Source organism: Cyclopterus lumpus, chromosome 17 (genome assembly GCF_009769545.1).
Source record: "Cyclopterus lumpus isolate fCycLum1 chromosome 17, fCycLum1.pri, whole genome shotgun sequence".
Lineage (NCBI taxonomy): Eukaryota > Metazoa > Chordata > Actinopteri > Perciformes > Cyclopteridae > Cyclopterus > Cyclopterus lumpus.
This window is the reverse complement of record NC_046982.1, coordinates 2,480,631-2,552,719: the sequence shown is the minus strand read 5'-3', so window position 1 is coordinate 2,552,719 and position 72,089 is coordinate 2,480,631. Positions and strand designations below refer to the sequence as shown.

At 41.7% G+C, this 72,089-nt stretch overlaps 2 protein-coding genes across 4 annotated transcripts in view; one reads left to right on the top strand and one right to left on the bottom strand.

Annotated features, from left to right (window-relative positions):
• Window positions 1-7,994, bottom strand: part of LOC117747090 (dual specificity protein phosphatase CDC14AB-like) — a 21,334-nt gene extending 13,340 nt beyond the window's left edge. Inside the window, exons 1-6 of the mRNA XM_034556499.1 lie at window positions 7,956-7,994; window positions 6,451-6,515; window positions 2,538-2,628; window positions 2,160-2,235; window positions 1,858-1,950; window positions 1,675-1,754 (exon numbers count right to left, since the gene is read on the bottom strand). Coding sequence (XP_034412390.1) covers window positions 1,675-1,754; window positions 1,858-1,950; window positions 2,160-2,235; window positions 2,538-2,628; window positions 6,451-6,511 — 401 coding nt within the window. The 5' untranslated portion in view covers window positions 6,512-6,515; window positions 7,956-7,994. The remainder of the gene's footprint in view (window positions 1-1,674; window positions 1,755-1,857; window positions 1,951-2,159; window positions 2,236-2,537; window positions 2,629-6,450; window positions 6,516-7,955) is intronic.
• A 20,177-nt stretch (window positions 7,995-28,171) lies between these two features.
• LOC117747088 (xenotropic and polytropic retrovirus receptor 1 homolog) lies at window positions 28,172-70,659 on the top strand. Of its 3 annotated transcripts, XM_034556492.1 has the most exons (17): window positions 28,173-28,337; window positions 28,549-28,755; window positions 46,971-47,022; window positions 55,249-55,350; window positions 55,509-55,732; window positions 59,890-60,039; window positions 60,461-60,544; window positions 60,702-60,783; window positions 61,832-61,921; window positions 62,149-62,246; window positions 62,377-62,556; window positions 64,493-64,658; window positions 64,756-64,950; window positions 65,781-65,947; window positions 66,047-66,186; window positions 66,894-67,115; window positions 68,610-68,724. In XM_034556492.1, exons 2-17 carry the CDS (start codon window positions 28,687-28,689, stop codon window positions 68,662-68,664), a joined length of 2,076 nt encoding a protein of 691 aa, XP_034412383.1. In that variant the 5' UTR covers window positions 28,173-28,337; window positions 28,549-28,686; the 3' UTR covers window positions 68,665-68,724. The 3 variants fall into 3 exon arrangements, with proteins under 3 accessions (XP_034412384.1, XP_034412383.1, XP_034412382.1); XM_034556493.1 differs by having other exon boundaries at window positions 28,172-28,755; window positions 60,702-60,832; window positions 61,851-61,921; window positions 68,610-70,659; XM_034556491.1 differs by having other exon boundaries at window positions 28,174-28,755; window positions 68,610-70,659.
• Window positions 70,660-72,089: the final 1,430 nt, after the last annotated feature.

Below are 72,089 nucleotides of genomic sequence, written 5' to 3'. Positions count from 1 at the left end.
TTGTATGGCTTCATTTAGCTGGGTTAGCACGTCCTGAGTTAATATTTCACTTCTCTTTGTGGCAGATGATGCTGACATGGGTATTTGCTTTATCTAATCACAAAGCTCTTGTTTGGGGTTTCCGTCAAGTAGTGTTTCAGCAACGACACTCATGCATTCTTTGACAAGCCCTCCATCAGTAAATGGCTTTTTGTGTTGACCCAAAATCCAAGCAACTCTGAGGGAACACTCATGAGCATGTTGTTGGTCAGTGAATGTGTGGCTCAGGGTCCTGGTGGACTGTTCATATTGGGCTGTGAGACCACTTATTTTCTGTGATCTCACTTCAGATTTGAGTGGGTATGTTTGTTCAAAACTTTTATGTTTTGTCTCATAATGGCGTTTCACATTGGCACTTTTAATAAGTGCCACGGTTTCTGAACATATAAGACACACTGGTTGTGTGCTCCCTGTGGGAAGTATAAACAGAAATTAGTCTGTCCATTCCAGATTAAATGCTCTATTTTCGCTGTCCACTTTTCTTTTTTTGGAGAGCGTCATTTGTTCCTTATGTTTCGCTCCCTTTCGCTGTCTCACTCGACTTTTTCTCAACTTTCTCGGGCGCAGTCGTCCGTTTCTCTCCCTTTGTTTTCTATATGTATCGCTATCTTTCTTTTTCTTTCTACCGTCTTTTCATGTGTAACCTGCCTCTAACTTTCTCATATGTCTGCGCTGTCTGTCTGTCGAGAGACGTAATGTTTACCACAGAGAATGCATAGATTTGATTGGCTCAGTTGTATCACGTGGGATGGCTTAACTCGCATGCAATTGGTCTGTGCGTTTCCTCATCCACTAAACCACTACCGTAAAGACAGCAAAAGCTGCGCCGCCGGTTAAAAATAAAAGCGCCCTGTCAGGTTTTAAATCATAACCTTCTGTTTTGGCTGGCGGTCCGGGTCCGGATGGGACGGCTTCTGGGTCCGGACCCCGACCGCGGTCCACCAGCATGCTATGTAGTGGAGTAGCCTTGGGTAGGCTACTCCACTACATAGCATGCTTCTGTCTGTCTGAAAGACCTGGTGCCATCGTGGCATCCCGGATCAAGCTACACTTGATGGGAAAGAGAAGGTGGACTCTGTGGTTCATTGTGTACACATGACGTCCATCCTGATAGAGAGATCCTCCTCTGTTGCTCTCCTGAAGGTTTTTTCCCCTTTTCTCCCCATTAGTGGGTTTTTTGGGGCAGTTTTTCCTGAACCGATGTGAGGGTCAAAGGTCAGAGGATGTCGTATGTGTGCAGATTGTAAAGCCCTCTGAGGATAATTTGTGATTTTGGGCTATACAAAATAAATGTAATTCAACTCTGTGTTTACATCATGATGCTTAGTGCTCACACAAAGTAGATGGACAATGTTTTCCTCATGTTGACATTTTTATGTTCAGATGTCGGCCATATTATCTGCCCAGAGATTTGATTTGTTGGCGATATTTACATTCCTTATGATGCAAATTTTAAAAGTGCACTCAAGGAATGTAATACTGTTTTCATTTTGTTGGTCATGTTTTTCTTGTGTTACAAATGGGCTACCACAGCTGCCCTGTGTTGCATAATGACAATAAAGGATCCTTGACCTTTAATACTTGACCTGGGGGTACCAGAATAATAATTGTGTGTTTGTGTGCGTCTAGTCCCACCTGAATGGCAGGTAGCCTGGGTTGTTTCCTGATATCAGAGTACTGTAGGCTTCTTCTGGGCTTCTTTTCAAATAAATTACCTATAGGGACGAGGGATTACTGTATTAATAATGGACATAAGGACAGAAAGAAAAAGTAAAAGGATGAATAGAATGATGAATTAACAAATAAAGAGATATTTACAGCATAGGCACTGATGAGAAGAGCAGCATTTGCTCTCTTCTTCTGGTCATAACTGGTATGATGGACCAGTTTTTTTCTAGACATTGTGAAGGACTGAAGTGACAAGAAAGGTCAATATCTGATGAAAAATGTGTCACAACTGCACACATTTGTTATTGCCCAATGTTCATACAATGTATACTATGAATTTACATCACAGAGCTTTATGTCAACTTAAGCAAGTGGGTCATTTTTCTGTGGCTATTTCAGGTGTGTGATGAGTACTGCCCTGCATGTAAAGTGCAAAGCTCCACCTCTGTTACCTTGAGCTTCATATTGACTCTGCAGCAGTATCTGTACAGCATGGCCAGGTTGAGCGGCCCAAAGTCTGCATAGAAACTGCAACACATAAAAAAACAGATGAATGTGTCATCCACTGTAAATCTACCCTCAAATAAAACATAATTATATAAAACGTTTTTGATAACATCATGCATGGAAGCCACGAATATTTGGTGTCATTATACATCCTTTATTTAGTGTGTCCTTTACCATTTATCCATACCAAGACATCTGCCATAAATGTATTTCTGTCACACTGCCTTGCATTGCATGGGGTTGAGGATTCTGTGGAAGCATGATCTCTGAAATGGTCTAAGTGATATTAATTTGATCCAGCTGCTTATCACTCAGTGACTTACCTCTCGTATATGACCTCCTCATCCATGCTAAAGTAGTGCGTGTTGGCTGTATTCTTTGGTTTGACACGTAGAGTGGCAAAGTACAGCCGGTCTGTGGTGTACAACAAACAGACAGATAACACTGAATTATGATAGATATTGTAAGTTCAGGTGGAACACAGACAGTTTTGGTTTTATATCAGGGACGGAGGATAGAACCAAGAATACATACAGAAAACATTGACTTCTAATAGCACACAGAGATCAAACGGGCATTTCCAAACTTCCTGTTCATTAAATTAGAGTGGAATTCTGTTACCACACTTCTGTGTCATTTTGACCACTGGAACGTCAAGGATCTCTGGTACAGATCACAGCCTGAAGCTCATACAGTGAAGAAGACAAAAGTGTGGCCATCTTTTTTGGGCTGTTTTTGGGAAGCTGGGTACAATTTAAAAAATGCTTGATTTATACATTTTTCACGAGGCAAAAATGTTCCAGAGAAGCCTGTGTGACCAAGTCACGGAGTACAGATTGCCACGGTCACATATGGGGCTAGGAACACCAAGTAACAACCTTTGAAAGTCAAAAGGTGTTCTTATCAATGCCAAATAGACTAACTCACATGGAATTAGAGAGTTAGCTGAGGGCTTTAACTTGAGCTTGGTTATTCAGAATATATTTATTACGATTTCGACAAATCTACACCATTAAATGTCAAATTAGCTATTAACTAGACAGTTTGCAATGTACTGTAGCGTCACGGGTTGTCCCTAGGGCAAGCTAGGGTGGGGCAGTGCACGAGAGGCTGGAATAGAGTCACACACAGATGTTTATAAAGTAAAAAGGGTGGGTTTATTATTCCAGCACCAGCACCTCAGAGGGCTCCATTAAATCCAAACAATCAAAAAAGGTCAGCCTGTCAATTTAAAGCGTCCCGGAGGAGAAAAGGGTTCCATTAACCAAAACTAAACAAAACACTGTCTTTCAAGTTCCCGTTACCAGGTCCTCTTCGTGGTAACTGTGTTGTTTTCCTGCTCCACAGAGGAGTCCACTCTTCCAGCTCCTCTACCCTGTTGTGCTCTCCCATCTGCCTTTTATCCAGTCTCCCAGCCCTGCCTCAATTAGGTGGCTTAAGCACCGACAGCTGTGTGAGTGGTGAGGCAGTCTGGGAGATGTAGTGCCGCCCATGGCGGCCATTTTGTGGTGTGGGCACTGATCCTGCGTGGGGATGTAGAGCCCCTCCACTACCTGTCCCCTGGTGATTGCCACAGTACCCATGGATGTACAGACAACGACCACTGGGTTACTTGTGAAGATTCTCAGGCAAGTTTTCAAGCATTCAGGAATTTTTTTTTAACTTTCTAAGATGATTTATGGATGTTTATTTGCCAGGGATAATGGTAACTTCAGAACATTTAAGTAACAATATGCACACTTACTCTTAAAGGCAAACAGTTTGGCTTAAATGGTTCTCAATTCAATTCAATTCAGTTTATTTTGTATAGCCCAATATCAAAAATTACAAATTTGCCAGAGGGCTTTACAATCTGTACACACACGACATCCCTGTCCCAGGACCTCACGTCGGATCAGAGGGGGGGGGGGGGGCGGCATGGCAGGAGGCCGGCTAGAGGCATCAGAGACAGCCAGGTCCTCCTGCCTATAAGCCTATAGCAGCATATCTAGGAGCTGGACCAGGGCAAACCTGATTCAGCCCTAACTATAAGCACTATTAAAGAGGAAAGTCTTAAGTCTATTCTTAAATGAGGTGACTGTGTCTGACTCCCAGACTGAAAGTGGAAGCTGGTTCCATAAAAGAGGAGCTTGATAACTGAAGGCTCTGGCTCCCATCCTACTTTTTAGGACTCTAGGAACCACGAGTAGCCCCGCATTTAGTGAGCGCAGCTCTCTAGTGGGGCAATATGGTACTACAAGCTCCTTAAGATATGAAGGTGCATCACCAATCAAGGCTTTGTAGGTGAGGAGAAGAATTTTAAATGTGATTCTTGATTTTACAGGGAGCCAGTGCAGAGCAGCTAATACAGGAGTAATGTGATCTATTTTTAGTTTTTGTGAGTACACGAGCTGCAGCATTCTGGATTACCTGTAGGGATTTAAGAGACTTATTAGAGCAGCCTGATAATAAGGAGTTGCAGTAATCTAGTCTGGAAGTAAGAAACGCGTGAACCAGTTTTTCTGCATCTTTTTGAGATATGAAAAAATGCAGTCCTTGAGATTTGCTTAACGTGGGAGTTAAAGGACAAGTCCCGGTCAAAGATAACGCCGAGATTCTTTACAGTGATGTTGGATGCCAGGGCAATGCCATCTACAGAAACCACATCACCAGATAATTGATCTCTGAGGTGTTCAGGGCCCAGTAAAATAACTTCAGTTTTGTCTGAGTTTAACATCAGGAAGTTGCAGTTCATCCATGTTTTTATGTCTTTAAGACATGCTTGAATTTTCGCGAGCTGGTTGGTCTCCTTTGGTTTGATCGATAGATATAATTGAGTATCATCTGCATAACAATGAAAGTGTATGGAGTGTTAATGTTGCCCAAAGGAAGCATATACTGTATAAGGTAAATCAAATTGGTCCAAGCACAGAACCTTGTGGAACTCCGTGATTAACGTTGGTGTTCATCGAGGCTTCATCGTTTACAAATACAAATTGAGATCGATCTGATAAATAGGATTTAAACCAACTTAGTGCGGTACCTGAAATGCCAATCGACTGATCCAGTCTCTGTACTAGGATGTCATGATCAATGGTGTCGAACGCAGCACTAAGGTCAAACAAAACAAGTACAGAGATGAGTCCTTTATTTGATGCAATTAGGAGGTCATTTGTAATTTCCACCAGTGCTGTCTCTGTGCTGTGGTGTTAAATCCTGACTGAAACTCCTCAAATAAACTATTATGATGTAGAAAGTCACACAACTGATTTGCGACTACTTTCTCAATGATCTTAGAGAGGAAGGGAAGGTTAGAGATCGGTCTGTAATTAGGGCTTCTTCAGGAGAGGTTTAATTACAGCTACTTTGAAGGAATGTGGTACATGGCCTGTTAGCAAAGACACATCAAAATATCCAACAGAGAAGTGCCAATTAAAGGCAACACATCTTCAAGCAGCCTCGTTAGGATGGGGTCCAAGAGACAGGTAGACGGTTTAGAAGTAGAAACCATTGAAGACAATTGGTCAAGGTTGATTGGAGAAAAGCCATCCAAATATACAGCAGGGCATACAGCCGTTTCCAAGGCCACTCCACTTGAGGACAGATCGGCACTGGTTGATCATCAATCTTGCCTCTAATAGTTAAAATTGTTTCATTGAAGAAGTTCATGAAGTCATTACTACTGAGGTCTATAGGAATACACGGTTCCACAGAGCTGTGACTCTGTCAGCCTGGCAACAGTGCTAAAGAGAAACCTGGGGTTGTTCTTATTATTTTTTTTCTCTAAAGAAGGGTTACCTCATAGATGTATCCATGAGCTGTGTGCGTCACATCACTGCCGCTGCTTCAAACACTGACTGTCCTGGTAAGTAGGCCAAACTACAAAAACTCATTTTTCATCTTTCTGTTGTTGCTGTTTTAGAGAATAACGAAAACAGAATCAATGTATATTAAAGTATTTTGACTATTATATCAACATGAATCTGTGATTCTCAATTGTGCAGTTATTGTAATCTACTGTAAGTGGTGTTTTTCTTTTCAGGTATAAATGTGATGTAGTCAATCATTGTCAGTCTTTTGTTACTCAACAGGGTTATGATTCTAGGTAAATATGATTCTTAATATGGCATCTATATATATTAAACATCATATATTTTCCAATGGAACTCTCAATGTACCTGTTGAATATATTAGTTACATTAGCTTAAAGTTGATAATATGATTATTACTCATAATAAAATACCATAAATGACTTACCTTTAATGAATTCTGAAGCACAGTACTGTCCATTATCGTATGCCATGTGACTCTCTAACATGTGACTAAAAAGAAAGAAAAATCTCTGTTTTAGATCCAATATAAATAGTCTTCTGTTCAAGTTTATACAAAATTGAAAAGGTTTTTACTTGTTGTGATATTGGTCTAGACCATCACGAATTCTGTATAAAATATCATAATAATCTACCAGGTCTATCATTCAGTTTTGCTGAGTCTGTCATTACTTGCAGTTAAAAACGCCCGACTAAAAATAAAGGGATATTTACTCGAATACAGACAAATTGTTAAAACTGCACGCAACTGAAGTCGACCCACACGCGTAAAAACTGTTCGAAGTCAACAAAACCCCAACCATGCATCTCCCTCAGACGACCTTTTACTATTGAAACGGAATAGTTCCAATCAAATGATCAATCCGTGTCTTAATTAAAACGTTTCCCGGAATAATCCAGCAAACAGTCGGAGAGTTGAAGCACCAAACCGCCCAGTCAGATTGAGCGCTAATCTCTCCACTGCTCTGCATATGCCCGGTCAGTGACTTCACACGAACACACGCGCGCTCACACACACACACACACACACACACACACACACACACACACACACACACACACACACACACACACACACACACACACACACACACACACACACACACACACACACACACACACACACACACACACACACACACACACACACACACACACACACACACACACACACACACACACACACACACACACACACACACACACACACACACACACACACACACACACACACACACACACACACACACACACACACACACACACACACACACACACACACACACACACACACACACACACACACACACACACACACACGTCGGTAGGCTAAAACCATGGCAGACTCATTAATAGATGAAACAGCGCACGTAGTATATTGCTGTAATCTCTGATTTACTGAGATGTAAATGTACATACATTTTATTATTTCTATATTGTAATTATTTTTCCATGCCTGCCAGTGCGTTGGTAGAACTAGTATTTCATGGTATTTATACCAAATTAGTCTTTGAATGCTCTAAATAAGATGTATCACAGGTTTCATTCATCGTAGCAAACACTGCAGACTGACTTGTCTGGCCGGAGGAATGGAGTTTGCTGATTACTCAGCTGAGCTGTGAGATTCACATGGGGCCGACTAAATCTGTTATATCACACAATTGTACAAGTGTTGACATGATGATAATACAGTTGGTATTTTTGAAACTAGGGCCCTCTTTGTCAAAACTCTACACACACACAAAACAAAAACATTTGCACCCTATCTATAAAGTGGCAAAACTAAGTGTTTTATATTTAATTGAGAGGAGAGCCCAAATGGAAGCTGAGTTAGCCCAGCTAGGACATAAGGCTTCTCAATCACTCAGCAATGTATGAAAATAAGACTTCTGGTTAACCCAGGAACTGATGTGTCCACATCTTCACACAGACCTGGATCCATTGTGGCATCCCGGATCAAGCTGGACAGCAAGACTCTGGTGGGACGAGAGGAGGTGGACATCAAGATGCTTGGTGCTCAAGCACAGTCAGAGTTGATGGACAATGTTTTCCTCATGTCTATTTTTTTTATGTGAAGATGTCGGCTTTATAATCTGTCCAGAGAATTTCTTTTTGTTGTAGGATTAAATCTACTCACTGTATTTTCCCCTAGCCGGTTGAGATTTTTACCTTTTTCACTGCGTACAGGCATTAATCACTTTAGTGTTTACTTTTGTTATAGCGCCACCATGAGGTTGACAGTTGCGGTTGAGTGAAATATTTTAACTATTGGATGGATTGCCATGAAATGAAACTATTGTCATTCATGTTTCGGTCAGGATGAATTGTAATCTCATTGGTCACTCATGCCATCATCATGTAAAGTATGTCATTCCCTAATACTTTGGTTTAGGATCAAATACATGCAAAGTTATGACTGAATGAATGATTGCATCAGACTCACTGATCAATTGTAATGCTATTGAGTCAATGTTAGCATAATTTAGTATGTTAGCATACTGATGTGTATAATTTAGCTTGTAGCACCAGTGATGACCCCAGCTTCATGATGGCATAGCTGTCAATTCCTAGAAAGCTTACATGTGTTTGATTATTAACACGTCACTTGGTCAATGACTGTAATCTTGATATGGCAAAGTGCCATGAGACAGAGCCTCTAGAAACCGAAACCCAGGTCCAGCTTTTCTCCACCATTTTAATTTAACTCTCATCTCAATGTCATTGTTTTCCTGAACCTGGGAGATATGGTTTCAAGTTGAGCTACACAACAAATTTAGCATTTTGCGCAACACAAGTTGCGCAAAATGAAAGTTGCCAGTGTCATGGATATTATATTATTGCCATTTCAATTGACTGTTTAAAACGTTGATTTTAAACGAGGATTTTTTGTAACCCCCTATTTACTTTATCTTTATCATGTTATACTAACTTTACATTGTGTCTCACCTCTAACTCTGACACCCTAAGACATATGTCTCTGTCTGTGGGATGTAGTACTATTCCTGGTCTTAGCTTAATCTGCTCTATTTAGCCACTTAGACATTAGATTAACAGACGGAAGGGAGTGAGCAGGGTCATTATCGAGGACAACGGCACCATGAACACAATCTAAAATACAGGATAATACAGAACTGAATGATCCGAATGATGCTTTATAATCAACTGCTTGACAGAGAATTTAACAATACATGGACAATGTAGGTTGAGCTAGATGTAATTGCTTTATATACAATAAGCAGGGATGGAAGATACATATGAGGAGTCTTGAAATGGGAGAGGAGAGACTTTTCTTTCATCTTTGCTCCCTTTGAAATGATAATGTTACCGTGTTGGGCCTAAAAAGTGGAGTAAAAAGTTAAATATTTGAAGTAGCCAAAAATGGTAATTCTTATGTAAAGTATACGCTTCTCCTTTTACTTAAAAGGAACAGTGTACAGGATGTAGGGGAATTTATTGGCAGAAATGAAAAATGTTTCTAATTAATAAATTAAAAAACTATGTTTTCATTAGTGTATATGCATTTGACCCATCCATAGTTATTAAGGAAATGCATTCAACTCTGGGGAGAGTGGGGTTCAAACCAGCTACCTTGTGTTACACCCAGACCTTCTGTGTAGTTCACTGTCTGTTTTCTGTTGTGTTGTCTGTCACTTACCCTGTCTCTCGTTTCAGAATCTTCCCTCCTCGTGTGTCGTCCTCATATGTGATTGCAGACCCCGCCCTCATTGTTTCCACCTGTGTCTCATTTCCCTGTGTATTTAGTCTGTGTCAACCCCTTGTTCTGTGTCAGTTAGTCTCTTAATGTTGCCCAGTAAAGATCCCTATTTCTTGAGTTCTGACTACTGCCTCTTTATCTGCATTTTGAGTCCTTTTTCCTGTGGCTCCCAGCCAATCTGTGACACCTTGTGGTTACGGGACGACCACTCACAAGTACCAGTTTTTGTTTCTTGGCAAAACACTGTACAAAAAAATTATTTACATTTGCAACACAGTTTGGCAAAAAGAACAATTAAATGATTAATAGGTATTTTACATTTTATAAATAGCTCCTTAGCAAGTGGTACTTTCCCATAGATTTTTAAACATGCAATCGTACAACCTCTTTTAAAGAAACCTAAGCTTGATCCTTCTGTTGTTTCCAATTTTAGTCCAATTTCAAAACTTCCATTTTTATCAAGTTTTCGAAAAAGTGGTCTCAACACAACTCCTAGAGTTTATGAATCATAATAACATATTTGAGAAATTTCAGTCAGGTTTTAGGACACTTCATAACACAGAAACTGCCCTCCTCAAGGCAACTAATGACCTCCTTTTAGCAGCAGACGGGGGGAGAGTGCAGTTTTAATTCTCAAAACCTGGGTTGGCATCAAGGACACTGCACTTGACTGGTTTTATTCTTACCTTTTAGAAAGATTGTACTCGGTCACCATCACTCGTCTTCCACGACTCACATTACACGTGGTGTACCACAAGGTTCAATTTTAGGTCCACTTTTATTTTCTATCTACATGCTTCCACTCGGCCAAATACTCCAGCGACACAGCATATCTTTTCATTGCTATGCAGACGACACACATATATACCTTCCGCTGAGACCTGGTGACCCAGAGAGCCTGGCTGCTGTCTTAGATTGTCTCTCTGACGTTAACTGCTGGATGGCACACAATTTTCTTCAGCTCAATAACTCCAAATCAGAAGTCATATTATTCAGTTCCCCAAACAATAGCACCAGTCTCATCAAGAGTCAACTTGGTCCCCTGGCTGCTTATTTAAAACCTGTTGCCAGAAATTTTGTTGTAATGTTTGACTCTCAATTAAATTTTGAATCACAGATTTTTAAAAAATGGTCCAGTCCTGCTTCTTTCAATTAAGAATAATCTCAAAAATCAAACCCATACTGTCAAGCTCAGATCTGGAAAACGTCATTCATGCACTCATTTTCTCCCGACTCGACTACTGCAACTCCCTCCTTTCCGGCATAAATCAAAAATCCATCTCCCGGCTCCAACTAGTCCAGAATGCAGCAGCTAGGCTTCTGACTGTTTTTTAACAGACGGCATCACATTACTCCAGTCCTGGCCTCTCTCCACTGGATCCCTGTTTGGTTTAGAATTGATTTTAAGATTTTGCTGATCACTTTTAAAGCACGCCTGGGTCTGGCCCCAAGCTACATCATTAGCCTCATATGAGCCAGCTCGCAGCCTTAGATCCTCCGTTGGTGCCCTTCTGGCCGTTCCAAAGTCAAGGCTTAAATCAAGGATGACCGTGCCTTTGCCATTAGAGCTCCTCGACTTTGGAACAACCTACCTAAGGGGATAAGGCTTGCAGAATCACTAACTTCTTTTAAATCACTTCTTAAAACCCATTTTTATAGAACTGCTTTGAAGTGATGTCGTCCTTTTATGCAGTTCTTTGTTTCCCCTATTTGTATTTTTCTATTCCATTATTGTGTTCATTGCCTATTTGGCATGGTCACCTTTGCCTCCTGTATTTTCTGAAATGTTTACTTGTATTGACGTTATGTTTTGCGTTGCTTCTATGTAGAGCACTTTGTAAACCCTGTTTTTAAAGGTGCTATATAAATAAAGTTATTATTATTATTATTTTTGTTCCCACAATGTTACATGACAGGGGAGGAAACTGTCACCATTTTCCCCCCCAAATACCTTTCAATTTTGAATTTGCTTTCCAGTCCAGAAAAGCAAAAGTGACCCAAGAACATTATTCATTATTCAATTCTGTTTATTTTGTATAGCCCAACATTACAAATTTGCCTCAGAGGAATCTACAATCTGTTCACATACAGGACCTCACATTGGATCAGGAAAAACAGAAAAAAACATTTCACCGGGAAAAAAGGGAAGAAACCTTCAGGAGAGCAACAGAGGAGGATCCCTCTCACCGGATGGACAGAAGCAATAGATGGCAAGTGCAGATGAACAGCGTTACAGAGTTTGTTACTTCCAGACTAGATTACTGTGGCAGTGGGGTGTGGTTAGACTCAGCTGTAGAGTGGGTGGAGCGGGGGTGTGGTTCAGGGAACAGTGCCGGAAAGAGGTCTAATCAGTCTCAGCTGGGGCTGAGGGTTAATCTGGCTGTCTCTCCCCAAATAAGAGCAGGAGGGACTGAGAGGAGAGGGGAGAAGCAGAAGCTGTCACGGAGCCTGTATTTGTTTGTGACAAATAAAAGAGCATTTGGAACGACCTCAAGCTGTGTTGCTGCCTCTGTTCAAGTCCGCGACTCACCGGGTAAAAGGGAAACCTGTTACAATTACTGCAACTCCTTATTATCAGGCTGCTCTAATAAGTCTCTTAAGTCCCTCCAGGTAATCCAGAATGCTGCAGCTCGTGTACTCACAAAAACTAAAACGAGATCACATTACTCCTGTATTAGCTGCTCTGCACTGGCTCCCTGTAAAATCAAGAATCACATTTAAAATTATTCTCCTCACCTACAAAGGCAGTCACCTCATTCAAGAATAGACTTAAGACTTTCCTGTTTGATAGTGCCCTATAGTTAGGGCTGAATCAGGTTTGCCCTGGTCGAGCCCCTTGATATGCTGCTATAGGCTTATAGGATACACTGAGGACCTATCTCCTTTTCTCTCTCTCCTTTATGGATGAATTTACATCTCTCCATTGCACCTTATTAACTCTGCTTCCTTCCTGGAGTCGTTGTGACTTCACGTCTCATAGGGTCCATTGGACCTGGAGGTGTTTGATGCCTGGTGAGCCGTCCTGGGACAGGGATGTCGTATGTGTACAGATTGTAAAGCCCTCTGAGGCAAATTTGTAATTTGTGATATTGGGCTATACAGACAGTGTCACAGACAGCTAACAGACTGCATCAGACTGGCTGTCTGTGCTGATGCTCTGGAGCCTTTTCCCCCAGTGCTTCACAGCAGTCCACTGCATCCTAATGCTTCAGATGGGTTAAATACAGAGGTAAGATTTCATATATGTATTTATATGACAATTAGTATAAAAGTTCCTGTGCAAATTGCCACCTTAATGTAGTGAAGGAGTTTGAGTGGCTCAGTGATCCTGGGAACTATGTTGTCCGGGGCATTCGCCCATGGTAGGGTCTTCCAATCGAACAGTTCTCAGGGGAGAGCCCAGACTAAGAATGGTTAAAGAAAACCTGAGGTATAGCGGCCCACGGAATCTAGCCACCTCGCCCGGATCAGGGAAAGGTGGAGCGGTACTAGATTTTGTTGGGCTCACCTCCATGCAGAGCACTGGCTCTTGAAATCAACCTCCTGTAGAAGGGTTGGACTTTGTCTTTTTCTGAAGTTGCCCAGGGTGAGAGGTTGCAGTGCAGGGGTGGGGATACTCACAAGACCCCGGCTGACTGCTGCCATGTTGGAGTTTTCCCCGGAGAACAAGAGGGTCGTCTCCCTGTGCCGGCAGGGTTGCGGGAATAAGGCTCTGACTGTTGTTTGTGCTTATTCATCAAACAGCAGTTCAAAGTATCCGGCCTTCTTGGAGTCGGTAGGAGGGGTCCTGGAAAGCATCTGGTGGTGCTAAAACTCGGGCATGGTGGCAAGGCGCCAGGGGTGGATGAGATCCGAAGGCACTGTGCATTGTTGGGCTGTCTCACGCCTTTTTAATGTTGCATTCGGGTCGGGAACAGTGCCCTTGGACTGACAGGCCGGAGTGGTGGTTCCCATTTTCAAAAAGGGGGAGCGGAGAGTGTGCTTGAACTATCGTAGTATCACACTACTCAGCCTCCAGGGGAAAGCTTATGCCAGGGTGTTGGAAAGGAGGCTCCAACCGTTTGTCGAATCTCGTCCCGGTCGTGGAACAGCTCTTTACCCTCGCAAGACTACTGCAAGGGTCCTGGGAGTTTTCCCAACCAGTCTACATGTTTTGTTTTTTTTGTAGACTAGGGGAAGGCTTTCGACCGGGTCCTTCTGCGGGAGGATGGGGTGCTGGACCCGTTGCAACGGGCCATCCGGTCTCTGTATGACTGCAGTAAGAGCTGTGTTCGTATTCTTGGTAATAAGTCAGACACGTTCCTGGTGGGTGCTGATCTCCTCCAGTGCTGCCCTTTATTTATCGTCTTGTTTGTGATTTTCGCGGACAGGATATCTAGGCGCAGACGGGGGGTGGAGAACATCAGGTCTCGGAGACTTTTTTTTTTTACTTTTAGAAAACCTTTATTTGACTTACGGCAACATGAATGCACAGAACATCTCCGTCACTGTAAACATTAAACAACTCAACAAACAAGGAAAACTAAAACTAAACAAAAACAGTTGCCCCTCACACTGTATTAAAAGCGTTCAACACAAGCTCTTCTCCAACCACACAACATACGATCTCTTTGTAGCACAATTTTTCTCAAAAATCTTGTTCATACTGTTAAAGAACAGTATGAACTGTTTCCATCTTCACCCTTTATCTAATTCACTTAAAAACTGGACTACAATATTTTTCGACCTGGACCATTTGGAAGAATTTATTGACGAGTGCTTTGGGCGAGTCTGCAACAAGAACGAGACCAGCGACCCTGTGGATCTCCTCAAACAGCAAAAGACCCCGTTCCAGCACAGGTACAAATACTCCCACTTCACCCAAACCACCATGCTGCTCCGAGGTAAGCAACGTACTCATGTCCATTGAAAATAAACTTTCCGGTTTTGACTCCAGACTTGCGCTTATCGAAGTATTACGGTATGGTGCAGGTGATTGGACACAGGAGGAAACAATCAGGGACAGGGCAGACAATCACAGGGACAGGAAGTGCAGAGAAACAGAGGACACAAGGTTTAAGGACTTCAAAATAAAACACGACACAACACTACAGATCCACTACAGATCCTGAACAGAAGCCGGAAGCGGTCAGGGTGGCGACCGAACACAGGGAGCCTGAGTCGGCCGGGGCGGCAACGGGACAGGAGGAAACGGAGTCTGCCAGGAAGTTGGGGTTGGCCGGAACACGGAGGCGGCAACAGGAACAGGCGAGGGCCGCAGCACGGAGGCGACTGCAGGAACCGGAGTGGTCTGCGGCACAGAAGCGGCAGCCGGAACCCTCCACCGACGCGGTCCGGAGGTTTGCGCCCCCCACTCCAGGGCTGGGCCTGCGTGACCTCTGCCCCTAGGGCTACGAGGCCCCCCATAAGCCCAACGGGTCCCGTTGAAGGGGTTTGGTGCCGAGACCCTATGGGTGTTGTAGTTCCCCTTCTGGAGGCTACGAGGGCCCCCATAGGCCAAGCGGGTCCCTTCGAAGGGGTTGTAGGCTGGGTCCATCTGTGGTCGGTTCGTTCTATTATGTGCAGCTGCAGGTAACTGGACCCAAACGCCGTCAACACTCGAAAAGGCAACTTTATTGCTCAACAGGATTCAACAGGATTCAAAACAAACAAAACAGGCTCACACACCTGATCTTCAATGATCTAGACAAGACGAACCGACAAAGGGGAATGACATGAACAGGACTTAAATACAGAGGGCTGGTGCAGGGGATTGGACACAGGAGGAAACAATCAGGGACAGGGCAGATAATCACAGGGACAGGAAGTGCAGAGAAACAGAGGACACGAGAGACAAGGACTTCAAAATAAAACAGGAAACACGACACAAAACAAGTAGAAGATAAACTGGAACAACAAATCAACCGACTTGAAATCATTAATGCAAGTAACCCAACAGCGGAAACCCAAAACAAATTAAGAAAGTATCAATCCCAAATAAATGAAATAATAAATAATAAAACTAAATTCCAAATACACAGACTTAGACAAGAACATTTTCACCATAGCAATAAATCTGGTAAATACTTGGCAAGTCAAATTAAGCGAAATAAAGAAAAAACAACAATCTTAACCATTAAGGACTCAGGAGGGAAACCCACATATTCACTCATCAATAAAATCTTCAGAAGTTTTTATGCCAATCTATATTCATCTGAAAAGAACCCAAATCAAGAAGACATCAATTCATTTCTCAATAGCATTGATCTACCTCAGGTTAACAAAGAACAAAATAACATACTTGACTCACCATTAACACAGGAAGAGCTTTTTACTGCCCTCAGTCTTATGCCCAATAACAAAGCACCAGGACCTGATGGCTTCCCTGCTGAGTTCTATAAACACTTTTGGTTCATTATAGCTCCACTCTTTAACAACATGATAACTAAAATAAAGCAACATTCGCAATGTCCAGCTAACATGAATACAGCCTGTCTATCACTCCTCCTCAAACCAAACAAAGACCCAACTCTTCCATCTAGTTACCGTCCCATTTCGCTCCTCAATGTAGATATTAAAATCATCACTAAAACCCTAGCTCACCGATTAGAAAAGGTCACTCCTTCCATAATTCATCCAGATCAAACCGGCTTTGTCAAAGGTAGACTCTCATCCACTAACACATGCAGACTGTTTAATTTAATGAATTATTCATCATTACAACAAGCCAAAACCATCATAGCCACCTTAGACACAGAAAAAGCCTTCGACAAAGTGAACTGGACATTTCTCACCAGCACATTACAAAGATTTGGCTTTGGGGAATCATTTATTCAGTGGGTTAAGATGTTGTACACTGCACCTACAGCCTCTGTCATCACCAATGGTCAAACTTAAAAAAACTTCACACTGTACAGAGGGACTAGGCAAGGATACCCACTCTCCCCCTCACTTTTTACAATTTGTATTGAACCGTTAGCAGCAGCCATTCGACAGAACACCCATATAAAAGGAATCCAAACACTTAACACCCATCACAAGATTAGCCTCTATGCAGACGATATATTGCTTTTCCTCCAAAACCCATACTCATCATTACAGAAAACTATCAAAGTAATTGAATCATTCTCAAAAATCTCTGACTACTCCATCAACTGGAACAAATCATCCATCCTTCCGCTAGGAAATAACAGTTGGGATGGGGCTGCCCATGCACCACCTATCCCCTTTTGCACCGGTGTCATCACTTATTTAGGAATACATATTTCCCCAAGGCTGTCAGAGCTGTTCACTCTCAACTTCACCCCCCTACTTAAAACAATAACTGACGAGCTCCACCGTTGGATGAACCTTCCACTATCACTTATGGGCAGAATAGCTACAGTTAAAATGACAATACTTCCTAAAATAAATTACTTATTTACAATGATCCCATCTCAACCCACCCACTCCTGGTTCAAATCTCTTGACTCAATCATCACACAATTCTACTGGAAAAATAAAACACCAATAATTAAACTATCAAATATTACATTAAATAATACAACTTAAATAATACAACTTTACAAAAAAAACAAACACAAGGAGGACTTGAAGCCCCTCATTTTTTCCACTACTCATTAGCAAATCAACTACAATATATTATTAAATGGATTCACCCCGACCAATCAGATTACACATGGTTAGATATAGAACAGACATTTTGTAAGGACATTCAGATTTCAGACCTTCCATTTCTCAGCCAATCAATCAAACGCCATCCTTGTTTCAAAACATTAACAATAGCAGAAACTCACTGCACCCACAATTTTCCGGATAGCTACGTTCACGCCACCTGGCACTGCACTCCAGTTCAACACTTTTGGAGAAAAATAACTGAGTCACTGTCTGTCTTTCTGGGTTGCCTCATCCCTTTACCCCCTTCACTGTGCCTACTGGGAGACATTACATCTATAAATCTAAACAAAACTAACCGCTGATTACTCCTCGTGGCCCTAACTATCGCCAAAAAAACTATCCTCATGAACTGGACATTTAGGAATAACATACATATCACACACTGGAGAAACCTCATGACAGAATACATCCAAATGGAAAACCTAACCTCCTCCATCATTTATAACACAACAGAACACCACTCCATCTGGTTATCCTTTACTTTGTTTTTACAAACATAACACCACACATTCTATTAATAAAAAATATATTTTTTTTTTTTAAAACAGTTTGGCAATCTTATCAGTTTAAACCAAGTTGGAAAGACAAACGTGGCCTGGTCTTGGTCCCATACGGAATCTCATTCATCTACATACCGCCTGGGGGCGCTGTAGCCCCTTGTAAGCAAAAGGCTGTCTTATTTGTGGCCAAGGTGAGCTCATAGTTCACTCATGTATAAATGCTAATGAAATACAATGACATTCCCTGATCCAGTGAATGTATCTAAAACAAGCCAGCATGAATAGATGATATCAATACTGCTACTCAAAGGTTCATAAGGCTCATCAAATTACTCCTCTCATCGCTAAGAGGAAGCAATCTAATTTGTGTGAGACGTATATGGTTATTTGTTTGTTTGTTGTGTTTATGTGTGTGCAGGGGACCGTGGTAAGCAGGAGCACAGTATATATTTCTTCTTTGAGTAGTGCAGCAGGAGTGATGCCACTTTAAATTGCCCCCGCATGAAAGCAAAATTATAGAAGCCAAGGTTTCATTTGCAGAGATGGAACAAACATCAGGGTTGAATACCCCGGCTTATTAAATACACCTTGTGCGTGTCACAAGGTAATGAAGATGGAATGACAGTGAAAAATAAAAAGAGGCGTCGTAATGAAAGGAAAAAAATTTTTTTTTACATTTTTAAAAAACACTGTCCTCACATTAAACACATTCTCCTCACAAACAAGGGGATTTTTATTTCAAAACCAGTAAAGTTGGATTAACCGACTCTTATGTTCATGTCTTAAAACCTGTCATTTGACATATTTTAAGGACACGGTATACTTTATTGCCTTGATCATGTGCTTACCACTGAATATACTTGTACTTACATAGATATTTATTTTTTATATTCTGTTTACACAAAGTAGATCACACAACAGTCTAGGGGTAAAACCAGTTTACCATACAGGGTCAACGAAGAGGATGTGCAGCAAGTCTTCACTTTTAAGAGCTCAGATTACAAACATGACATGAAAAGGCAGCGAACCGCAATCTTCAAGCACTCGCAAAGGAGGTAAAGGGGAAACCACTTCCTGAGTAACATCAAAAGATGAATCGGATGAATCCACCTTTTGATTGACCGAGACCAAAAAAATTGCAAGAGTGTCCTGTCGGGGAGGGTCTGCCTGATCGCGAGTAACCTCAGCTCAACTCTGGCAAAATCAAAAACATGCATGCAAAAGAATGATGCTCAGAAATTCCCACTTTTTCTCCATCTCACACACATATACACGCACATATATACACACACACACACACACACAGGAACTAACCTTAGGTCCTTGTGGCTATCTCAGTGAATCTGAAGTATAAAATAATTTAAAAAATATGTACTTTTGGAAAGATTGTAAATGTTTTTCATTGAGGTTGATGTAAAAAATAAAATAGAAATTCTAAGAAAAAGAAAAACGGAAGGCATTCTAAATCCGTAAAGGGATCTGCAGAGTTGGGAAACTCCTCTCCCCTGCCGTACTCCTGCAGCATCCTGACCTCGTCCTCCGTCAGTCTCCCCGCCCACCTCTTCAGGAACCTCGTACTCTGCCGGATGGAAGTCAGCCCGAGCAGAGAAGCCACCTCAGATGCGTCTTCCAGACCATGACCGGCTACCTCCACCATTCTCCCCAGGGTCGTGATCCCGGAGAAGCACAGCATGCTGGTCAGACCTGGTGTTGTGCCGTCCTGGATGTCCAACCTGGCTCCATACACCAGTGGTTCCTGAAGCAGCCAGTGTAGGGAGCACGAGGGTTCTGGTCTCCTCCACTCAAAACAGTTCCATGCCTTAAGTGACTGATAAAAAGGCTCCTCCATGCTGGACTCATCGTCCTCTACTCCTCGGCCTTCTGTGCTCACTGCCACTTGTTTGGCCTGTGAGTTCTCCTCACTCCTTGTCTTCCTCTTCAACTGAGGGAGTTTACACGCCTCCTCATCCCCCTCCATATCCACCTCACAGTCCGTTAACACAACTTCTTCCACTACTTTTCCACTCTCACACTTTTCTTTAATCAATACCTGTCCCCCACCCGCCTCCACCTGTCCTCCAGTGCACGCCTGTATGTTCTCCTGCCCCTGCGTACTCCCCAGGGCCTCCTTGCCCCCTTTTCTTCCACCTGTTTTGCAGGACATGCCCTCGCTTCTTCAACTTCCTGGACCACCTCGGTCCCCTCTCCTGCCACCTGCTGGACCACCTCTGTCCCCTCTTCCGCCACCTGCTGGACCACCTCTGCCCCTCTCACCTCTACCACCTCCTGCACCCCACTTGTGCCCCCTGCGCTCACCTGCTGCACCTTACCTGTCTCCTCCTGCACCCCACCTCCCTCCCCCTGTCGTTGCTCCTGCTCCCCACTTGCCCCCTCTGTGCTCCACTCCTGCACACCACCTCCCTCCCCCTGTCGTTGCTCTTGGCTCCCACTTGCCCCCTCTGAGCTCCCCTCCTGGACTCCACCCTCCTCAGTGCCCTGGTTCGGGTTCCTCTCAGCGCCACCCTGTCCCTCAGCTTTCTTCTGTGGACAGGCTTTGCTCTGGTGTCCCAAACCACCACAACTAAAACATTTAGAATCACCCGAAGTTGCAAAAAAAATGTAGTCAAATTCATCCGCCCTCACTCTATACGACAGGTTTAAGTCCTCAAACCTGTTGTTGAGGATCATGAAACATTGTCTCTGGTGAGACACCACGTGCCTCAAGACCGGAGACTTGAACCCAGAGGACAGCTTCCTCAGCTGGGATATAACCCTCCCATGCTTGGAGAGCTCTCTCAGGATACTCTCGTCTTTCACAAACGGGGGACGTTAGACACCGTCCCCCTCACCGCCGGCGTGCACAGAGGGAGAACGGGCACGTACGTGACGGACACCACGATCCCGTTCTCCACCACCGTGTTGGCCTAACAAACAGGAAGATGACCACGGCTTTGTTCATCCGCGCTGCGGACTAAACGCTGCCGTGGCCGACCAGCTGCTAGGCTGCAGTCCTCTACCGAGCACGGAAACACGGGCGAGATTTTAATCCCGTGTTTCCTCGTTAAGGAGTGCAGCTCCATGTCGGCGCCGAGCACGCCGAGCACAAACACACACACAACCCCGTAACCTCTACACACCGCTACCCGCTCTCATACACCGCATTACAGGGTGAAAAAATGAGAATAGCCAAAAAACGCTCTCAGCTACCACGCTCCGGACTCTCAGCACTCCTTCCACTCAGAGAGAGAGAGAGAGAGAGAGAGAGAGAGAGAGAGAGAGAGAGAGAGAGAGAGAGATATAGATATAGATATAGATATAGATAGATAGATAGATAGATAGATAGATAGATAGATAGATAGATAGATAGATAGATAGATAGATAGATAGATAGGACGGACGTCACCCCGCACCAGCCGCTTGAAGCCTGTGCGTAATCCACTGTCCGGGAGGATGAATCCACACACTATTATTTCGTTTAACAAATCCGTCTCGAACATAACATACTATTAACCAAAATCATTTTCACCATCCAGGGAGTGGGGAGATGACGCTGAAAAAAGACGGCGCCTCATCGACAATTTGTTTTAATTTAAAATGTATGTACGTGTTGTATTCAGCATGAAAGGATTTGGAGAGAAGAGGAGAGAAGAGAAGGGAGGATGTAAAGGCTTCGGGATGGATCCTGGACGAGATCATGCGACAAGGAGGCTAGCAGCTCCATGTTTCACTGCAGATGTCGACGCTCTTCATATTTAGGCAATTCATTCTTGTTATTTGAAACGATGTCTAATGATAGGGACTGCCTTTGTGCGAAAATAGGCTGATGGAAATTGCGTCAAATGGCTTATTTCTACGGAAAATAGATATAATTATATCGATTTCCAAGTTTGTTTATGTTTAAATACATATTTAGGAGTCTTCTTGTTTAACAGTATGGGGTTGTTCAGGCGTTGGTGGAGCATATAGGCTAATGCTGCATGGCATGGGCGGCATGAAAAATATCACTCTTATATAACTGATATATATATATAGCTGAAGAGACATGTTGTGTGTCAGCGCTTGTCAGTATTGATTTCATTGAGGAAAAATTGTTAGTTTTTGATATGTGATCATCAATACAATATTCCTGCAGGGACAATGTGTCTGTCATACAGTGGTGTGTTTACAGTACTGCGGTGCATGTGGGATGCTTAAAAATAAATGATCTACCACTATATCATTTTCATTGGTCATTTATACCTACATTAAATTTGAATAATCATCATTGTGAATAAAACATATGTTTGTTGTTGCATTATTCATGAGGAAAATGGCACAATTTGGCAATTGAAGAGATATAAAAAAAAGAAGAAAAACACTTTTTTCACAATGTGGTGCCTTAAAATTATCTTTACCACCAATATGATGTGATTCAGATGCTCAGGTTTCTATCAGTTTACATTCAAATCTGGTGTTAGCCTCATTGAGATCCCTGCAGCCTCGGCTGACGGTAATGGCTGCCTGCTTCATGTGTCCTTGACGTGTCATGAGAACGAGAGATAGAATATTATTTGTCTGTGCATGACTTCTACTTCTGAATACATCCTCGTAGGGCAGGCAGTTGTACACAGTTGATGGCTGTGATGAAGTACAGCCCAATGTTTCAGCTTTACATACGTTCACAGTTATTGGGGATTTCCTCTATAGATGATACTGAGGAAGCTGTAAAAGTACTGCCAAAATATAGAAATATATTGCTGCTGCTGCATGCTTGTAAGAGAACACAACTGACAAGTGGTGCTTTAAACCTATTTGCAATTTGGATATTTAGTTGAAAGTGTGTTACTCAGACTAATAAGTAGGAATACAAAAGGTATATAGTAGGTTTAACCTCAGCATACTCTACCTCAAGGTTACAGTCCCTGTCTCTCTCCTCATCTGTGACTCTGGGCTTCCTCTCTCAGTGTTCACAGTGGACCTTGATTTAAAATCAGTCAATTAAGGCACGCGGTGAATGCCAAGAGAGAAGCATCGCTGCTCCAGAAGGGCTGGAATTTGTTTGGGAATGCTATATGCGTGTGTGCTGCATAGAGCTTTGTACAATGTGCCTCTTTTAGAATGTCTTAGCTAACTATACCAGAGTGCTGGTAACATGTCCAAAGTGATGTATTATACAGTATAATAGGAATAGGAGTTTACTTTTCTTTTTCAATACCTGTAGCAGAAATTAATTTAATCAACAGGGATATTGGCTTTGCTTCCTCATTGGTTGTGCTCTCACAGACCTCTTTGCTGTATGCGTAAAATGATTGCTAATAATTGAACAATTAACCACTTTCCCTCATTTGTTCTGACCTCATTAAACCAAATATGTATTAAAGCACTGAAGTGGTAACTCTTCCCTTTGCCTCAAAGTGGACTTGAACAGTTGACAACACATATGAAAGCACTGCTATTACACTAAAATAATTACACCAAATGAGAAAAATACTAGGGTGGAGGATGTATTCAACTGATTTATTTAAATACATGTAGAAATAAAGGTAAAAGTTTTGCATTAAAAGAAATTACCTACGTTAAAGTACAGAAGTATTTGCAACAACATAAAGTATTAAAAGCAACTATACATAATGCAGAAGAGCCACCATCATACATCATTTTATTATAGGATCACTATAATTGTTGTTGAGCAGTTCATTAATGTTGTAGTTGTTGGAGGTAGAGCAGATTTTAACAAATAATATAATATATAGTGTATATTAATTAATCATATTGTATACACTGATTATGTGTTTTGTATCTAAAAGTGTATCTTTAAGTACATAAACTGTTGTACAAGTACCTCAAAAAGGTGAAAAGCATGTTTTTTACTAGGCAGCGAAACACAAACATAAGAGGCTATTATTGTAACGGGTGGTAAGGACCCAGTAGCGGTACGACGGACACAGTGAATCGTTGAGGAAGGTCTTATTCCAGGCAGAGATCTCAACAGTCTCAGTTCCGCTCACCGCTCACCATTTCTTGGACTCTTACTACATTGTTCTCCACAGTTCTTAATAAGAATGGCTTGTTTTTGTCAGCCAGGGTAAATCTAATAATTTCAATGTTCAGATGTGCTCTACAGTGAGTGTACACAAATGTACAATATTTTCACTTTTTACTGAAACTAAAGCTGAAGCTGCCACTTCAAGGATTTCCTATGTGGCGCTGACATGTTACACCACAAATGTGGCTCTGTTCATTTATAGATGTTTTGCCAGTCAAAACCTAACTGTATTTCTGTCTTTGGAGTCTTCATTATGTCCAGCTGTCCTATTGTTTATTTTTGTAGTCTTTGATAAAACCTTAGAAGCCTAAAGTAGCTGTTCACCTTTTTTATTTTAGATCCAATAGCAGTGTATCAAATGACGATCTATAAACAATAGGACAATCTGGGGTTACTCATGAACCTACAGAAAATTGCGACAAATAAATGAAAACCTGCAGCTTACCTTGGCTTTATAGAGCTTTTATGGTGAGTTTTAGCTTGTTAACATACACAAGGAAATGTGTTCTCAATTATATGATATATTTGTATTGTCATATGCAGGTTATAGGGTTAATTCAGTTACTGTTTGATGGACAAATAGAACAGCCAATTAGAGGTGCTGAAGTTGACATGTGACAATAAAGTTTTACTTTTGAATGACAGAGTTCCACTGAAACTAAAGTGATGCCCCACGTTGTTTTATTCCTCCATTATTATCTTCGGGTTAACACTAAATACACATTCGCTATACATTCCACATCTGCTAACATAGCTCATTGTTTAGCCGTCTGGCCCACAACTTCACTGCTCTCATAGTGTTGTTTTCAGCCACAGCAGGCAGCTGTTTTCAGTGAAGAAGCTCTACACCAGTGATTCCAGCTAGAGGGCCGCAAATAACTTTCAGTTTTCCCCCCGTGGGCCGCGGGACCACATAGGTTATCAATTGAAGACAGCAGAGATATTACTGTTATCCAGGAGACGCTCAGTTAAAATACAGCTTCCCACCACTTGGTGGCGGTAATGTGTCAGTCAGTTATTTTACAAGCTCCAATAGGCAGAAGACACTCAGCCAGCCACTACCCTATTTTTCCTCGGCGTAACGATCGCACATCAAAACCACGGGACTGCACCAACAACACTGTTCCCACTGAAACGTTTTTTTTACTTTTTAGTTATTGGCTTTTACTTGTAATTCATATTGGTTCACAAAAAAACACTCTCCATCCATCTGATACTGGCCCGGCCCGGCCCGTCTGTCAAATTTTAAAAGTCATTGTGGCCCCTGAGCCAAAAAGTTTCCCCACACCTGGTCTAGCCGCTGAACGGAGTTGAGCATTTAGCAGCTAAAGAGGAGTTGGCCAAAAAGAAAACTAAAAGAAAGAGAATATTCTACATTTGCAATGTGGCCAGAAACAATACTCCAAATAAATGATAATGTTGTTATTAGGATCCTTGTGACGACTTCATCGTAGAGGAACCTATTGTATTTCGAGGAACTATTCTTTTCCTCTCCAAAGAACCCCCTTTTTGGGGCCTTTATCATATCCCAAAAGTTGTTAAATTTGACATGGTGAAAAATGTTATATTTTAGAGGTCTCACATTTGGGTATAAAGAAATGTCTCTATAGAATTTTAATTTAGTTCAAAAGCCCACGCTTTTTGCCCCCAATGACCAATTGACTTGAAATTTGGCACACATGGCCACTTGGACCTGCTCTACAAAAAAGTTAATGGTGGCCATAAAATGCGCCTAATCAGATTTTCCGCCATTTTTCATTTTGTAAAAAACACATTTTTTCCATTTTCTCCTAAACACTGGATCCGATTCTTACAAAATATTCTGTGGTTAATTATTGGTTCAATGTCATCAAAAGTTATCAAAAGCTTGTTTATTCCTTATTACAGAGGATATGGACCAATGAACTTCTAAGGGGTGTGGCCTAATATGTAAAGATACATAGCTTCCAAATCACTTGGCCTATCCTCACCAAATTGCTAGCATGTGTCCACATGGCATCCCTAAACCTACCCTAATTTTTTCAGAATATTTAAACATTAGGTGGCGCTGCAGTCAATCGCTCAATAAATCATCGGACAGACAAATTTGGTCAGTACAATCTAAAAACCTTAGTAATTAAAACGTAGCAAAATCTGGTTGTTTCGTGAAAGGCTGTTACCGTGGTGACGCACTCTTTGCCATGAAAACAAAGCAGTTTTTGGGGGCTAGAATTACTCAAAACACATCCAAACTTAGCACACACATTGACTGTCCTAAATGGAGTTGTATGATATGATTTTCATCCTTAAAAATGGCAATTCGGCTCGATAGCACCCCCTATAAAATGTCAACAAACCTTCGACAAAACAGCCCTCGCAGTAGGTTTGACATAGAAATACATAATTTGGGAGGCTTATAACACATGTTAAACTTTAAAATAACTCTCTTGGGACAATGCTCTAAACTGTAATAAAAGTCAACCATTTTGAGTTTTGTGTGATTTTTCCATTCATTTTTGTGTATTTCTTGCCGCTATACGTTACTGAACTCCTGATGAATGGAATTTATCAGATCCACTTCAAATATATTATGTTGATGCATGTTGTCTCGTGCCATACAGTGGATGCAGCAAGTGGTGGACTGTTTGCAAAGTATAATTTCCAGCATTGCTTCATGCAGGAAAAAATGGCTAACTCATAGACGTGCGAGGAGGGACGAGTACCCGCACATCGCTGCTTGCAGCTTTAATTTTTACCGCTATTTCCCCAAACCTATTTAAAAAAAAATTATTTTCTTTATATATGCATATCTGCTTCATTGTTCAAATGAGGGAGTTGTCGTCCAAAGTCAGAATCATAATTGTTTATTTGCCAAGTACGTTGCACATACGAGGAATTTGACTCGGTAAATAAAACAATACAAATTTAATAAAAACAATAAAACTAGTGCAATGATAGATACATATGGTAAATAACCAAACTTTAAATCAAGTATATATTTTAAAATGTATTAATGAAATTATAGCCGCCACTGTTTAGGGCCTAAATACATTTGTGATCTGCTGATACCTTATGAACCATCCAGACCCCTCAGATGGTCTGGGACTGTTCTACTTCCTGTTCCAAGAGTCGGAAATAAACATGGAGAAGCAGCGTTCAGTTTTTCTGCTCCACATATCTGGAACAAAGTCCCTGTTTTAATGAATGTTCTTAATTGTTTTTATAGCTTGTTTTCTTTTGCCTTATATGTGATGCTTTCAGTGGTTTTATGTGAAGCACTTTGAATTGCCTTGTTGTTTAAATGTGCTATTCTAATAAACTTGCCTTGTACAATGAAAGTAAACAAAGCTTGTAACCCTCTAACATTTAATGTTGGGACCAGCTGAACTGTTTTTTAGGATAGGTGTAATATTAATAGCCTTTGTGAGTGATATCAGGGACAATACAGTTATCGTATGATTTTTATGGTTCGGGACATATTTAATTCATGGGCGCAAGTTAATCAAGCCAAAATTGAAATTTAGGTAGGCTATACAACTGGTTGATTAGCAGTGACTGTTTTTTTTAAATATATCAAGCAATATTTTAGTGTGTTGGTTTTTGTTTGATTTATATTTTAAAAGGCTTTGACTATAGGTGGTTGTCATTCCCAATAAGATATTTGTATTGTTTCCTTCGGCCAACTTTACACCAAATAATATACATTATAAAACACCATTGGGTCCCTGTAGGCTACTTACAGTAGCTAGATCATTCTGCCAAGTTTGTCATGCTTATTTTTGAATCTTGTCACGGCAAGTCGGGCACAAGTACACCCAGTGGACAGAAAGGTGAGAGGAACTTTCCGTCTGAAATAACCCCGTCATGAAAAAGACAATCTACGTCATCTTCTCGCCACGGTGCCTGGCGACATCACACATGTGACATTCATGAATCATCGGAATACAGACTTTTAACAACGACAGCGTTTGTTCGCTGATATGCCAGCTATAAACAGAGTTGAATGGATACAAAACGCAGCAGTATCAATGCCAAGCTTTCTGGAGCAAGAATCAGTCATTAGTACTATTTTTTAAATTCATATATAATAGTGACATTTAGTTAAACAAGACACCAAATGACAGGTCCTGTGCTGGACATACAGAGAGCAAAGACTGTATCACTATGTGTCGCTCTTCTTCGAAAACCAGCACATCCACACCATTAAGTTTAAAAAAACGACAAGGTCAGTTTCCCGTCCTGTTTTGATGACGCTTCCCGAAGGAGGGCTGGGCCACACCTTTGTTACACCCATCAACAAAGTGTTCATGTGCGCCCCAGATTGGGTTGTTATAATATTTCCAACTGCACCTGAAGGCAGCGGGAGACAGAGTGAGAAGTCGAGGCTGAACAACAGGGAGAGGAGGGGGAAGATAGCGAGACCCAGCCGCTCGCGCACAGTAGGCTTGTTTACCATAACCTAACCGCTATTGTGCGATATTGGCGCAACAACAGATAAAAGCACATTAGAGGCATGTCCTTTCGCTAAGATGTTAACGTTACTCCACCAGCACTTCGTCGAGTGTGTCTAAAACGGCTGAAGTGTGCGCCGATAGCTAGTTCGGTTACAGTTCAGACGAAAAAGGCATCTCTCTGTCTTTTACCGTGCAGCACGATCGTAATCTCCGGATGACACTTTGTGAGTGAACGTTTGGCAACCGTTTCGGCTAAACCTCCCGCTGCTCGGGTGACCTACCGTTCCTGGTTCTCTAAAAACAGCAGGATAGGGGAAACCACCAAGCTGTCAAAATGAAATTTACAGAGCATCTCTCGGCTCACATCACGCCGGAGTGGAGGAAGCAGTACATCCAGTACGAGGTGAGTTAGCTGCTAGCCAGCCACGAGCCGCCTACTGGGCGCTATGGCGATATGTCTTTCATTTTCAGACCGGTTATTTGTTTTCAGCACGATGTGAGTAGAGTTGGAGCTTCCTTGTCCTCTTTCGTTACACAACAAGAAGAGAGGAACTGCTTCATTTGTTCCACCCACAAACCAAGCGTCAGCAGCCCGCTAGCTAGCAGCTCTGGTTGTGTGCTTGCTGCTCTGCAGGTCCCTCAGACCTCCGAGGACAGACCTCGTCTGGCTGAGTCATCATTTACTGAGCTCATGTGAGTTCATTCCACCACGTCTGTCCCCATCGGGTGTCCAGCCTCAGCAGTCCTGCTCGTGGTGTTCTACCATGAGGGTGCTCTGGTCAATCGGTGAGGAAGAAGTGCTGATAGCTCAATCTGTAACCTTTGACCCATTAAGGCCATTCGACTCATATCTCTATGGAGCCTAGCTTCATATACAGCCTATGAAGTAAACAAGAAACACAAATCCAAGGAAGTCTTTACATTTGTGCCTAATGCTTGTACATTAAATTCATTAACATTTTCACTTAAAAATATCCCTAATTTGCCTCAGAGGGTTTTACAATTTGTACAGTGTGTACACGTTGGTATTCCAAGCATACTGTCAAAGTTGTATATTGGTATTTCAGTTCTAGTACAGCATATTTGTATACATTATGCTGATCCTGAGAGAATGGCAGTTCTTACGTAAGTCTTATTAAAGCTATATCTTGCTTATCAGGGACATTCAAAGCTGTGACACAGTTAGTCTGTTTCCAACACACCATTTAATTACCAGTAATCAATTTGTAATTGGGCCAAAGATTTTCAGGTCCAGCTGTTTCTAAAGCATTTAAAAGCCAATTGGCTTTCTTTGTAGTTTCCTTGACATGTGAAAAGGGCTTTTATCAGTAAACTATTTGGCAGTCATGTGATCGCGTGCCAAGTTACACAAATTCAAAAGGTGCAGGACCAAGTGCACTGATCACTTGCCTACATGCCATACATGCCGGTCGTGATTACGAAATGTTCCATTATGTATTGAGTTGGACTATCAAGAATTGATCATGTTGATAGAAAAACACTACTGTTTGATAAAAAGTGTTTTTATAGCTTTATTGGTGTTGTAACCTTTCATGTTCCTAAGCAACGACTACTGCAGTAGTGTATTCTTTTGCTACAGTTAGACCTAACTGGGTGAAGAATCACAATGTCGTCTATCAGTATAGCATAATTTGTTACATGTATAAATAAGCTATGAAGTTGCATCAAGAGGTGAAATATGCTACATTGTTTCTGTGCTGTAAGGACAGTGTAGGAATGTAGCTGTTATCATTCTGCTCCCAGGGTTTCTCTCCCTCTCTGTTCCAGTAGCAGCAGTATCTGCATTGTTTGGTGGTTGCAGTCTTCTCATAAGTCATCACCGGTGCTCTGCATAGGCACATATTGCTCCAGCTCAGGGTGACTGCAGCACAGTCTTTCAGCTAGTGCCACATAGTTTGTCAGCATACCTAAATGTAATGTTTGGCAGGAAGATGATCTGGAATATATATTACTTTTTGAGATCTTTTCTTTTAACTATTTAAGTGATTTAGTGATTCAACAGCTCTGGCAGTTATCAATAGGGTTGGGTACCGAAAACCGGTGCTAATATGGTACAGGCACCGTTTAAGCACCGGTATCGTTTTAAAAGTATCGGTTTAGCACCGGTATCGGCAAAAACCCAAACGATACCCATTCCTAGTTATCAAGCCTCGGTGTGGCTCCTGAAATTTAACTCTGCTTTTTACTCAGTTTACTCATGATTTATCAGAAAGGGGCCAGGAAGGTCCCTTAATGAAATCATTAAAACTGCATTTTGTATTTACTCGGGTCATCTTTGTTTAATACTAAAATAAATTTGTTTGATCTGAATAAAAAAAACGGGAGAGGGGGCAAATACTTTTTCACAGTGATGTAAGTTTATATATACATACATTTCATTATTAATCGGTTTATTTGTTGATCTAAATGTTTTTCATTCAGTATGAAGCGTAGCAAAGGTTTTTGACAGAAGCAATCGGTCATCTCCCCTGCACTCCTGACGCATTGTTTTAGTTCTATGTTCCTTTTGCAGCACAGTCACATTAAGCTTTGAGCCAAAGGTTTTTCTCTGCAGTTAGAAATGCAGCCTGTTGAGTAGCATCAGTGCTGTTCAGCTCAGCTCCAAAGAACAACCAAATCAGCTTCCGTAATTATCAAACCTATTGGCTTAGGGTGAATTGGAAGCTTCTGAAATGCAGACTAGCCTGAAGGCTGTTGGATATGGATTTGTCTGCTGAAATGACCTTGGTCTGTGTTTGAATGAAATATAGAGCACTGCTTCTCAACTATATGGTACACAAAGAATCTTTGATAAATCTATGATTTAAACTCCAAATCCATCCTGGTTAAGGCATCATAGCTCAGGTCTGAAGTTACCACGTCTAAACTGTACAAGCAAATTATTGAGCTCCAATTTCTCTTATAGGAACAGTGTGTGAGGTTTGGTGGCATCAAGTGGAGAGGTTGCTGACATCACATAGTTTCAATTCAGTTTATTTTGTATAGCCCGCAATTACAAATTTTCCTCGGAGGGCTTTACAATCTGCCCACTAGGCATCGCGAAGGATGCCGGACCAATGAGGCCAGGCCTTTGAGGCAGGAGGCACAGAGAAGGAGGCAGGGCCATTGGGAAGGAGGCCAGATCCAGGCCAGGGGCTGGAAGCAGGGGCAAGGAGTCAGGACCAAGCTTCAGACACAGCCAGGTCCAATGGACCCTATGAGGCGAGAGAGACTGCCCGCCCCCTGGACTGAAAGTGGAAGCTGGTTCCATAAAAAGCTGCAGCATTCTGGATCAACTGAAGGGACTTAAGAGATTTATTAGAGCAGCCTGACAATAAGGAATTGCAGTAATCTAGTGTAGTAACAAACTCGTGAACCAATTTTTCTGCATCTTTTTGAGACGAGATGTGCCTGATTGTTGAAATGTTGCGTAGATGAAAAAATGCAGTCCTTGAGATTTGCTTCACGTGGGAGTTAAAGGAGAAGATAAAAGATAACGCTGAGATTCATTACAGTGGTGTTGGATGCCAGGGCAATGCCATCTACAGAAACCACATCACCAGATAATTGATCTCTGTGGTGTTCAGGGCCCAGTAAAATAATTTCAGTTTTGTCTGAGTTTAACATCAAGAAGTTGCAGCTCATCCATGTTTTTATGTCTTTAAGACATGCTTGAAGTTTAGCGAGCTGGTTGGTCTCCTCTGGCTTGGTCGAAAGATATAATTGAGTATCATCTGCATAACAATGAAAGTTGTTATGAAAGTTTATCAATCATTCCCTCTGTCCCCTTTCCTCCTGCCTGGGCTGCTGTGGAATAGGACCTACTCTCTAAGGAGATATAAATAAATGTTCCTAAGCTAAATAATACATAATGAAAGTTTCAGGTCATTATAAACTAATGCAAATATAGTTAAACATATTCTATTCTATTCCTGCCAATTAATCCCCCTAAATGTTAACCACTGTTTCTTTAAATCGCTTGTATGTACGTTGCCATTAGCTGCAGTCCAAATATATGAATAGAATTGTTAATCGATTTTCTGTTGCCTGACGACAAATTGATTATGTGACTAATTATTTCAGCAGTAGTTGAATTTGAATGACCTGCCCTGGCCAAATAATTGTGTATAAATGTTATGTCCAGACTAACTTTATCACAAGCACTGATGCTACTAACTTTCTCAGCTGGTGGAAAAGCACATGCTATTTTCACACCCTTTTTGGTACTGCATAGTATTAATCAGTGCTGGGAAGTATTCATGTAAGCATAATTATATCAGAATCAGAAACTGTTTATTGCCAGGAATGTTTACACAAACAAGGAATTTTTTTTGGCGGAAGGTGCAACATTAGACATGACAAACAACAATCAACGCGACAGCAACAGTGCAATGTGTGTATTAAATTAAGTGTAAGATAAAGTGCTCCGACAACAAATAATGTTAAAGTGTTTAGGTGTGTGTTTCAAGTGACGTGTGTTTAAGTTAAAGTGTATGTGACGTGTGTTTTAAGTTAAAGTGCATGCTAAAATGACGTGGAGGAGGAGAGAGAAGGAGGGGGAAGAAGAAGAAGAAGGAGGAGAGAGGAAGGAGGAAGGAGGAAGAAGAGGAGGTAATCCTGGGGGTGACAGAGTCAGTCAGTGGGGGACCCGGGCTCCATTGATGAGCCCGACTGCCGAAAGGGAAAAAAACTTTTGGTGTGGCGGGAGGTCTTTGTCCTGATGGACCGCAGCCTCCTACCAGAGGGGAGGGACTCGAACAGGTTGTGTCCAGGGTGGGAGGGGTCAGTGACAATCTTTCTGACCCGCTTCAGTGACCTAGAAGCGAACAGGACCTGGAGGGATGGCAGATTGCAGCCAATAACCCTTTCGGCCGAGCGGATGATGCGCTGCAGCCTGCACTTGTCTTTCGCCGTGGCTGCAGGGTGCCAGGCGGTGATGGAGGAGCAGAGTAAATATATATAGTATAGTAAATTAAACCACCCAGTAGTATTAAAAAGAATGACCTCTAGTGCATCTGAGCTGATGTTCAGCTCCCATTTGAGGTTATGATGTAGCCCAGGAAGAGGAAGGACTCTACAGTGTTGAAAGAGGAGTCACATAGGTGGGGATGGAATAGATGGTGGCTGATGTCTCCGCTCCATAATGATCATTATGCATTCGCACAGTCTGGAGCCCCGCAGGTTTTACCCAGCCTAATATCTTAGGTGCACAGCAACGGATAAATATAGTTCTTGTGCACTTTTCTGTTGCAAATTTCCAAAGCAGTTTCACATGGACTCCAGTTTCTTCCTGCTCTTGCAATGTTTGAATGCAGACCAGATGTAGCTTGTTGTTCCACCCAGCTGCAAATCTGGCCCCAGGCCCAGTTAGTTTAAGTCCTGTGAAGATGTGGGACCCATGCCTGTGAGATTTGCAGAGCCATGCTGACTAAGGATGTTCCATGCATGACATGTTGTCTCATGGGAGCTGAGTTCAGACACTTGGCAGGACGGTTATATAAACAGAGATTCAATTCAGTTTATTTTGTATAGCCCCAAATCACAAATTAGCCTCAGAGGGCTTTACAATCTGTACACATACGACATCCCTGTCCCAGGACCTCACATCGGATCAGAAAAAACTCCCAAAAAAACAGAAAAAAAACTTTCAGGGGGAAAAAAGCGAAGAAACCTTCAGGAGAGCAACAGAGGAGGATCCCTCTCCCCGGATGGACAGAAGCGATAGATGTCATGTGTACAGATGAACAGCGTTACACAGTTAAAACACATTCAATGAATATAACAGAAATGTATGAATAATTAGTGGTAGGCATGGACCACGATCCAGATTTCCACAATCCATGAAACAGAAGAGGAGAGAGGGGGCCACATCAGCAGGGCCATGGCAGGAGGCCGGCCCACCAGGCATGAGGTATCGCGAAAGAGGCCAGACCAATGAGGCCAGGCCTTTTGAAGTAGGAGGCACAGAGAAGGAGTCAGGGCCATTGGGAAGGAGGCCAGGTCCAGGCCAGAGGCTGGATGCAGGATGCAGGGGCAAGAAGTCAGTACCCAGGACCAGCTTCAGACACAGCCAGGTCCAATGGCTCCTATGAGACGTGAAGTCACAAAGACTCCGGAAAAGAAGCAGAGTTAGTAATGTGCAATGAAGAGATGTACACTCATCCATAAGGAGAAGAGGAGAGTGGAGCTCAGTGTATCCTAAAACATTCCCCGGTAGCCTATAAGCCTATAGTAGCATATCTAAGGGCTGGATCAGGGCAAACCTGATTCAGCCCTAACTATAAGCACTATTCAAGAGGAAAGTCTCTAAAGTCTACTCTTGAATGTGGTCATTGTCTCCCTCCCGGACTGAAAGTGGAAGCTGGTTCCATAAAAGAGGAGCTTGATAACTGAAGGCTCTGGCTCCCATCCTAATTTTTAGGACTGTAGGAACCACAAGTAGCCCCGCATCTAGTGATCGCAGCTCTCTAGTGGGGCAATATGGTACTACAAGCTCCTTATGATATGCTGGTGCATCACCAATCAAGGCTTTGTAGGTGAGCAGAATCATTTTAAATGTGATTCTTGATTTTACAGGGAGCCAGTGCAGAGCAGCTAAAACAGGAGTAATGTGATCTCTTTTCCTAAATTGTAGTACACAAGCTGCAGCATTCTGGATTACTTGGAGGGACTTAATAGACTTATTAGAGCAGCCTGATGATAAGGAATTGCAGTATTCTAGTCTAGAAGTAACAAAAGTGTGAACCAGTTTTTCTGCATCTTTTTGAGTCAAGATGTGCCTGATTTTTTAAATGTTACGTAGTCCCGATCAAAGATAACGCTGAGATTCTTAACAGTGGTGTTGGATGCCATCTACAGAAACCACATCACCAGATAATTCATCTCTGAGGTGTTCTGGGCCGAGTAAAATAACTTCAGTTCGGTCTGAGTTTAACATCAGGAAGTTGCAGGTCATCCATGTTTGTATGTCTTTAAGACATGCTTGAATTTTAGCGAGCTGGTTGGTCTCCTTTGGTTTGATCGATAGATATAATTGAGTATCATCTGCATAACAATGCAAGCTAAATCATGTTTGACCACCTTGCAATGCAATACATAGTATAATGCACAATGAGTCAACCAGCCTTTGTTTAATAGTTAGGTTCCCACCATCCGGTCTGTGTGAGAAAAGCCTGCTTTCACCCAACGCTTGGCCAGAAGGTAACATGCAGTGGAAAGGGTGTGCGGATGTTTGTGTATTTCAACCTTAAACATTTGTCTTAAGAGCTCACTTTCTGTTTTCAACTGAAGCCTAAATGGTCTGAGTTTAAGTTGGCCCACCTTCAAGTTATACAGTAAGCTCCTAAATCACAAAAAGAAGAAGGCTTCAGATAATTGTCTTAAGTATCTATCATGCACTTTGTCTCTGCGCCGGTCCACTAGCAATTCTGCTCATCTGCTTTTTTAAAATTTTTAAAAATTGAATCCGAATAATCGATTAGCCTATACATTATATAAAAAAAGCATTTGGTGGCTGATCGGCGCACACTTGAATACAACCTATCCTCTGTGTTTAAATGACAGATGAAGACGAACAGCAGTAGATGACTGAAACCCAAAGGAGGGCTGGACTCGTCAAGGCTTCTGGCTTGACTTGGATTGACTTGGATTTTTATCAAATGGTTTTGATAGGCTCTTCATAAATGTGCACGCTCAGCTGAGAGGTTGTGTCTTTGCTGAAGACAGCCAAAAGCCGTTTTCAGTGTTCAAATAATAATGATAATATATTTACAGGAATATTGCTGCCATTATACATATGGCTTGCCTATAAACATAGAAACAGCGTGGAGAGCATCTGAACGAGCTGCCCCAGAGCACGGAGGAGGGGTGTGAGAACCAGGGTACTGAGATGCATCGATGCAATGTTCACCTCCCTACAGAGCCTTTAATTGCAGTTAAGAGCAGTTCATCTACCATTCGCACAGTTGTGTACTACTGCGCGATGATATGCATTCATAAAACAAAGTTCATTGTAGTAATTGAGTGCTAAATAGCTACTTCTTACCCCTGGCTGGCTGCTCCATATAATTTTAGGTTGCATGGCAGTGTGATGTGTGACACGACAGCATTGGTGTCAAGTTCCCATTTGCATGTAGTCCCACCGTGCCAGCTGTGGCTTTTACAGAGACGGCAATTCAGCTATGTGACCACCTATAAAACTATTTTATAACGAATATCGTCCGATAACAATTGGTGGCCGTTCGATCAGAACCTTTGATTTGTTTATATGTTCTTTGATTAGACTGTTCTTGATTTGGATCCGTCCCATCCAAATGCAGCACAAATTGTAACTAGTGCACAATTCCATCCTCTACTATAACTGGATCAATATTAGCAATCTGGGCTTCAAGAATAATTTTCCAGTCAGGTGCCATTTAAACAAGAGGAGATTCAGAAATTAGAAGAGTGGAAGGTTACAGTTTAGTCTTTAAATGTCTTCAAATTTGGCACAAAATGAAAGATGAACTGATAGATATTGGTGTTCAAAGGTCACTGTGACCTCACGTCCGTTCCATTCTTCTGAAAGTGACAACTCATGAACACACTGAGGGAATTACTTCAGATTTAGCAAAAACATCCACTTGCAATTCTAATTGGTCTCTGCAGTGAAGTAGAGTCGATTTAGGTTCCACATTTCACACGTCACATTTCATCCGCTAAGTCTGTTTCCAACGCACTTGGTTGCATTTTGCTTTTGTTGATACACCAACATTTCCACCTCCGCCAAGTGTATAAACTTTTTTTAGATTTTCTTTTCCGTACAGGGTCTATTATCCACAAATTGAAAATGCACATCCAACAGGTGGATTCATGAAGTTCAGGCCGTTATTTTTTACACCAGTGGATTTTTGTTTTGCCCAGTTAATGTGATACATTAATCACAAGTGACTGATGAACATGTAAACACTGACACCAGGTAAATGACATGGTCATGTGATGTTTGCCCACATAGTGGCTTGACCAGTGCAACATGAAAAGTTTACCTGGCATGCAGTGGGCTGACGGGCCTCATCAACCTGTTAAGACATTGATATATGTTGGTCCTTTTGTGATGCTGTCTTCAGCAGAATCTAGTCATGGAAGACCGCTCCTGGTTCTGCTGGTCTTATTATCTGATCAGGGTGGAAAGTAAATGACAAGGAGAAGTTAGTAACATGTAGGGGACTATAGATGGGGGCAGACACACAGAGGTCAGTGTAGACAAAGACTTCCAAATAATGAGTCAAGACAATTTTCACAGAAGGAAAATTAGACTAACTGGAGACAGAAGAGAGGGATTAAAAGAGAAGGGAATGTGATGTTTCTCAAGGCTTTGACATAATCCTCAAACCAACTCTCATATTAACCTCCTTCTAGGACCAAAGGGAAACATGTAAGAGGAGAAAAAACGGTGACAGATTGAGAAAGAGAGGAGTAAACTGGTTAAAAGATCACAGGAATGTGTGAAACAATAGTTGATTGCTGATGGAATTGGCTACCACCTGACTGGTATAAGAGGATCACGTACTTGCTTATAGTCCCTATCCATGTAAATACACATACATTGGGCTCTTCTGGGTTCTCATAGCTGTCCCCTGTCTTGTGAGCACCGCCTGGATAAGACATCCAGGCACCAATTACTCTCTTTTGCCCTGTCGCTGCCAACTGAGCCAAGTTCACCCTACACGATCGCCGTAAATGGACCTGTAATTGTATAGATCTTTTCTAGTCTTCCGACCACTCAAAGCACTCTAACACTACATGTCATCATTCACCCATTCACATGCATTCATACATTGATGGGAGGGGTTCCACCTGCCCATCAGGAGTAGTTAACATTCACACACACAGCTATGGGAGCAATGTTGGGGTTAAGTGACTTGCCCAAGGACACATCGCCAGGGGCTAGCAGAGCCGGGGATCAAACCGCCGATCTTCTGATTGAAGGACAACCCTGCTTACAACTGATCCACAGTCGCCTCGCCGTTCTGTTCACACTACACAACTAGCTTTCTTGTAATGGTCACTTTTAAAATAGTTTTCGTTTTCCACACTACATGACTACCGGCAACATGGGGGGAGCACACTACGTCTGCCAAAGACAACATCAAAGCAAACGTAGCCATGCTTGTTTTGATGCTGCCATTGGCACACGTGTACACATAAAATATCTGGAAAGCATCTGCAAGGCACCGTTGAGCCCCACAAACCCTTTTAGGCTCGCGTCTTTGCACAGTTGACACAACCCGAATGGGCCTCTGATTTTGTCGTGGAGCTTAAAATCAGGGCTTAAGTGATGCAGTGTGAACTGGGCATTAAGGATGTCCTGCATCCCCCAGAATCCCCTTCAGCAGCTTACAGTGAATATGCATGAGTTGTACTGTACATGTCGCTTTAGTGTACAGTAGCAATGGCATCGTAAGAGCAGGACAGTGAGAGGTTTTGCAGTTGGCAAAGTTGTCTTGGGTATTTACACATTTTTTTGTTAATCTGTATGAATGTGCTAACAGAACTTTTAAGTAAAAGAAGAAAAAAAGTTGGTCGTTGGTGCAACTTATGTTGCAGTTTAACCCGGTGTCCTCCACTGTGGTGCCAAATAAGTAGGTTACATTTTTACTTGCGTGCTCTACAGTATTTCTATAGTTTGCTCATTGTGCTCATCGTGGTTAAAGATTTTCTAAGCCAAAGAAGTAGGTTACTTTTTTACTTTTACAGCATTTCTATAGTTTGCTCATGGTGATTCAAGATTTTCTAAATGATGTCTTTATTATTACATTATAATATTTTGACACATAAGCCTTTAAATGCAGTGATCTGTTACTCCAACTGACTATGTATTCCACTAAAATCTTGTTTTATGATTTTTTGTGAATGCATAAATGAATGGACATTTGCACATAAATATTTCTACAATTCAATACTCATTTCTATAATGTTATTTATACTGCTTTGTACTTCCCTCCACCAAGGGAGTTTTACTCCATTTGATTGCACCACCTTCAATGTATATGTGTTTGATCGATAAAGTTGTTTATAATTTTGTCACTCTTCTCAAATGTTTGTTTATTGAGAAAGTAACTGAATACCTTTTGGTTTTTAAACTTAGTCGGTCAAAACAATGTTCTGAGACTTGGGTTTAAGAATATTGTGATGGACATTTTTGTCCATTTATTTTGAATATTTAATTTAATGTAATTGGCACGATAATTCAATTATGACAATATTGTTTTTGTTGCTAGCCTAAAATCATAACTCAAGAACATCTGATCATTTTATACTAAAAGCAGATACCTCTGTGAACAGGATCTTGGATTTTCGAGTACTTGGCTGTAATCAATTGCATGTTAATTGAGGTAGATTATCTTCAAATGACTAAACTCCTAGAAGTCAGTTGTCCAAATTGTAACAAGCAGTAGTTGAGCACCAACATCCAAAACACAGTTTTAGAACCTGCATTATTTAATACATTCAGAGATTTTCAGGTCTTATTTGTACTCAAACTAACAGTAGACAATTATTAAATGATGTATTCTCACAATTCTATTGCTTTGTTGTAGGACAACAGCACATAATGTTACGCAGAATGTAACTCTGTTTTTTGGATCTCTCATAATAAACTTAAACAGAAATAGAAATGAAAGCGAGGGACAACGACAGCACAGCTGGACAGATCAAGGTAAAGAACAGACGGGATTGTTATGTACACAAGGAGTGAAACAAATGGGTGTAAATAGATATTAATAAGTATGTATTATAAAATACATTGAGCATTATAGACTGTAAAAGTGTAATCTATAAAGGCAGCAGTGGATATTTTAGTGTTGGAGTCATTGACAATGTCTGACTCACATTAGCTGTTCATCAGAGTGATTCTGTGGGAAGAACCCTTCTTGTGTCTGGTTGTTTTGCTCTACTGGGTTCAACTAATGTTCAGCAAGGTCCAGTTCGAGAAAATGTCCTCATGAAAAGGTCCAGAACATCACAATAATGTCTAACTTGCTCTACGATTTAGTCTCATATGTATTGAAGTAGCCTAGAAGTTCTTTCAACATCTGTATGTAGTCAACAACTGACTGTCAAATCAAATAAATAAATAATCTCAACAATGTTTATTATCAGTTTTCAAATTTAACTGGATGAATTATAACTACTCTAATAATAAATACATATGTATCTCTCATTTCAATTAAAATAAGGGTTGGATTTAAAAATGGAAAAAACATTACAGAAAACATAACATTTTACAAAAATTAATTGTACTTAATTGTCTTTGCCCTGTAACTTTAAATTCAGTTCATTCAGGTGTCTGGTGATGTAAAAAAAAGCCACAATATTATTTTTTCTCTTATAAAATGTGTGTGCAGCGACTAAATCTGTTTTTGAAACCACTTGTTTCAGCTCTATTCTCTCTGTTGACATTATTGTTGGACAGTGAATTAATGTATTAGGATTCTGATCATATTAAGCTCTTAGATCGTTTATATTTCTATTTCATTTCGGATGTGAGTCGGTACGTTTGCTCCAAACAGTTGAGATTTGTCTCGTAGCAAAGCTTCACATTGCCACTTTTAATAATCGACACGTTCTCTGAACACATGAGACATCCTTGTTTTAACTGCCTTTGGGAAGAATGAACAGACGGTTTCGCTGTCCACATTTCTCTTGTTGGAGAACGCCATGTGAATTAACTTCTCTTACTCGCAGACTGTTCAGCCTCTCCTCCTCCAGTCTCTCCTGTCTATGTATATCTCACTCGAGCCGCGATGCTTATCAGAATACGCATATTTATAGGCTGAGTAGCATCATGTGATGTGATTTACAATGCGTGTAATTGGTCAGTGTGTTTCCTGGATCGCTGAATGAGTGCCGTAAAGGCTGGAAAAGCTGTGCTGGTTCAAATACAAGCGCTCTATCAATTCAATTCAATTCAATTCAGTTTATTTTGTATAGCCCAATATCACAAATTACAAATTTGCCTCAAAGGGCTTTACAGTCTGTACACATACGACATCCCTGTCCCAGGACCTCACATCGGATCAGGAAAAGCTCCCCAAAAATAACCTTTCACAGGGAAAAAAGGGAAGAAACCTTCAGGAGAGCAACAGAGGAGGATCCCTCTCCCCGGATGGACAGACGCAATAGATGTTTAGGCACCGGTATCATTTTAAAAGTATCGGTTTCCTTCACTGTCTGTGTGTCTGTGGGGTTTCCTTCACTGTCTGCAATGTAGCCAAAGTATTTCCAGGCAAAATTATACTAATGTATCCGAGCAATGTCATCACATGTCGACAACATTGTTACCAAAAAATATTGACATCTATTAATTTAGCAGTTCGGCACACTAAACGCAGGAGACCACGTGAGTCGCCCGCTAGGCATGTTCCAAAAATAGAACAAGTCAACATTGAACTCTGTAAAAAAAAAAAAAAAAAAAAAGGTGATCTTCGCAATAAAACATCTTTGATGTGACGTGTCGAGTCTTGGCCAATCAGCGTTAAGATGTCTACAGCGTCGTCATTGGGGGGGTGAGGGTTTACTGATGCACATCTACAAGACTCACTCAGAGTTGCAGTGTCAAATTATACTCCAGATTACAGTACATTGGTGATCGTTTTGAACGTACGGGTAGTACGTAATTCTAGGTGAAATTTACCTCGAGGGCTGCTTCATCAAAGATTGTAGGGCTTATGCCACTTTTGGCCCTATGCCACAACAAAGGAAAAAACATATATTATAAATGTTATACTTTAAATGCATGTGCCAAGTTTAATTTGTTCATAAGGTGTTGCTGCGACTTTGGCTTTGTCTTAGAACATTGTTACACCCATATCAGATCGGATCTATTTACGCTTGTACATGAATCAGAGTAGCCAAAGACATAAAATATGAATAATCCATCCATCCATCCATTTAATTCTGCTTAATCCGGGGTCAGGTCGCGGTGACAGCAGGCCTAGCAGGTTGACCCAGACTTTCCTCTCACCCGCAACATTTCCTAGCTCATTCTGGGGGATGCGGGGGCGTTTTCAGGCCAGCTGGAAGATATAATCCCTCCAGCGTGTCCTGGGTCTTCCCCGGAGTTGGACGTACCCGGAAAACCTCCAGTGGAAGGTGGGCAGCACCTCTAATACACAGTCAGCCCCACAGATTTGTTGTCAACGTTGGTGGTGTCAAAGCAGAGGTGTGTGTGAGCGAGAAGAGAAAAGGCCCTCAACCGAGTTCCAAGGCCACGAAGAGGCTCAGAACACAGAGAGGGAGTGTGAGAGGTGGAGAAGGGGGGGGGAAAAGGACAGAAGTAGGGTAATCTGTGAGGATAAGCAGAGCTGCCCTCCTGAGCTGCGTGTGTTTTGTTTTGGAAACTTGCACCATAGCACATTCTGAGCCGGCCTACTGACCTCACACACGTAGACAAACATTCACACACAAACACGCCTCAGGAGAAGGGTGGGAAAGTTATCATGCGTGCATGCGCAAGCAAGTCTTTTCCCCCTTAATTAGAGTGTTAATTAGTGGAGCTTTTCTTTTTTCCAATAGGATTGTTTAGAAGGATATTATAGTGGTATATTTGACTTGATATAACTTTATATAGCGACGTGTGTAGGTGCGGCATAAATATAGCTCCCATCGACGAAAATATATTCATACACTTGAAAAGAAAGTACAAGGATCTTGAGACAATCACTGCCCACCAAATCTTCTGGCCACTCAGCCAGGATAAGACCTAAGCAGCCAGAACACAAGCTTTTTCCACTACCCAGCCTGCTCCTCGCTAATGTCCGCTCGCTGGAAAATAACACGGATGAAATGAGACTCTAAACCAGCAGCGGGATTTCAGAGAACAACATTCCACCCAGCGCGTCTCCACTCCCCATCACCTGGATAATAACACCTACATCACAATGTTTGTTGGTTTCAGCTCCACTTTTAATATGAAACTGGTGGTAAACTTAGCACAGTACTAGTTCACTCTGTAACGGGTTACTCACAAACAGATCCCAACACTTCCTCCACTCTAGTGTTGAACTCCAGGGCTGTGTGCTCAGCCCCCTCCTGTTCACAGTGTACATCCTCAACTGCTAACTCAAACATGAAGAGAGCTCTGCGGTGAAGTTTGCAGATGACACTTGATTATTTTTTGGTAACAATGTTGTCGACATGTGATGACATTGCTCGGATACATTAGTATAATTTTTCCTGGAAATACTTTGGCTACATTGCAGACAGTGAAGGAAACCCCACAGACACACAGACAGTGAAGGAAATAGGGATGGGTATCGTTTGGGTTTTTTTCCGATACCGGGGCTAAACCGTTACTTTTAAAATGATACCGGTGCCTAAACATCTATTGCGTCTGTCCATCCGGGGAGAGGGATCCTCCTCTGTTGCTCTCCTGAATGTTTCTTCCCTTTTTTCCCTGTGAAAGGTAATTTTTGGGGAGTTTTTCCTGATCCGATGTGAGGTCCTGGGACAGGGATGCCGTATGTGTACAGATTGTAAAGCCCTCTGAGTCAAATTTGTAATTTGTGATATTGGGCTGTACAAAATAAACTGAATTGAATTGAAACTGTGCCTGAACCGCTACTTTTTTTAATTAATTTTTTTAGCTAAATGTGATATTGATACATTTGAACATTTCTTTTTCTTTTTTAAGAAATGATTCAATAAATGTATTTTCCATTTATTCATTGAGTTTATTCATGTATTTATTCATTTGTGTTTTTCAAATATTTATTAATGTATCTGTTATTGACAGACTTAATTACTAAACCATATCAAATGCTGTTATTGTTGGCCTCCTTAATCTTGAGGGCCTCCTTCAGTGCTGCTGTCTCCAAGTGGGTTCTTTGTTTGCAATCAAGACAGACACTGAAGACCTCCTGACCAGAGGTCCTACCACCCAGCAGGAGGTTTAGCACAAGGCTCTCTTGAATTCCAGGTCAAGTGCACACATATGTCATCCCTGTCCCAGGACCTCACATCGGGTCAGGAGAAACTCCCCCAAAAAATAGAAAAAACCCTTTCACGGGGAAAAAAGGGAAGAAACCTTCAGGAGAGCAACAGAGGAGGATCCCTCTCCCCGGATGAACAGAACCAAAGCAGAGAGAGAAGAGGAGAGATGAGCTCAGTGTATCCTAAGATGTCCCCCAGCAGTCTAGGCCTATAGCAACATATCTAGGGGCTGGACCAGGGAAAACCTGAGCTATAAGCGCTATCAAAGAGGAAAGTCTTAAGTCTACTCTTGCATGTGGTGACTGTCTGCCCCCCAGGGATGTTGGTTAGAAGAGGCGCCTGAGAAGAGCTAAAGAATATACTTTTATTTCTCTCAATATTTAAAACTCTCTTCTGAGTGCTTGATCGCTCAGGTTACAGTAGTAAACAGCTTTGTATTGATCCTGAATTCTTTCCTCAAATTCTAGCACTCCTACGTATAGGCGGTCAATAAAACCACAATGATCTGTTGTAACCATACAACATGTATTACATTATGTATGCGTATCTGCAGGCTTCTCTCTGGTTTTAGGTAAAACATGTTTCTCATGTTTGTCTCAGGAATAACACTTCATAAAACCCATTGCTCTTCGGTTTATAGCTGATATAGTGATATAGGGATGTAAGCAAACTCAACTAATGGGCCCATTGTAACTCTAAATGTAAATCTAAATTGGCAGGCTCACTAAAGAATGGGATTGCTCTTATTGATTTCACTACATCTTTGCTGCGTTTTTTTGCACTGTTTTGTTGTTTGTCAGTGGTGTTGTATACATAGTTGTAGTGCTGCAATGCTGAAACAATGAGTATCGGCTGGCTGTGTGGGCTATAGCCTGACCTTGACTTGCTCAGCTGTTTGCTGCAGAAGCCAGCTCTCTCTCGCCCTTAGATTGGGTGGTAGGCAGTCTGGCACACAGTGAGGCCTTTGTGGTCTTGTGCTCTTTTGGCATTCTGAAATACTGATTGAGTGAGTATGAAAGAGGAAGACTGTCCTGCTCTCCTACTAGTACTTACTGAGACTGAATTACTGTTGTCTGCTCGCCCTCTCTACAGCAGAGACAAGCTTCATTACACACTGCAGATTTACTAACGGCAAGCATGAGGGAGACTGACAGGCTGCATCATGAGCACTGCCTTAGAGGATGAGAGCAACAAAGGCAAAATTATACTAATGCATCCGAGCAATGTCATCACATGTTGACAACTGTGTTACCAACAAATATTGACATCTATTAATTTAGCAGTTCTGGCACACTAGACCAGAGGTATCCAACACGGTGCCCGCGGGCACCTGGTCGCCCGCAGGGACCACGTGAGTCACCTGCTAGGCATGTTCCAAAAATAGAACAAGTCAACATTGAGCTCCGTCAAAAAAAAAAAGGTGATGTTGTGATCTTCGCAATAAAACATCTTTGATGTGTCGAGTCTTGGCCAATCAGCGTTAAGATGTCTACAGCGTCTTCATTGGGGGGTGATGGTTTACTGATGCACATCTACAAGACTCACTCAGAGTTGCAGTGTCAAATTATACTCCAGATTACAGTACATTGGTGAACGGTATGCAATGCCAGGCTTCCCACTAACAGACATTTACAGACAAAGAAAACATATGTTTTCATTGAAAACACCATGACAACATTAACACAAAAATGTTAAAAAGAAAGATGCTGCAAATTTGGTGATTAGTGCTAATGTAATATGATTCATTTAAAAAGCTTATTTAAAAAAAATCTTACACAACTGATAATTTGTACAGTTAGAGTTCATAGAGTTTTAAATGTTACAACCGTAGTGGTTAGATATGACGGTTAATGATTTCCTAAAAAATGTGTACAAAAATGGTGTGATTGTGAACAAAATGCTACATACTTCATACAAGACTGTCAAATATATTTACTAAAATACATATGTGATACCTCTGACTTTCAAATGTTGAAGCAGATTAACAGAAAAAAATGTTTAAATATATTGGTGTTTCCTACCATCTATTGTGAGTAAAAATTAACATTGATATGTGATCAGACACTTATATATTATTATTATTATTATTATTATTATTAAAAGGTGATTTGTGTAAATTTGTTATTCGGGAAGTTTATATCAAACAAGTAGCCCTTCGTATTATTTTGTACCCTTGATGTAGCTCTCAGTTTCAAAAAGGTTGGTGACCCCTGGTCTAGACTGTGTGGTTTATGAAGTATGCAATGAGAATAATCTTTTGGTTTGTCAGTAAAATGAAAATGGCTGATCCACCTTAAAGGTTGGTCCACCTTAAAGGTCACTCCATTAAGTTAGCATGGGCCAACTTTGTCAGCGGCGAGCTAACCAATGTTGCCAACTTGGCGGACTTCACTTTGGATTTAGCAACTTTTCAGACCCTCTTAGGGACTTTATTTCTTAGACATATCTTTAAAAGATCTTAAGTCACTGGCAACAAATTTAGCGACTAATTCTGACCATCAGGGGAATTGCAAGAATTATAAATAAATACATTATATTATGATTCACTGTATGTGTGCTGCTCAGAGTAATTGCAGTGACCTGGGTTTCATGAAATGTCATGTAAATGTTTAATGTAGAATAATTTGATTTCTCTCGTTATGTCTGCAGGCTTTCAAAGAGATGCTATATGCTGCTCAGGACCAGGCCCCATCTATTGAAGGTATTGTTTACACACATGCATCAGTTAGGTCCTTTGCATTATTAGATGGCTTCTTCCAAAAGTCGTACAGTTTTTATTTTGCTGACTTTAGAGTGGAAGACAGGACATAGCACATACATGCACAACTCCTTTACGTCAAACTCTGATGTGTGCCATCAATGGATGTTCAACGCTTGCAAACATTAAATAGTTCACAAAGAATTAACAAGATTTGTTTTACGACAGAGTGTGTGTTGTGCATCACTTGATTTAGACTGGCTTCATGATAATATAATGAAAATAAGGCACATTCTAATATTAGTTGATTAAAAAGACTTTATTCACACTCTCTCAAACATTTCTCCCGAAACACTGACATCCCTTAACCTTTAACCCCAAATGCTATTGCGTTACCATGGTTACAATACCGCTCTTAAAGGGACACTGTCACTCAGCCATCATAATCACTTCCCACTACACCACTAGTCTTGCTGAATTATGTCTTCCAAGCAGAGTACACTACACCTTGACTACATACGTTTCTCCTAGTTTAGGTGTCAAAGGGCTGGAAATAACACGTCCATTATGCACAATAATAATAATAATAATTTACAAGCAGTTCTCTGCTCTACACGCACCGGTGCATGTAACTGTTCAGGGCTGCCAACTTTCGAGGTTGATGGGAGAAAAGCCATCTAAATATATATTGGGGTTTACAGCTGTTTCTAAGGCTACTCTATTTGAGGATCGATCGGTACTGGTTGAGGGCAGGAGATCATCAATCTTGGATCTAATAGTTAGAATCTTTTCATTGAAGAAGTTCATGAAGTCATTACTACTGAGGTCTATAGAAATACACGGCTCCACAGAGCTGTGACTCTGTCAGCCTGGCTACTTTTGATGTTTTAAGACCATCTCGCCAAACTAAGCGTGATTCTTCCAAATTGGTAGAACGCCATATGCTTTCAAGCTTTCGTGATGTTTGCTCTCTGAGGGTTCTCAGGTCTGAGGGTTATACCAGGGAGCAAACCTCTTTTGCCTCACCGTCTTCTTCTTCAGAGGGGCTATTGAGTCTAGTGTCATTCTCAGTGAGCCTGTAGCACTATCGACAAGAAGATCAATCTGGAACGGACTAAAGTTAGCACAGGAGTCCTCCGTCACATTGAGACGTGTTATTGAATCAAATGCAGAAGGAATCGCTTCTTTAAATTTAGCTACAGCACTGTCAGTTAGACATCTGGTGTAGAAACTTTTGACTAACGGTGTATACTCCGGGAGTATGAACTCAAAAGTTATTAGGTAATGGTCTGACAGAAGAGGGTTCTGTGGGAAGACCTCCAAATGCTCAATGTCAATGCCACATGCAAGAACAAGGTTGAGGGTGTGGCCAAAGCAGTGAGTGGGTTTCTGTACTCTGACAGAAGCCAATCCAGTCCAACAATGAGATAAATGCAGCACTAAGGCAATCATTATCAATATCCACATGAATATTAAAATCTCCTACAATAATAACCTTATCAGTTTTAAGGACTAAACTTGATAGAAACTCAAAAGCTCGGATATAAATTCTGAATATGGACCTGGTGGACGGTACAGTATAACAAATTTAATTAGCTGTAATGTTTTCCAGGTTGGATGTGAAAGACTAAGAACAAGGCTTTCAAATGAGTTGTAGTTTAGTTTAGGTTTAGGATTCATTAATAGGCTTGAGTCAAAGAAGGCTGCTACTCCACCTCCTCGGCCGGTGCCTCGAGGAATGTGAGTATTAATATGACTTGGAGGAGTTGATTCATTTAGGCTGACATATTCTTCATGACTCCAGGTTTCAGTAAGACATAATAAATCAATGTGATTGTCTGATATTAAATAATTTACTAATACAGCTTTAAATGACAGATCTAATATTGAGGAGTCCACATTTAATCATCCTGTTTTGTTGCACTGCTGCAAAAGTGGTGTTAACTCTTATGAGGTGATTTGGTATGACTCCTCTTCTGGTTACATTAAATTGAAGTGGCCGTGGGACAGACACAGTCTCTATGGAGTTTGGGGTGGAACAAACAAACAGGCAATACAACACACGATGAAGTAAGTTACTCCCACACACTTTATGCCGTTGGCTGTTTGGTTACAAAAGGGCTGCTGCCGTTCTTTTGCTTTGCGGAACCTGTTGCTTGTGCTAACAAGTGAGAGCAGCCACACAGCACCTGTACCCGCTGAACTCCTGGGGCTGGAACATTGCTGCTGCCAACCCTCAACAGATCCTGCTCACTGAACCACGCTGCTCGCCATCAACTTGTCTTTTTTACTGTACTGGTCCAACGCTGCATATTTTCAAACTCTTCCTACATGTGGGTGAAGCTGTGAAAAAGTTTTGTCAGCGTTTCTTTGCCTCAGAGAGGTTGATTCTTTAAAGTGTAATGAAGTTCCCATTATGTCTGTGGTGAAAAGAGGTGAATAAACAGTACATATGTAAAAGAATACTCAGTTTAAAGTCCATAAACAGATCCCTTTTTTGAGATATTTTGTTGTGTTCTTAAACTTGTTCAATAGAGTGAACATTGGTGGAATCATGTTTTGAGTCTCCCATTTAATTTACCACAAAGAATAACAATATAAAATTCATGAGCCCTGTGATGAACTGGCAAACTGGGCAAAACTGTTTGCCCAATGTCAGCTGGGATCGACTCCAGCCTCCCCGCAAACCTGACTAGGATAAGCGGTTTGGATTAGTGGAATAAAAGTGGAATAAAATTGATGTCATATTGCCCATCGTTTCCATAATTGGTTTGCTGATAAGCACAATGGATTTCTGCTCCAAATGTCCCTGACAATGACCATAAATAGTTTTCCTGTACATGGGACAGTCAGCTCAAATTATATTGTAACACACCTAAAATGTCCTAATTTATAAACTATAATTTATAGAAAAATGTGTTCCTTCAAAGGTTTGCTGATATTTTCAATGTAATCCTGTTCGGTATCACCTCGACTACTTATTTTACTATAGTTTTGTAGAAAATTCAAGAAAAGATTTGCTACATTTCCACGATATTTATTATTTCCTGATATCTGAACTGCAATAATAAATAACTAAAAATCATAAATAGGTTTGCTAAAATGTTCAATGGAGTCCTCTTCAGAATGGCCCAGTCTCTGACCATGTTAAATTTAAAGTCATTTTACTGTCTCACTTCAAACTAAATTACATGTTGGCAATCGCCATTTGTTAGAGCAGGTAAGAAATTGAGGCCAGTGCATGGACACAGTAAATAATGTTGAGCCCTGCTTCAAGTAAACCAAATATATTGGGAATAGACTGAACGTAAACTAGAATGTATAGGTAATGTGAATATTATACGTGCACTTAACCTCCAGCTCCTTAATTACTTTTTATGTGGGGCTATCTTACCCTGCACATTATTGCCCGATTATGTGTCTTTGTATAAATACACTAACAACAGCCACAGTATGACCATGACATGTCCTAAAACCTAATTTTTCATCATGTAATGACGGGCCTCTTTGTGACACTGCACTACACACTCACAAACCAGCATGACTAGCACTATATGTCTCTTCCTGGTATCTTTCCTTTCATCTTACCCTGGCAAAAGTTGGCAAAAGTATTTCATCACTGAAGGGGGCTATTTTCAGTTAGAATATGACATAACAGAACTTGAGCTGAGAAATTCATGATCAGCCACCAGTCACAGTACTAGGACAGCACACTCTTCTTCTACAGCATTCAAAATATTCTGCTGCTACGTGTGAGACTTTATTGATGATTTGTAATCACTGTTTTTGAATTTGATTGATCAGAGAATGAATTGACAATGTTAAACGATGTTGGAAACCGTTTGTGCACCCCTATCAGTTTGATCTGTTTATTGTTTTTGTTTTTTTAGTCTATTCTGAGTTTCTATGCTGAGGACAGCAGCCTCAGTAGTTGGGATCAGAATTATTTATTGGCCAAGTACGTTGCACAGACAAGGAATTTGACTCGGTGGAAGGTGCATAACAATAAACAGAGTTTGAGTCAGTCAGTGGGGGCCGTTTTCTGTGTGACCAGAAGGTGTTGAGCTCACCCGAACTCAGTGCAGCTCACATCCTCTGCTGCTCTTCATCTGACCCATTCACTCTGCCTGCATCTTGTGAAACTTCTGCACACGTGGGTTCCCTCCACGTTCTCCCCGTGTCAGCGTGGGTTCCCTCCACATTCTCCCCATGGCAGCGTGGGTTCCCTCCACATTCTCCCCATGGCAGCGTGGGTTCCCTCCACATTCTCCTCTTGGAAGTGTGGGTTCCCTCCACGTTCTCCCCGTGGCAGCGTGGGTTCCCTCCACATTCTCCCCTTGGAAGTGTGGGTTCCCTCCACATTCTCCCCATGGCAGCGTGGGTTCCCTCCACATTCTCCCCATGGCAGCGTGGGTTCCCTCCACATTCTCCCCTTGGAAGTGTGGGTTCCCTCCACGTTCTCCCCGTGGCAGCGTGGGTTCCCTCCACATTCTCCTCTTGGAAGTGTGGGTTCCCTCCACGTTCTCCCCGTGGCAGCGTGGGTTCCCTCAACATTCTCCCCTTGGAAGTGTGGGTTCCCTCCACATTCTCCCCGTGGCAGCGTGGGTTCCCTCCACATTCTCCCCATTGCAGCGTGGGTTCCCTCCACATTCTCCCCTTGGAAGTGTGGGTTCCCTCCACGTTCTCCCCGTGGCAGCGTGGGTTCCCTCCACATTCTCCTCTTGGAAGTGTGGGTTCCCTCCACGTTCTCCCCGTGGCAGCGTGGGTTCCCTCCACATTCTCCACTTGGAAGTGTGGGTTCCCTCCACGTTCTCCCCATGGCAGCATGGGTTCCCTCCACATTCTCCCCTTGGAAGTGTGTGTTCCCTCCACATTCTCCCCGTGGCCGCCTGAGTTCCCTCCACGTTCTCCCCATGGCAGTGTGGGTTCCCTCCACGTTCTCCCTGTGGCAGTGTGGGTTCCCTAATTTGCAGCGTGGCCGATGAGTCCAACATGTATATACAGAAGTCTACAGTCACATGTTGCTACTTACTGTGATTCACAGGTTGTTCCATTCTCATCTTCTGGCTATTGACTAAATCCAGTCAGACTGCCATTGTTTTTTCCCCCTTCAGTTTATTTTTAGGAATTCTTCTGGGACTTTAGTCTTAATACACCGGGAGCTGAATTTTGTTCCTGATGTATAGACTTTGTATACTTTGGTTGCAGGCCAGCTTCACTGTGAGCATATTGAGTTTTGCCAAATGATAATGCAGTTGGTGATGCAGGGTTTAGAGGCGTAGGCTATATTAACTAGTACAAAATTCATGAACTTGATTGTTTTAACTACATGATTATAGATGCACATTAAGTTGATTTTATTCAATTTAATATGAAATGCAAAGTTTCTCTTGTATTTGTGAGGGGTAGAACTGTATTAGCCCTGTATTAAGACTTCCAGCTCATTTATGGCTTCTCGTAGACACTTGTGGGAGGCATCATTGGTCTCACCAGAGGATTCCTTTTTTCATTTAGCCATGGAGGTCATGTCTTTTTGTGTGTCTGTATGTGTATGAATGCACGCGTGGCTGGATGCATATGTGGTTGCAGCATCTGAATTGGCCCTTGTTAATGTGTTTTATAGTGGCACAGTAATAGTGTAGAATTAAAGAGGTTTGTTGGCTGAGTGTCATATTTAAAGGTTTGGTTCAACCAAATGACAAAAGAAAGACATTCTCATTGACCTTGTGATTGTATCCATGCAGATAGTTTAGTTTTTTTGTGGCCAAATGTGTAGGGCTGGGAATCAGGATATTTGATTAGCATTAGATTTGGCTGTTTAATACAAAGATTGGCCTCCTTTTTTATTTTTTAGATATATATATATATATATATATATATATATATATATATATATATATATATATATAGACCATCTGACAATCCAAAAAAAATCCATTGGCATGACTTGCAGTGAACATTTCCTAATCAAGTGCACCGTGCCACAGTTTGAAAACAAACCGAAAATACTTTTACTCTTCTGAACGGGTGAGGTGCAGTCTGCCCGGGGGATTCAACTCGGCAGGTTAGGGCCACTCAATATGGTAGGATCATCTTGTTGGACCTCTCTTTGGTGCTGACTGGCCCTCACTGAGAACGTTTCCTCCATGGCCATGCACCGGGACCGGTTCTCGGTTGGCTTGGTGAGGCCCTGGGTGGAGGTGGCGCTGTAGCTCTAGACATGAGCTTTATAGGGTTGCACAGTACGCCCTCTCTCCCTGTGTGGAGGGACACAGCCTCCTCCTCCGGGCACGGCGATCTGACCGGGGCGATCTGTCCTCCAGTGTGTTTCTGCGCCATTGTCAATTTAAAGAATATAAAGTCGACTGAGGGTTCTAGGCAAGCCCTAGAACTTTCTATCTAGTTATATCTCCTCTCTACTGGGACCAGTATTAACTACTACTTTCCAGATAGTTCCTAATAAAATGTTGACTGCATGTTTGTGTTATCCAAGGTAACTTTTTAATGCTTTGAATCTATGTGCGCCTATCGTATTGGAGTGGATGCTCAAGATAATCTATCTGCATTACTAATTACCACTAGAGATAAGGGAGAAATTCTGTTTATTTGTAACATGGGTGAGCCAACCTCTAAATGAATGAGCTGGTCTCTCACTCAAACCATTAAACAGTTCAAGTGCCTTTGAGCAACACACAGCCCTGATGGCTGTTTACTGGCTGGCTGTGTAAATATGTGTAACCATGTGATAGTAAAACAGGGTGTTGCTAAAAAATAGAGCTAAGAAACATCAATTGTCAAATGACAGACATATCATAATGATAATAATCATGATGACATGAGCTGAGACAGAGAGAAAAAAGAGCAAAATAAGGACAAAAAAGGATAAGGAGATTACTGTAGTCTGACCGTGGTGGTTGGGGGAGGGTGGGTGTAGTGGTTGGGACACTCCAATTTACTTAATTTGGTGTCTTGTCTAAAAGCAGCCCGTCTGAAACGCAGTGAATCACTGAGTCTGCAGAGTCTGACTCAAAACCACCTGCCTGGTCTGTTTGCCTGTTCTTGACGTGACAGTGGTTAGACACACAGCTTTTTGGTGGAAAATAACAGCACGCTGTTCTGGTAAAACTGTATAAAAAACATTTGACTTGACTGAAACAGGAATTAAACTGTTTAACATGGTATTTGGGATACAATTAAATATAACATTGATATCATCAGAATCCATGCTGTCTCGTCACTTTCCAGTAAAACGATCCTAAAACATGGAGAACTTGACTGTGCAATTTTCAAAAGATTAGCTTCTAAACTTAGTTTGTCTTATTTATTTATTTTCTTATGAACGTGTTATAGATTTTTTGACAAACAGCAGAAGGCTCTAGTTTATCTGTAAGTGAAGAAGTTGTAAAGAAGGCACGTGACTGAGTTGCTGCAGTGACCCCTTCAGGGTCCAGAACCAGACCATGACTGTGCTGCATCCACTGATGGATTGTATACAGATCAGGTAACTTCACAGACAGAGAGAGAGATAGCATTATTGTCAGCTCTTTAGTCTGGGTCTGAATGCATGATGATAATAATAATAATAATAATAATAATATATTTCACAGTAAGCCTTTTTTACAGGTTATCTTAGGAATGACAGAGGTACATTCAGAATGGCCCCTTTACACTGTAAAATACTGGACTGTCTGAGACGAAACATGGTGGGACATGTGGAAAATAAATAATGGAAGCATTTTAGTTTTGCTGTTCAAGGCAAAACAGAGTTGTAAATGTTCAACTTTTCTTTAATCCACATGTACGAGATGATTTTAGCAGCAGTGGGTTATCTGGCTGTCGTCAATTAGAAACACACATTGTAGTGTTTGTGTTATTTAAAGTTCTTTATAAAAAGGTTGTATGTAAACTGCATGAACCTTTGATTTATATACATTAGAAGAATGAAAATGTCAGTCCTAAAATTAGGGTTCAAATTCAGTTGCTGTAGAAATAACAAATAACCCAGCTTTTGAAGACTTTTGGCCTGCTGGACGCCCTGCTGCTGTCTCACTGCTCCATCTGCTGGTCAGAGCAGGACATTACGAGGCTTTGATGCAGAAAACATGGAATTATACATTCACACTCTCCTCCATCCCCATTTGTTGTTGTTGTTGGGCCTGGCTGTCCTTTCTTTCCTTTCCCTTTTAATCCCTCCTGTATACTAATCTAGCAACTCCCATCTTCTTGCAGTCACAGACGAGGATACAGTTAAGAGGTACTATGCCAAGTTTGAGGAGAAGTTCTTCCAGACGTGCGAAAAAGAGCTGGCCAAGATCAACACCTTCTACTCTGGTAATGACTACAACTGCTATCACTGCTCTCTACACTCACTCAGTCATACACTTTAGATCTAGTTATCACTCATTCAGATATAGCTCTGACAGTTTGTTGTTCTTATTATCCTCAGAGGCTTTCTATCTGTAAAATTGTCTTGGTCTCTTTTCCTCCAGAAAAGCTGGCTGAGGCTCAGCGGCGATTTGCCACGCTGCAGAATGAGCTGCAGTCATCGTTGGATGCCCAGAGGGAGAGCTGGGCTAACGGGCGGAGCTTGAGGAGGAGGAAGACAGTGTTTGCCCTGTCGCAGCAGGAGCGATGCAAACACAGAAACATAAAGGACTTGCAGCTGGCCTTCTCCGAGTTCTACCTCAGCCTCATACTGCTGCAGAACTACCAGGTGCATATTCACACACTCCAACTTCATCTTTACATTACATGTCATTTAGCTGACACTTTTATCCAAAGCGACTTACAATAAGTGCATTAAACCATGAGTCCAAACTCAGAACAACAAGAATCAAGCAAGTACAATTTCTTCAATAAAGTTAAACTACAAAGTGCTATCAGTAAGAGCCATTTAAGTGCTACCAAAGTGCTACTACGGCGCTACCTTCCCTATTCAAGGTATAGTTGAAAAAGATGTGTTTTTAGTTTGCGACGGAAGATGTAGAGACTTTCTGCTGTCCTGATGTCAATGGGGAGCTCGGTCCACCACTGAGGAGCCAGCACAGCAAACAGTCGTGACTTTGTTGAGTGTTTAGCTCGAAGTGAAGGAGCTACAAGCCGATTGGCAGAAGCCGAGCAAAGTGAACGAGCTGGGGTGTGAGGTTAGACCATGTCCTGGTGTAGACTGGACCCGATCTGTTCGCAGCACGGTACGCAAGTACCAATGTTTTGAAGCGGATGCGGGCGGCCACAGGTAACCAGGTAGACCTGCCAGGAGGGAGTTACAGTAGTCTAGCCGTGAGATGATCAGAGCCTGGACCAGAACCTGTGCTGCAGTAGATATGAAAAAAAGGTATAAGATTCTAAATCTAAAATTGATGGAAATGAGCTTTCAATTTCAACCTTCAAAGTCAAAAGCAGGATGAGTGATGTGGAGCTCCCAGTGTTTTTTCTCTCTCCACCCTGCCTATTTTCCAAATAAAAAACAACAAAGCGTAGCTAAGGGATTATTGGTGACAGCATGGCCACATGATGGAGATTTAGATACTGTAACAACCAATGGATACTAGTGCTCTTATCAATATCGTTTATTTTTGATTACATTGTGAGAAAAAGATTAATTAAGAAAACGATATTGCTTTATTATCCTTGTTGGTATACATATAGTCCTTCTTGAGCAGCAATAAAAGATGTTCCACAATCTTTGAAATACATTCACAGCTAAACGATTAACGAAACGATAAGCTTTCATTTATTAACATATCCTTATGATCAAACTAATAAGAATCTTTAACGTTACCTGCAGTGGACAAGGATGGCTGCTCCACAAACGGACAGATTTTCTGCTTTTTGGTCACATGCTGGGATGAACTGCTACTGTTTCCTCCTTTTATTTGTGAAGCTTTCCTTAAGTTTGAGACAACCAGAGTGGTCCGCATCTCCTGGAGTCACATGTAGCCACACTTTGGATCTTTGTCTCCTCTCTGCCATCATGTGAGTCTCATGCTGTACTGTACTGAGCTGGAGTCAATGTGTGTCAGAGTAAAGCTTGACGCCGCCCCTCGTACAAAGAGAAAGAGAGAGCTTTGCGAGGCCGTTGTTTTACGCAGAGATGTCACTACGCAGATTTTAGATTTTCAACTTTCAAACTTTTTATTTACAGTTTTGAATCTTTTTCGGGTTCAAATCTTTTTTTCAGGCTCAGTTCTTTTTTTCACTTTCAGATCGTTTCTTTTCAGGTTCAGACTTTTGGCAGGGATCTGGCGTGGGGGGCTTGGTTTCAACTACAGGGGTGTGGTATCATGAGTGACAGCTTAACAGAAGGCTGAGGACCTGCCTCAACTACGTTGCCTTCAGGAAGCGTAGGTATCGCGAGAATTATGACTCAATACTTTATATACGGCAGATTCACGGGATTGGCAGTCAAGAAAATTTGACGCTAGTGACTAAGTTATGTTATCAAGCTGTTTCAGACCATAATTTATATGAATCACAGTATAAGAGCCATAAACTATGACGTTTCACACACCACTGTGAACACATCGTACTGTCCTGTCGTCCGGTGTGTGAGGTGAACTGGTTATGAATGATCTGGTTTATTATTTTTGCGTGAGGAAGATGTGCCGCTGAGCCTCTCTGTCACATTCTGTTTAAAGACTATAAACAGATCAGTGTGCTGTAAACTTCATTACCAGACCGTGAGGCTGTGGCTGAGAAGCTGAGGACACTTAGCCAGAGTGAACAACAAAGTTGGTGGTAGATGCCGATGTCTATTCAAAACACTCACGTTAATAAATCCTTTACAAAACGCTGTTGTCCGTCATATATATTTGTATTATATATCTTTATTAATCTGATGTCACATTGACGCCATGCATTCATACAAATATACTCAAACACCGTAGAGATGACGGTCAGCTGTGGGAACTGATCCACACAAATGAACGTGTGATACAACAGTTTGCTGTTTCACAATGTAATGTTTTATATTAAAGACTACAGACTTTCATCTCTATCATCATAACCATATTCTACCCTGTGCAGCACACATTCATACAGATTACACATGACTGTCATGTGACTATAAGGACCTTCAGTGAATCAATACACAGGATCGTTTTGAAACATTGCGGTGCAGCGGCTTGCTGGAGCATTCATTTAAGATTTCGACAGCATTATCACGAAAAGTTATCCATCTTCATGACGAAAATATTACTTGTTGACTGGTGACCAAAATCAGTGGACACAGTTCTCATTAAGATTTGAACCACTGATCGTGTCCGGCGTCTGACCCTTTTATGAGTCTCCTACCGCTAAGCTTAGAAGAAACTGAAGGGTCTACAGAGTGCTATTAATTTAACACTCACATTAATAAATATATCACTAATAATCATCATTAACTGCGTTTTCCTTTGTCACAACAACGTTAATGCACATGGTTCACCATAGCGAGTGTTGCCTATGCAATCCCGTGTTTGATTTCGGTAAATGATGCACGATGAAAAGGTTGTGAAGCATTGTAATGTGAATGTTATATGCTTTGTACTTCCAGTCAGCTTTTCCCCTCTGTGGCTTAGTGGTAGTTCAGAACTGTTTCAAACTGTTTTTATTTTGCATAGTGTGGTTTTTGAACGGCACAACCTGCATAGTTTATGGCTCTTATACTGTGATTCATACCAAGTATAGTATGAAACGGCTTGCTAAACATAACTTAATGTTGTTTAATGCCAATCCCGTGAATCTGGCGGGGGATGACGGTCTTGGCGGGACACCCGGCTCCTCCTGCCGGGGATCGAAGTACCGTCTGTAATCCTCCAGACTCCGTACAAAGTGACAGAAAACCGAATCCTTACTCCTTTCGGCAGGGGGAATATGAGAACCTCCGTCAGCCAATTCCTGCACATGTTCCGTATCCTTTGAGCTGTGAGCAGAGACGGAGTCCTCCCATGCTTGTGCTGGACGATGCCTTCAGCTGAGTGTCAGGCAATGTCCTAAGCAGAATTCCCACTCGATGCTTCGAGTCTTCTCTTTTTATCTTCCAGCTTCCATTCGCCTCTCCCGCTAATCCTCCTACCAGTTGCTCAATGACATCATTCTTTTATCACAGTTTAAGCCACACACATTTGGACTCCAGCAGGATACACTCTCGAAAAGAGGAGCTTGATTACTTTACTGGTCCTTCCTGAGACGATCGTATGAGGAAACATTTCACAGTTTCCAACCGTTCAGTAAGTTCAGTCCACTGAATTAAGTAAAAGTATTAAATACAAACGTTGCTGAGGTTTGTCCTTCTTGTAGCAAAGTTAAGGATTTCAGCTGAAGGGCCGATAATCCTTCATGCAAAGACAGAGCGTCCCTGCGGTGTCTAAACAATTGCTGGAGTCTGATGCTAGCCAGATTCACTAGCCACAACAATTCCCTTTCCCCAAACACACTCTATGCACAATCATCTGCAAACCAAGTTAGCACACACACACATAATTAACATTACATTTGAGCTTATGGTTCATAAATTACAATACACAAAAGCAAAATCAACTCTTAGGTTTTACTCATTTCTAATATACGCTCTGTGTTCCTTGGCCTGATCTTCTAGTCCAGTATATCTGCCTTCCACTCAGGGCAGCTCTTCTGGGATCTCAACTCTACTTGACAGTTGCTTGCAAAAAAGCCAACATGGGGAACTCAAGGCTTCATAACGGCAGTCCACAAGCCAGTGGGTGACGTCACCATGACAACGTCCACTTCTTATATACAGCTCAACAACACTAAGATCCTTTGTCATATTTAAGTAATGTATGGTTTTACGTCTCATCAGCTGGTTTTGACAAGTTTGATTATTTCATTAAACATCTTTCACTCTCTCTCTCCCTGTCTGTGTCTCTGTAGAACCTGAACTTTACAGGTTTCAGAAAGATCCTGAAGAAGCATGACAAGATTTTGGAGACGTCGAGGGGTGCCGACTGGAGGGTGGTTCATGTTGAAGTGGCTCCATTTTACACATGCAAGAAGATCACTCAGCTCATCTCTGAGACCGAGGTGCTCACACAACTGTATAGATATGCATGTAATGCTCAAATTCACATATTCTTCATCAGCATTGATGCAGTTAAATACAGTATTGCGAAAGCAGGTTGGTAAGAAACACTTAGCAGCCATCAATATTATCAGTTGTTGTCAAGTGGGAAGAGATCAACATTGTGTGTGTGTGTGTGTGTGTGTGTGTGTGTGTGTGTGTGTGTGTGTGTGTGTGTGTGTGTGTGTGTGTGTGTGTGTGTGTGTGTGTGTGTGTGTGTGTGTGTGTGTGTGTGTGTGTGTGTGTGTGTGTGTGTTGTGTGTGTGTGTGTGTGTGTGTGTGTGTGTGTGTGTGTGTGTGTGTGTGTGTGTGTGTGTGTGTGTGTGTGTGTGTGTGTGTGTGTGTGTGTGTGTGTGTGTGTGTGTGTGTGTGTGTGTGTTTCAGGCGTTGGTCACCACAGAATTGGAAGGAGGTGACAGGCAGAGGGCCATGAAGAGACTGAGGGTTCCTCCCCTGGGAGCTGCACAGGTCTTTCTCACACACAAAAGGATATACATATAACAAGAGAGTGGTATTGTTGTCATTCTTATAGATTGACAGGGTGTTGTTAATCTTTACATTTTCATATCTAAACGCTGTATTGCTATTGTGTGCCTCACCCTGCTTTGTGTTTCTCTGTCTGCAGCCTGCTCCTGCGTGGACTACCTTTAGAGTCGGGCTGTACTGCGGAGTATTCCTCGTCTTATTGGTCACTGTGGTCATTACAGGTAACAAATACATACACACACATAAAATTCTCAAACATCAATATAATAGGTCATTAATCATCGAGTCACTCTGTTTTTACTTGTCTTCCTACCTGAAAAATAACTGTCAGTATGGTGAAGGCATGGAGCGCCCTACTCTGTTCTGTGTCTGATTGGCTTACCCTGATATTCTTACCCAAACCAATCTCACTCCTCATACCTAAACCTAACCAACCCACCCAGCGAGTTCTAGCCAATCAGATATATATATGTGATATAGAAATAACATGGCTTGGTTCAAAATGCACTCATTGGCTTAAATTTAATGCTAATAATGAAAACAAAAAGTAGTAGTAAAAGACATATTTTATTGTTTCGTCAATTGTACTGTTTTATCTGTGTTTTGTGTTTACCATTATTACAATATACAATTTCACCAAATGTCAACATTTAGATTTCTAGGACATAGTTAACTGGTTGCTGTGTACCCCAAGATGAACAGAAAGGTACTGTAACAAAATGTTTACAAAAATATAAGGAAAGTTGTGTTAATACAATCACTCATTTATAAGTTGTTTCTGTTAACATGAACAACTATTCTTCTTCAAATCTGTAAATGATACAAATAAATACATGATAAATTGTTTAGTTTGCACAACATTACCACAGTGAGGGCAATGCATACATTTAAACGGTTTGGTTGACCATGTTCTGTTTGTGATCTGCTGGAAGATATGAATACATGAACCTCATCGAAATGAAACTACAAACTTTACTCAACAAGGTGTCCCTCTCAATAATGGAACAGTTACTTTAAACTTTATCTTTAAACTATGTGACTTTTTTACCACGTGCATTATATCTGGTGACCTAAACAATCCACTACCCACATTATGATTTTTATTCAACATGGAGCCATGCATGTTTACCATGGTGCTTCTGCCTTGTAAAGAAGTTCATAAGTTGGTAGTGAATGATCTGATGGACAGGTTCACCTTCTCCTTCTCTGGTTGTGCACTTTTGTTATTTTTCCTCGTCTCTTTTTCCATGTCTCTCTACCTGTCACTAGGAGCTGTGGTTATTCGTAGTGCTGATGTTTGGCCTATGATCAGGATCTACAGAGGAGGCTTCCTGTTAATAGAATTCCTCTTCTTGTTAGGTATGCGTGCACACACACACACACACACACACATAATTGTGATACAATGCTAAGTTGGGAGTTAAGTTCATTCAATTCAGGACAAGGAAGGAAGGAGGAAACCAAGTCTAGTTGTACGCCAATAATAAAAAAGTTTACCTTCCAGCTAAACTTGATTGATTTCCTGTTCAAAGGGCACAGAAATGTGAAGTCAGTCCCTTATCAGACTCACTGTTTTCATCTTCCAGGCATCAACACCTACGGCTGGAGGCAGGCTGGAGTTAACCATGTACTCATTTTTGAACTCAACCCCAGAAACAACCTATCACATCAACATCTGTTTGAGGTCCAAGCACACACATACACATGTTGTGTCAAACAAACCAAAAAAATGAGATGGGAATAAAAACTCTGGAATCATAAGCATTTCTATCAGTGTATGTTCCTGCTGATGGTTTGTGTGACTGTGTGTACAGATTGCAGGTCTGCTGGGGGTGCTGTGGTGTGTCAGCCTGCTGTCCTGTCTCTTCAGTGATAGCATACTGGTACCAATGCAGGCTAACCCTCTTGCCCTCTACGGCCTCTTCCTCCTCTTCCTCATCAACCCCTTCAAGACCTGCTACTACAAGTCACGCTTCTGGCTGCTCAAACTCTTGGTATTGTCAATTACAAATTTTACAGTTTCTATTTGTCACCACTGTTCATCTTTAATGTCATTCTAGGAAAACAAGTTGCTCTATCTTGTATTTAAGTTGAGTGTTTTGTCTGAGCAGCAGGCAGTACAACTATAAGACATACTACATATTCCTTTTTTGTCCATAATAAGTTGAAATGTCCAAATGATTGATTAATTTTTTCAGCACTAAATTCAGTGCCTTACAAAAGTGGGACCGTATAGGATTTTAAAGTTGAAAAGGTTTTAGCGAAATTGAATTTACTCATTTACTCCATAAGATCCCATTTTTTTTATTACATAAAATGTGAAAAGATAAAACATATCTGAAAATGTACAGTAATAGTTGACGGTTTTGTCAACATTTAAAAGTTGAAATGGTGTCTTGAAAGTATGCAGATACTGTAAGCTTTTTAAAATTGAAGATTTTCCTGAAGGAGCTGAATATTTTAATATTTTAATCGTTTCTATAGCTGAAGATATGAAGGACTAGATAAGGTCCAAAGTACATACGTAAGAAATAGAATAATACGTTTATTAAAGATTTGAAGAACAATAGTTGGACTGCTGAAGCATTCCAACTAACTAGAAAGAGCATTTCCTTCTGAAAATGCGTTGGAATGCTAAAATCTGAAAGTTTGAAGCTGAAATCTAAAAAAAAGCTGAAACTGGCTGAAAGTACCAAAAAGGGAGAGAGAGAGAGACGCCTCCCAGTCCAGGACCGGCTACCTCCATCAGTCTCCTCAAGGTCGCTCTACTGGGTCTCTGGCCTTGTGTGGCTTCACATACACCACCCTCCTTTAGCTCTTCCTCAATTTCCTGCACTACCTTTTTCAGTCCGAGGCGCTCCTTCCGGGTCTTCTTATCATGGACAAACCACTTTACTCTGCCCAGATTGTACCCTCTTGGGGAATCACTGCCCTCAGAGGATCCACATTCAGAATCAGAGTCCTCCTCCATACTAGACTCAGTCCCCTTTGCCCGAAGCTCCTTTCTTCGCCTGTGAGCTTTCCCCTTTCTCCCTGCTCTTCCTCTTCAGACGGTGAACCTGAAGCTCCTCCATGCCAACCTCACTGTTTGAAAACATGACAACCGCTTCCTGCCCACAATTTTCTTTCCCTCCAGCACCCACCCGACCATCCTGCTGAGCCCCACCCACCTCTCCCTGACCTCCCTTGTCGACCTGATCCACCTGCAGGACCCCACCCGTCTCTCCCTGTCCTCCCTGCCCCTCCTGAACCCCCTCTTCACCCTGCTGGGCCCCACCCAGCCCCTCCTGAATCCCCTCCTCACCCTGCTGTGCTCCACCCATCTGCCCCTCCTGACGGTCCCCGCCGACCCCCTCAGGACCCTTCTGGCTCTGTCCCTCAGCAGCCGCTTCACTAGAAGCGTCCCGCTCAGCTGACCTCTTGCTTGGGCACTCCCTGGCCTGATGCCCCTCTCGTCTACACCTGAAACATTTCCCGTTTCCAGAGGTCACAAAAAACACATAATCGAAGTCCTCGACTCCGGTCTTGATCACGAGGTCGAGCTCCTCACCCCACGCTCAGAGAGAGAGAGAGAGAGAGAGAGAGAGAGAGAGAGAGAGAGAGAGAGAGAGAGAGAGAGAGAGAGAGAGAGAGAGAGAGAGAGAGAGAGAGAGAGAGAGAGAGAGAGAGAGAGAGAGAGAGAGAGAGAGAGAGAGAGAGAGAGAGAGAGAGAGAGAGAGAGAGAGAGAGAGAGAGAGAGAGAGAGAGAGAGAGAGAGAGAGAGAGAGAGGAGAGAGAGAGAGAGAGAGAGAGAGAGAGAGAGAGAGAGAGAGAGAGAGAGAGAGAGAGAGAGAGAGAATACCAACGAATACCAACGAATGCTTTAGTTCAAGATTCTGAAGAGAAACTTCTAACATCTCTGACACTGTCCTCTGTCCCTTTCTTTCACAGTTTCGGGTGGTGACGGCTCCGTTTCATCATGTTGGCTTTGCAGACTTCTGGCTGGCTGACCAGTTGAACTCGCTTGGTGTGGTTCTGATGGATCTGGAGTATATGATCTGTTTCTACAGTTTTGAACTTGACTGGAAAAAACACGATGGACTCATTAGCAGTGAAGGTAAGACTGAACAATTAAAGGCTGTAAAGACTCTGATCCAATGATGATGGACCTGCACCTTGTCATAACTACATGATTTGCCTGCCATACTCTGCAGGTAAAGATGTGTGTAATTCCTACTCCTATGGCGTCCGTGCGGTGATCCAGTGTCTTCCTGCTTGGTTCCGATTCGTCCAGTGTCTTCGACGTTACCGTGACACCAAGCGAGCATTCCCTCACCTGGTGAACGCAGGGAAATACTCCACTTCCTTCTTTGTTGTCACCTTTGCTGCCCTATACAGCACACATAAAGGTAGAATGGAGACTACACATATTTGTTGTATTCAATGCGTAGAGGGCAAAGCTTACACAGACACCTTTTATTGGAAAATTCATTACAGATGGCACCAGGCCTTTATATCAAACAGACCTTAATTACTAATATTCCGTGTTATTTTATATTGTTCCTTAATTTAGTAAGGTATTCCTAACTTCTACTGTGTGTCTGTTGTCTTGAGAAACTGCTTATTGAACAACCAATCACCTGTCCAACCGTGAAAAATAACACTCAGTCACAACTAGAAAAAGTATTTTCTTCAGGATGTTAATTCCAGTTAGCTATTAGAATATCTACCGAAGACCATGAGGAAAAAAACACTAAACAGTCTGACAGTAACACATTATTTCTTTAAAGACAAATGATCTTTTCTAGTTCTTCTTTATTTCCCTGTGAAGCGGCAATGCTTCTGTTTGACCACTGTATATTTAGTATAAAGTAGCTTTTGTTTGTTATGTGTAAGCTATTTCATTTCTGTGTAGATTTTGGCGGTAATGTGTCTGAGCACCACAGTCCCTTTTTTAGAAAACCTCTCATTTTCCTACAACAGGGTCTGGCAGTCTATCCTGTCGACCCTGTTCAATCCCGGTTCTGGTTCTCCTGTGCGTCCGTTACCTCTTGCAGGGCCGCTGGAGTCTGAGCTAAAGGAGTTGAAGGAGTCTGATTTTGAACAGAATCCGACCCGATGGCACTGATGACAAGCATAAAGAAGAATATAGAAATAGCCAATTTTCTCTCTGATGGTCTTCTTTAATTTTGTCGGTCATAACTGTCTAACCTCACACCCGTCTTTCTCTCCTCCTTAGCTGAAGCCCATGCTGACGCCCAGATCTTCCTCTACTTGTATATCGGCTGTTTAGTGGTCAGCTCATGTTACACACTTGTCTGGGATCTGAAGATGGACTGGGGCCTGTTTGACCGCAACGCAGGAGAGAACACCTTTCTGAGAGAGGAGATAGTCTACCCACAAAAGGTATTTATATTCACAGGGAGGATCGGTAGTCTGATCCTTTCAATACCAGTCCCTGCAATGTGATGACGTGGTCTCCCTGTTTTCTGGTCTCTCCCCCAGGCCTATTACTACAGTGCTATAGTGGAGGATGTGCTGTTGCGCTTTTCATGGACTTTAACTGTCTCCCTGAGCACAGTCTCTGGGTTACATGGCATCTCGGACATACTGGCGACTATACTTGCCCCAATGGAGGTCTTTAGGTATACACAATCATCCTATTTTTTGAATTTCCTCTCAAGAGTTTCCTTCTTCATCCCGTTCTTCTTTTTCCTCCCCTGAGTTCCTTAGGGTTAACCAGTAAATTATTATTTCCCCTGATCCATCATTCCTAAAAATGTCAGAAATAGTTTCTCAGAGTCAAAGGGGACTTCCTCTAATTGCTTGTTTTGTCTGATCAACCATCAAAAACCCAAATCCCTTTTTAGTTGTCGGTTACGAAGATAGAAAACATTCTCCATTTTAAAAGCTGTAAAAGGCAAATGTTTGACACTTTAGATGAGCAGTTAATTGATTATCAAGATTGTTTCTAATTAAATGTAATCACCAGTAGATGAATAGGCTAATTGTTTCAGCATTACTGGGATTCCAATGATGCCTAGCCATTAGCCTGTGTCCTATTCTAATGTTCTGTCTGATTGTTTACGTCATTTAAAAGAGAATAAAAAGAAAGATATTTCCTTCAAAACAATTATCTAATGATCTTTTTTCTATTAAATGTATCAACTAATCTGTCTTCAATTCAAGTCATCACCCATGTCCCCCCTAAACATTTGTGACTACTGATACAGCATGTGATGATAATTAGCTGACATGAGGATGTTGACCATTGTTGTTCACTATTGTCAGAATATTTAATATGTGATGTAAGTCATATTGGCTACTAACGGTCATTGCTTCTCCTTCCCAGACGTTTTGTTTGGAACTTCTTCCGATTAGAGAACGAACACCTGAATAACTGTGGTGAGTTCAGGGCCGTAAGGGACATCAGTGTGGCTCCGCTCAATGCTGACGACCAGACACTGCTGGAGCAGATGATGGACCAGGAGGATGGAGTCAGGAACCGGCAGGGCAAGAAGAGCTGGAAAAGGAGCTACAGCATGAGTCTACGCAGACCACGACTAGCCTCACAGTGAGTCTTAACAGGAACATATGTGAATGTGCTATGGGAACATACAAAAGTAATTGGTTACTGCAGTTTGGGAGATTGGAGCAGCAAGATCTAAAACGTGTGGCTCAAGTTCATCCCCACCAATCCTGTAGATCTGTAGCTAGCAATTAGTTGGCCACGCCACCAGAAAACAAAAGCTAAGGCTTTGGCATTACCTGGGTGTCAGTGGGCAGAGGGGCTCCTATATAAGATCATCAAACAGGCTACGAGCTGATGCAAGTACTTTATTCAAAAGTACAGGAGGAGCAAATGAGTGGGAAGACTTAGGGTTAAGAGAATTCACTGCCAATTTAATATGACAATAATTATTAGATCTAGCCCTTCTTATTGCAGATGTACATGTTTTTTACGTTAGTACATATTGACATCGGCACGTACATATAATGTCAAAGTTTCATTACTCTGTAGAGGTTTGCACTTGTAAACATCATGTTGTGATAATAGCATTTGATTTGGATGCAGCCTACAATCAATAAAAGAACCCAGTCATATCAAGATGAAATGTCTCTAAGGAATGCTGTTAGAGCAGCGCCGGGCGCAACACAAACTGTGGCACAAAGTTTGATCATGCTTACTCAGATTGGTTTCTGGATCAAAAGTCGGAGAAGCGAGGAGACAAGGACACAGAAAAATTGTGATGTCTGTGTTATTTCTTTCTGAACTTCACTCAGGAATATAATTTATTACCTTATTTATTCATTTATAACCTTCAGGAGAGCATCAGAGGAGGAATCCCTCTCCCCGGATGGACAGACACAATATATGTCATGTGTAAAGAATGAACAGTGTTACAGAGTGACATAAACATATTCAATGAATATGACAATCTATGAAACAGAAGGAGGTAGAGAGGAGGGGGGGCGCATTAGCAGGGCCAAGGCAGGAGGCCGGCTCACCAGGCAGGAGGCATCAGACACCTCCAGGTTCAATTGACCCAATGAGACGTGAAGTCACAAAGACTCCGGGAGGAAGCAGAGTTAATAAGGTGCAATGGAGAGATGTAAATTCATCCATAAGGAGAGAGAGAAGAGGAGATTGGTGCTCAGTGTATCCTAAAATGTCCCCCAGCAGCCTATAAGCCTATAGCAGCATATCTAGGGGCTGGACCAGGGCAAACCTGACTCAGCCCTAACTATAAGCACTATCAAACAGGAAAGTCTTAAGTCTATTCTTGAATGAGGTGACTGTGTCTGCCTCCCGAACTGAAAATGGAAGCTGGTTCCATAAAAGAGGAGCTTGATAACTGAAGGCTCTGGCTCCCATCCTAATTTTATAGTGACGTTGCTGTTGTAAACAAGAACCAAACCAATAAGGAGTATCTATAAAAGTAGTGTCTACACAATCGTAACCATTCCCATTCTTATCCGCATTTGGTTTCAACATACTGACCTGTGCTGTAAGCCTACATGTCAACACTCAACACTGTCAACTATTTCTTCGTTTTTCCCATTTCAGGTCCAAGACCCGTGACACCAAGGTTTTGATAGAGGACACCGATGATGACTCCTGACATCAGGCCACGCCCCTCGCCTGGGTCCAGAATTTATTCAAAGGAGGAAACTCCACCTCCTAACTGAGGAATTACCCAGCGAGTTGGGCGTTGAACTCTCAACCAAGGACCGGTTTTAAACACTCATGCCTATGTAATCCTTTCTCCAATGCATGAGCCGCTACATGGGTTCAGAACTATTTGAAGTATTTCAAGAGAGAAACTTTCACCCCTTGAGCAAACAACCCAGCAACATGGCCATCAAACTCTTACCCCTACCTACCTTCAATGATAATCAAGGGTGGGCTTACCACTTAAACTCTACCTTACCGAAGCAGTGGGTGGAAAACGTCTCCTCTTGTCACCCACAGTCACCCAGAGGGGAACTCTCTAACTGCAGTCATTGCTTGAGCTCTCCTAACAGCCTCAGGCTAGCATGAACAACGCAGCTAAATGGAATGCAAGCCGATCACCCTGACAGGAAGTGTCCCTGCTCCCCCTCGATACCCCTCAGCTTCCACACAGGCCGACAACTTCAAACCTGCTGCTGTTGAGGACCAAAAGGTTTTCTCCTTGCCTTTAGTTAATAGTCTCCAGCTACACCACACCTCAAGAGATGAGTTCACTTTTAATTTGGACCTCAGAGTGGATCTAAAGCCAACTTTTATCAATAAGAGAATATAAGGGATGAAAAGTGTCCTCCTCCTTTCGGCAACCTTTTAGGCCTTGTGCCCTACTCCCTGACCCTTGGCTATGCTGACAAGCATTTGGAAAAGCCGATCAGTCACTGGCTTGACTCCCTCACTCACTCAGCTTGCCCCTTCAAATCATCACAGAGCTGCCTACCTGCACCTTAGACGCTTTAGAAACACACACTCAGAAACACACACTTTTTAGGAGTGAATTGGAGTGGAATGCCTATTGTGTGTTCACACGCACACAAACAGGGATTTAAAATGTTTTATTGTTTGTGGATGAGCGTTACAGAAAAAACACACATAAACTAGTAATTATTTATAACAGTGGTTGTAAATATGAGACGGACCAAAGTAGGAAGTGTGAAAATATTCATGAAATATCAAATACTTTTTTTTTTTAAGTACTAAGTTCATACTGCATGGAATAGCAGCTGGAATGACTGTTCAACCGTGGAGATTTTGATTCTGGAAAAAGATGAAGATCACCTTAAACATCCTGTGGTAAAAAAATAAATGGAAATGGTTTTACTGAATGTATGCCAACTTATGTATAAGTGGGAGGGATACCTGTCAATTCATTAGGCCAATACGTTTTTGTAAACTTGAAAGGTCCAAATCATTTAAATTTGTTGTCCCCTGATTGAATACTTTACTGGTTTATGAAACAGTAACTTGGGTCTGTCAAACTGGTTCATTAATATGTGACGATGATGAAAAGGAGGGAGGTCACCTGTCTATCACATATTGGTTCAAAGTTTAACATTGAAAAGGATGGTGTAGTTCAACTTGAATCTGGGGGAAGTGACTCTTCAAGCTGGTTTGGTGGTTGGGGAGTGAATCTGATTGACTGTGTTTACACTGCATAACTCAGGTTCCATAAACACTCCGGTTTGGATTTAATACTTTAACAGAATGGGGGCTGGTTATAATAAATAACATATTTGTTTTAAGACAAAGTCATTTTAATGTATTTGTATGTAATGTAATGTTACTGAACTATTCATCACATGTTGTGTACCTACCGTAAATTCTCAAATATCGACTGTCTAAAAACAGTCTATTCTTAAAATGTTCCTGCTTCCTAATTCATACAAATTCTAAACTTTTTACACTTAGTCTTGCTGAAATAACTATACTGTCCATTTCCACAACAACAGTCATGTCACTCTCTGCTGCTCTGTTTCCCTTTATCACAAATACTCTTTTCATTCACTAATTATTTCCAGTCCATACGGTTTTCCTTGTGTCCCAACTTCTCTTACTCTACCATCAATGAAACTCAACGCTTCCTGCACTATTAAACATCCCATTAAAAGTAGTCCAGCCTTCCTGTTATTGATGGTCTTTTAAGGTGGAAAAATCTAAAGGAAGTGTTGCGGTTTATCTATGGTAGCTTTACATCAGTCAGTACAGCAGAATGGAATTAGTTCTGTGGAAATGTAAATTATGCTATTATTACAATGTGAGAACCATTTCTTGTTGGCACCCTCTCCAAAATGTTCTTTTTTTGTTTTGTTTTATGAGAATTGACTAACATTCTTTAACAGCTGGTAGTTGCAGGGGCTTGCAGGGTTTGGTGGGGTTTTGTATTGTTTGACAAAGTCTCAGTCAGTAACAGGTTATGCACAATCACCATCACATCATCTGCATATTGGCAAACTCATTTCAAAGGCACTCTGTCATGGTGGCCACACAGCAGGCACTAATGTCAAACTGCTACCAAATGAATCCATCTTCTGTTGTTTGATAAAGACAGGTAGTTGTGTTTGCACTGGAGAACATGTTTTTCTAAATGTTTCTAATAGAACCAAGATATTAATTTTGTTAAACAATGGAGTCTGTTATATTTGGCTATCAATCGTGAGATATTCCACTCATGTTGAGCTCTCAGGAAAAGCAGAGTTATTGCCAGTTAAGCCAATTAAATATTAAAGTTGAAAGAACAGTCATTTGTCAGCGATACCTTATTTAGAATTTGTGCCACATTTGTGATTTGGATCTCTCTGAGCTGAGTGAATTTAATTATCACTATTCTAAAGGTCTTTCAGTTTCAGTTGAGTTGAGGATTTTTTCTAAAGAACACTATCGTCTCTCATTGCTTTTTCCTATTACCTCTACCAAGGAGCTTGTGTTTTAGGTTCTGTTGGTTGGTTGGTTAGTTTGTCTAGGCCAAAGAAGAACTTGTTTAATTTTGGAGCGTATTGGAAATTCAACTCAGTTTTTTGTATAGAAATATACTTCTTGTTAACTTTGCAAGCATTTGGCCTGAAGTTGTTACAGCCATTACATCTTTGCTAAATAGTAACAGCAAAAACCGACCAATATGTGACGTCAATATGATATAAAACATTGTCGGCCATTAGTAATAAATAATGTCTCATAAAACAGTAGAGAAGAAGCAATATCTGACTGTTCTATGAGGTACCACTTCTTAGCTCAGTGGCTACTGAGTTAGTGATGAGCTCATGTACAGCAGCTCACCAACTAGCCCTGTGAGTGTGGTCACCAAGCCCCTATAATCAAATATTTCACGAAGATGTTCAGCTTAATTCTGCTGTTCCACTTTAGGGTGTGAGCAGGGATTTAAGGCACAACTATGGAACTGGAGTTTGTCAGGCATCAATCAGTCTGTTGCCTTAGCAGGAAGTAGCTCAAGGTTCCTAACTTCGCTCTCTCCATTCAGCATAAAGCTATAAACTGAAATGAGCTTGACCTAGAAAATATTGATCTTAAAAGTCCTTCATGGGT

Bases quoted from the DNA above. Each gene is read 5' to 3' on its own strand.
- LOC117747088 (XM_034556493.1), top strand. From the start codon at position 28,687: ATGAAATTTACAGAGCATCTCTCGGCTCACATCACGCCGGAGTGGAGG. The intron at 55,351-55,508 runs GTAATGACTACA...CTTTTCCTCCAG, and splicing joins GATCAACACCTTCTACTCTG to AAAAGCTGGCTGAGGCTCAG. The intron at 64,951-65,780 runs GTAGAATGGAGA...TCTCCTCCTTAG, and splicing joins CCTATACAGCACACATAAAG to CTGAAGCCCATGCTGACGCC.